This window comes from Strongylocentrotus purpuratus, unplaced genomic scaffold (assembly GCF_000002235.5).
Source record: "Strongylocentrotus purpuratus isolate Spur 01 unplaced genomic scaffold, Spur_5.0 spur5_scaffold_6, whole genome shotgun sequence".
In the NCBI taxonomy this organism is placed as follows: domain Eukaryota; kingdom Metazoa; phylum Echinodermata; class Echinoidea; order Camarodonta; family Strongylocentrotidae; genus Strongylocentrotus; species Strongylocentrotus purpuratus.
Window position 1 is genome coordinate 52974673 of NW_022145612.1, and position 72089 is coordinate 53046761.

Below are 72089 nucleotides of genomic sequence, written 5' to 3' on the forward strand. Positions count from 1 at the left end.
CTTTTTACTTCTCCCCCTCTTTCTTTTTTCTCTCTTTCTCTCTCTCTTTCTCTCTCTCTCTCTCTCTCTCTCTCTCTTTTCTTAACTCCCCTGTACTGCATTATTTTGCCTCCGCCTCCTTCTGTCTCTCTGTCTCTCTGTCTCTCTGTATCGCTCTCCCCCTCTCTCTCTCTCTCTCTCTTGTTCTCTACTCTAAAGGGAGAAATATACAGGGTCAGGAGCCAGAGTATGGATGAAAGACAAGCTTCGAAGTCTGCTCGGATTGATCAGTCGAATAGTGACGATGGTAGATTATACAATCAAATTAGGTTATTTTGGAGTGGCGAAAGCATAATTATTTCTTTTCTCGTATCAGGAGTGATTAAATACATCGTCATCAGGTTGATGAAATCCCTTGATGATCGGATCATGGACGTTCTCAATACCTGAGACTGAATAGATTGGATCAGTGATACTTTATTACATGATAATTTGATATGGCATGCTAGTATATAGACTTGTACTGTTCGCATACAAATCATTTTCATACGATGATCGTCCTTTAGTCTGTAGACAATTATTTTTGTACTAGTTAAAAAATAAAATAAAAATCCACTTTTTGTTTGGAAAGACAGCGTATTATCATTTTTAAAAAGTATTACACAAAAGGGAAAAATTCCATCCGAAAAGCTATCCTGATATATCAAGTTACTACTTCTTCTTAATTTTAGTTGTTTATATGAAGAAGAAAACATTTCAGGATAGTATTTACCACTCTCTATTTCAACAGTTAGAACGAAGATGAAGGACTCGCTTTGAGTAATTACGGAAATTTGGAGAACAAAAGGTCTGGAGATGAGGGAAAAGTGAAATAAATCTACAATAGATAGATAGATGGATTGGTTGATAGACGGATAGATAAAAAGATAGATATTTAATGAAGAAACAAACAATCAGGAAATAACAAAACGGAGAAGAAGGGAGAGAAAGGAGTAAAGACACGTTGAAATCGTGAAATCGAAACAACATGTTATTGAACCGTTCGGGGACAAACGATGCAATTATAATTCCCAACCTGGTTGTGATCAAGAAGCGTGCCAACAATTGATATCTCTCTACAGATCGAACCCAAATCTATACGGAATTCAAATTCGTCCCCTCCGATGGCGGATCAATGGGGAATGGGCGCACCTGTCCCCCCTCCCCCTTAAAATCCAAACTGGCATACTGTAAATAATAACTACACACATTTTATCACTTTTAGAGTTTCATTTTTTAAAGGATTTTTACCCCCTCTCCCAACCAGAGAACCCTGGATCTGGTATTGCACCCCCCTTTTTTAATATACATACATCACGTGACTCATCACCATACATGCTGGTACGTGTTTCAAACACTTCTTACCAAACAATTGTCTCATCGAGCCCTGGGGTTACCCTACATCATTGCCAGGTACGGATCTGTTCCAGGAAGCATCGTTCCTTCTGTTCAAAATCAAAACCAGTTGATCTCTTTATAGTTCAGCTTTTAATATTAGTATATCTTTAGATTTTGGGAAATCTGCGCAGAGCCTTGTCAAAATCAGAAAAGTAAATGGATTTGGCGTGTGTTAAAGATTGGAACAATCTGGATGTGTTTGTTGAATGACACCAAGTAGTCGTGCGAGGGCATAGACATGGTACAGGTTTGGGAATGAGATGGGGAAAACGTAACTTTTTTCTTTTTTTCTTACTCGGGATCTCAGTTTTAGTAGACAATATATATATATATATATATATATATATATATATATATATATATTTCTATATTTTGCACTGTTGTGAACTTTGATAAAAGCAATCACTTGTCCAGACGAATCATGTTGATTTTATTTTGAAGGATATACATACTAAATTCTACAAAATAAAATAAATATTTTACCAATGCTATCAGTAGGCCTATCGTTGATATCACCAACACTATTATTATCATTCTCCTCTTATACTTCTTCTTCAGTATCATCATCATTATCACAATCGTCATCATCTCTCCCTTATCATCATCGTCAACATCAACGTCCACCATCACTATTTTCTTCATCATCATCTTCATCATCACCATCATCACCATCATCATTATCATCATCATCATCAGCCTCGTAATCAGCCTTATCACGATTCATTATTTTATTCACATGAAGTTTCGGCCGCAGTATGTGCCTTCTTCGAGTGTTTTCTGAAGAAAATATAACGATCGACTCATGATCGTCGGATTACGTAGTATGGGTTATATTATAGAATTTTATATACCTCTCTGATTGGTCGAAATTGGAGTCGTGATTTTAGCCATTCCCGTAAAGAAAAGAAGAATGTCAGTAATGGTCAATAGTTCATGAGGTAAATTCTCGCAAGATTGCGGGTACCGGGAAAATAGTTAAATTTTTGCTGCGATCCCCATTGGTTTACGTGTTAAAATTGTCTTTGTGCGAGCGCGGATACCATACAGTGCTTTTTGTCTGCGATTCCCAAATGATTGTAACATTCAGTCATTTTTCTAGCGAAGATTAACATACAGTGTCTCCGATTTGTTGTGATGTTTTAATCAATCTTTACACAAGAACAGGATAAAGTAAGAATTTATGGTAGATTTTTGTGTCAATTCGGTATATAAAAGACATATCGACTGCTTTAATGTTCGACTCTTGGATGCTGGCTCTCGGGGACGTGCACATCCCCTTGAGCCTATAAAACAGCCAGTCCTCTCATGGCAGTTGATATCTCTATAATGTATACAATTATCTCAATACTCACAGTAATACATTTTCGATAACCAATTGCCGATTATCAATATTTGGAACGGACGTTCATCAACATTTATCTCATGGAATGTATTATTGCATTTTTACACCGTTACTGCGTGACTCACTCTTTCTGTGACAAATTTTTGGTTTGTGTGTGTGCGGTAAGAATACAGAGTATGCTATTCATTAATGTATTAGGTCAAGTGTGGTGTGTTCTTTGACATGGTTGAAAGGGTCAATGAACATCTTATTCTTGACCTACATTCTGAATGAATAGTATATACCCGGTAAGCATATTTTTTCCCACTGTACACTACACTACTTCGCGGAAAAAGAATACCCCATTAGCACACAGTCATCACAATTCAGAGGTAAGAAAGTTGCAGAAAAACATTACTTTCAATGAATGTTCGTTTTTGTAGTACATGTACGTTTGATCATGTTTCGGACGTATGTCTATATTCCTCTTTAGAAAATGCCTGAAGAAAGCCCTCAACGAAATTGAAATTTCGTCTGTATACCAAAGCTAAGAGTAACGGTATGTCCAATTTTTCTAGTTTTTCAGTTTAATTTATTTACTTAACTACAGTTAGATATGAAGGTTGACTGTCATCACGATTGTATACCATAGGTTGTTTATTGAAAATCATGTCAAAGAACCATTGGCATGGGGGGGGGGGTAATGTTCTCGCTCTGAGGATAACAATTGAAATGTCCATTAATTGGGGGTGTATGGGAGGAAGCCTTATCATCTTCACCCCCTCCCCCCTTCCTTTTTATTTTTCCTTTTCTCATTTTTACTAATTTCCTACTGTTTACGTGTTTGAAAATTAATTCTCACTTGCATAGCTTGTGGCAAATAATTATCTTTGCTTCACGTCATACCTACACTGGATAGTCATTGCATTAGTACAAATAATGAGGACTGCATAGTTTATGCTACAAAATTGTATTTTCGAGATAAGCTTTTAACCTTTTAGTGCAAACATTCCTAATTTTGTCTTCATTTGTTGATTAATGCCCCGTCAATATATTTTTTTAATTTATTAGTGTATTTAAGAACTGTGATTTTTGTTGAAATTCCTGTCAGGCCAAAATATAGACAGAGAGAGGGGGGACTGGGAAGTAGATTAGAGAGAAAAGGAAAGGGAAGGGGCTTTTAAGTCAAATAACCCTCCTAAGAAAAAATAGAGATTGCCCCCCCCCCCCCCACCCCCCAGCTGGTGCACTTTTCAGGACCAGACTACACCTCTGGTTAAAGCGTAAACTATCTTTCATCTCTTCCAGGTGACAGAGAGGTTGGTACTTCCTACATCCAGTGGAAAAGGTGAGGAGTATTACTTTAAATTACACTTAACTCATATCACATCTCAAATCTAATAATATTATAAGACTATTACCAAAAGGTATCATTTACAAAGATATTTTTATATTCCTGTTCTTTCTCTTTTAAAGTCGCGTTTTCTAAGAGCAATCAGACGCTAATTTCAATATTTGTTTTGACAATTGCATAAAGTATCTCCTGTAAATAGAGCGCACCTAGACGGCACGTTTCCGCTCCAAGCACTGATCCAAATTCGAGACGAGATCGTATTATCAGCTCAGGTGACTTCGCAAAATTTTCAAAAAGGTGAATCTGTTTTTCTTTATTCAATATGAGTAATATAATATCGTTTTTGCTGAATGCGTTTCCTTGTCATAGAGTTGTAAAAAGGTGTGGACTCAGGGAAGACAAAGGATAAAGTTATTGAGAAAGGAAAAACAAAATGTACTGATAGAGAACAATAGAGGGAACGGTGGTATAAAGAAAAGAGGAAAACTTGTAGAAAAGAAGAAGAGGAGAAATTGGGGGGATAAAATAATATTGATAATAGTAAGAAAATAAAATTCACCACCATGTGACGGGCCTTATTTATTATGTAATGACATAAGTTATATACAATAAAATATATCGATTTTGATATAAATATTGTATCGCCATTGTTATTACGATGTTTTGAATTGAAAAACGAAAATATGAAAAATATGATCAAGAGAAATGGAATGTATTGTAAATATGAAATGTAGAAGGGAGCCTCCTTTAACATATTCATGGTTATATGTGAATGTACAGGTAAAAGATTTTGAATTAAATGCTTTCTTTTTTAAAACCCAGATTAGTTTCGAAAACATTTATGACTTTACGAATATCTGTTAGTTGTGTGCGAAAGAAACTATATTTAGTTTGTTGTTTCGTATTTTTAATTTAATTTTTTGGAAGTTCTGGAAATTACAATATCATAAATATAATTATTTTCATCATCATCATCATGATCATAATTATCTCCAAGCACTCCACAATATCCGGCGCTCGATGAAAAAAGTTGATTAAATCTACAACCAAAATTAATATATCATATTTTATTACATCAATATCACACATATTTTGTCCCACAATATAAGAATGATACTCCACAACATGATGCTTGTATATACATAGCAACCATTGATTACAACTGTTCACACTTTTAGAAATAACATATTTTACACTCCCATGTGTGCTATTAGATGACTAACGATATTTTCAAAAATAATTTGTTTGAGAGTGTAACAGTGCCGTAAGGAAATAGAGCCATTGAGTTCTATAGATAACTCCTATATAATATTCATGTTAGTTAAATCTATTTAAAAAATGACACTATATTACTGCATGATAAATATGTCTTCTATAAATAAATAGGGGCAGGGGAGGGTTATTGGCTGTTTGAAAATCATAAATATTTACCTACAAAAATTGGGGAATCCATTCGGCAGCTTGGAGAGGACTACAATGTGTTTAAATCGCATGTGTATTCTCGACAGTGTATTTATTCTACATACACATACATGGTACGTCAAATAATTTGATCATTTTCACTATGAATTATTTACAATATTTCCAGATATCTACAAAATGTACATAATATATTATTTCGATTACTCTCTCGGCGTTTGGCAAATATTAATACAATGACCTGATGATATAAGATCTTCATAATATGACTGCAATGTTTTTGTTCTAGACAAAGATGATGAGAGCTATATTAAGGACGATAACCCTATTTGATGTAATTTTAGTTCACGCCATTCTCACTCTCAAAAGAAGTACAAAAGAGTTTTCTGCAGTAGGACAGGATGTATATAGGACATGACGCATTTTTTATCAAATCGTTTATCTTTGCCCCTGTCTCAATTTGAATACATCTCTGCTTAACTTCTTCATGCGTTCAATCTTTCCTGAGGATATCACATAGCATAATTATAATCAAAAGCATGAAAGTGAGATCAAAAATGATTTGAATAACAGAAATATAAAATGCATTGTTTTAGGAAGAATAACAATCGGGTCACACAAGTCTCACATACGTATGATATGGATCTTTTCTTAACAAAAAGTAGGTCATGCACGTCAATATGACCCCCTATTACAAATGTACTTGTTTAAAAAAAAATACACACCATCTTCACCAGTTTTTAGCGTAAGTACCCATAATTAAAGGGATTAAACATTAAGAAAACAATTGAGGGGCACTTTTGCATTTCGATAATAGTAAAGGAAACTGAGAAACAATTCTGTACTTGTTTGACCGTAAAATAACGAAATAATATGAGGTAAATATTTGATACATTGTCAGACATGACAGTTGCGATCGGTTGGAGCCAAGACAAAGAATGGACGGCATCCAAACCAATCAACAACTTTCCTACGACAAATTTATATCTCAATAATAATTAGTCGGCCACTAAACATGTTAAGCTGAAATTAGTACGACACTTATTCGACCAGCAAACACAGAAAACTAGATGAAGAGTTCTTACTGCTATGTAGGGGTGAAGAATATTTGATGACGAATCCTTCAAATCGAAATTAAATCAATAATGTTGGTCGTAAAAAGTATAGATTGATTAAACACAAGAAATCAAAACATTAATATATAATAGGCCGTAAGACAACAGTTGCTGGATGAGAGAGAAAGGGCAATCACGTCAACCATGATAATTGAGTGAGCACTGGCAATACTTTGTCGCAAAAAGGTATGACAGACTAATTGTAATGATACTGTAAGACAGTGTGTGTAAGGTGGCAAAAAATCATTACACATGAGGTATTTTGTTCGGGAGTCACCTATTCGCAGTGGATTGGATGACGACGCATTCGTACATCTGTTCCATATCATACTTCATTCCTCTATGCCTAGTATCAATTAAATCACCGGATTGCCGAAATTTGTAACGGAAAGGCTTTCACATTTCCTTCTGATTTAAAATCTCGAGATTGACGAGATTAGCGGGCATGTGGGAATCTCGGCGAACATAATTTACGCTCAACATATTTTTGTTTTGTTCTTCTTTATTTTTTATGGATCATCGGCATCTTTCACTTGAATGCAGATTTAGAAATACAATATTTCATCTCAAGATGAGGGTTACTCCTGTCCTTCAAAAAAGATTGATTTAATGGGTTATCGAGAAAAATATGATCCCCAACTTTCACATTCACTTCGCCTACTGAGTGCCAAAGGGCGTTAACTCACATTTGTTCATGCTAGGTTAATGTCCTTCTGATTGTCAATCAACGACTGGTTTGTCTTATCTCATGCCACTTTCTTTGTTCATCACTCTCCTCCTTTCCTTAATAATTCTTAGTCATTCTTATTCATTCTTATGATCAATTTAAAATATCGTCTTTAGATACTTTTGTTTGTTGCAATTGTCTCTTCTGTCCTTCATTGTGGTTACGCACACGATCAAAATCATCATTTCTAGCTCGGGTAGATCTTGGGCAGTTTGCTGGCATTTCTGCGGCAGTGATGGAGATTTTACTATCTTTGTGTAAGATACTGACAAACGTGTATGTATCCTTGCTTCAAAGGGTTGATCCTTCAACAAACCCCAATATCGATGTGTGATTCATTCCACTAACAATTCGCTTGTTCCTTAAGTCACATCTTCCTTCAGCCGTCAACACACAATAGTTATTGAATATAATATACTTCTATTATCATAATTATATTCTCCGAGATTTAGGTGGTCTCTGATGTATGTATGTTAATGTGTCAACGAATCCCCATCAGAATCACTTGTGTAGTCCGATCTACTGCAATCCCCGCTGGCATTCATGAGCTTCGTGTCCATATCGTCTCCATCCAAAGGTACCGTCGAATGGTTGTAAAGACCCTGTGCCATCAGTTGTCTGGCCAAACCATTCTTGAGTCCAGTGGCCTTCTTGATTTTGGCTCGCTTGTTCTGGAACCAGATTTTGATCTGGGATTCGCTCAGTGTGAGTTCTTTGGCCAGGGCCCTTCGACGTTGTTCGGTCAGGTAGTTGCTCTGTTGAAACTCTTGCTTCAGTCTCTGGAGTTGGGACGCGCTGAAGGCAGTGCGAGGGCGCTTCTCATCGGCTTTCTTTTCCCGCCGTTTCACCTTGCGTGTCCGAGGTCCTGTGGTAACAACAACAAAAAGCAAAGGGTTTGGTTAGCACAAAAACAAATCAATATATCACTAGATGAATGATTGCATTACATTTCATTGAAATACATCTGAACTACTCTAAAAATCACTTTTTGGGGCAACAATAATGACTTATTTCTTCTTTTTAAAGTTATATTCTGCATTTTCAATAATTTTCAAGCGTAAAATAGGTAGAGAACAAGAATGTAAGGTTTATCGGAAGAGACAAATTTTGAGATATTTCATTCCGTTCAATTCCAAGTTTATGAATATAAGCAATATCTAGATATTAGAGTTTCCAAATGATATACAATACAAGCTTATTAAAGCCCCCAGTCGACAAAAACCCGGCACATTACAACATTCCATCGCAAAAGAGTCAAAGTTACTGCCCGGGAACTTTGGCATGCGGTTGCTCTCTCCTTTTTAATGGAACTAGTCATAGGAACAATAAAACTGTTGACGGATGATGTTAATGACACTTTAATTGACGATAAAACGATGTAGTACTTCTTGTCACTTAGTGCATGAACTCTGCTCTCTATGTAGACAAGCCAGACACAGAAGGCAAATTTCATGTCTGTGGCGCCCTCAAATGATTTCAGATAGTCATTGATAAATAAAATGAATAATATTAAAACAATCAAAACTCATTCACTTTCCGGACACCTATGAAAATCAAACAGAAATCGGGCATATCATTTGTTTCTACTTCTTGGAGATACCTAAAAACTGAACTTAAAAGTATGAGCCTAAACAGGTTTATAGCAGCGCCACAAATCCAAACTCCAAAAATGAGCAACTTTGCAGTCTGGACGAGAAGGGGGCAGGGTTGAACTTCAAGAGGGGCAAATATTTAAAAAAAGAAAAAACGTTAAGAAAAGAACTGGTGTGGATAATAATTACGACCATTGTTTATAATTAGTAAGACAAATCATGGAGTCACATTTTATCTGTGTTATCCTGAACGACAGTGTGAAATTGTTCTTTGCTTTTCACAAAATCAGCCAAGCATTCAACTTCTCTTTTATTATTTTGACAGGATATCATGCAACCTGACGCTCTTGAATATTGCATTTCGATGTTCTAAATGTTATAAAAGCACCAAACACGATCGATGTTTCGCTAAACCTTAATAAATACAATTTTAGAGGTCAATATTGGGAGACATGTTGTGCATAATGACATTCACCTTGGAAGAGTACCTGGAAACAGGTGAAAAGGGAATTTGATTTAATATATTACGCTTTTATTCTAGATAATTATTGAATGTTTCAACACGAAACATTTGATGTACACAGATGTCTATTTCGGTAGGAAAATGTGCGAATTCATGTCCGCAACTTAACTGTATTTTAAACCATTCTTTAAACTCTCTTCAATAAAGTTGTATCATTTTCATCTGCTTTTTTGATGAAGCTAATCAGAAATGTGTCGTCTTATTTTCTGGGATACCAGTAACACCTTAAAAATGAATCTTTGTTGAATGATGATAAAATTGAGTTTAAAAATAGCAGACGTTTTAAATAGGTCCTCGGAGTAAGTACTTGTACTTTTATTTCGCCAAACGTACTTTCCATTCTTAAAGGTATGGAAATGGTTAATATTACGACAAGGAAAACGGTTAACATAATAAGTTAAGAGTTAATTAGTTACATTTTATCTGTTTGAACAAAATCATTAGCGGTCCTTACAAGATCATGAAGGCACATAATACATTTTAAAAAGAAGATAGTCTCAGGCGAATAGATTTTCATGATTGTTTATATTCATAACTGTAAAGAAAATTGTGACGTGCCATACTCATTATTTGAAGCACGAGTATTACACACGAATCTGAGCAATTACTCAAAGACGTCATAATCAGAAGCTTATCGTTTTCAAAGTAATTGTGTAAATCTTGTTTGTCAGTCGTTAACGTGCTATGGAGTGGCGGTATTCTGTCTCCTTCTTGCCTCGATTGTATAAAAGAGAGGCAAAGTGATTTGCGGATTATGATAAATGAAGCTCCGATCTCCTCCCTCGAGACTCGTCGAAGAAGATTTATTCTGGCGTGCAAGATACACCGATGTGTCCCAACAGGCCTTGAGTGCACTCATTATGTTAAACAGCCTTACATTCGCCCTTGTTACTCATTGCGAGCAGTGTTTAAACTTTTCATTATTCATGTGGCGTGTGAGTGGTGGGGATAAACCCCAGCTAGGATGTCTTCCAGCTTCATTGACCAAGTCGCGCATGACGGTGATAATGACGAGGGTGCGAAACGCACGTCCCTTCTTCGAGTGAAGCAACGGTGATTTTCGTTTTCTCTTAGGTCCCATGGCGTCGGAAGCGAGGAGGCGGCACGGGTGAAGACTACCCTTTCCGCTATTCCTTGGTGCGATGCTTCCCAACTCGTAATGGAGCCTGGGGTTAGGTTAATGAGGCGAAGCGGCGCGCGCGCTCTGCGACTTCACACCTCCGCGCGACTACAGATTGGCCACTTTATCGCCGAGATTGCCCCCTCTAGGCTCCTATTACCAGGCGTGTGTTGCAACTCATTATCGTCTTATACCATGCTTTGCTATAGCTGCTCGTAATTGGCGAGGAAGCGCGATGACGGGGGAGTGAGTCTATAATGACCCTAAACGCCAATCGAGACACGTAAATGATATCTTTGTGATTGCGATATTGAGACGTCGTTGCCAATACGAAAATCATTTGAAAGTCATTACAAGGGCTTATCGGTGTGTCTATGCAAGATGCACCTCGGGCTCAACGCAAGCGTCCCGCGGGAGAGGCCAATCTTGATAGATAATAACCCAGATGCGATATCACCCGAACAGAAATGAATTCAATTCGCAGAGATCGGCGAGCATTTTCACACCACAGGCAGTTGAAGCGCAAGATGTCTTTCCCCCATCTCTACCCCCAGCCTTCCAGAAACCAACGCTGACAAACACAACGTTGGTTATACATTGAATGACTCTTCAGAGACCCCATCCGAAAGATCTTCCACATCTGTTGCGATGACATTTTGACGACGTTCATTATCATGCCCAACCTTGCCCGTGCCCGCGAAAAAATCATCGACAATGTGAAAAAAACTGAAAAGTTCATCATCAGCATATGTCGCTTAATGAGAGGAGAATAGTAATGATTATTAACCATTAAGGTAACCATTCATCTGGATAGACAATTCCATTTGAGGGGAAGTCTTCTGGGGGTCGTTAATGGATCATTCTCCTAGAGTACGACAGAGAGGTTAATCACTGATCAACGTCACAAGTCCTATTCCATCTTCTCTCCACAACCAAACCGCGAGAAGCGATACCCCTTCTTGCACAATCACGGCTCTTTTATTTCAAATAAATCATCTTTCTTTTCCAGACGCAGATCTAATAATTCATTCTGATATTTCCTTACCCATAATTTTACCCTCGGGTGTATAATCATTATTTTGACTAGGACTGTGGATTTCAGTGGCACTATAGCGCTACTCTATGAAGAGCATTACGCCATGCAAGCATTCAGATTTACAATTTAATGGTTCGCAGTGTATTGACTTTGAAATCTAACAAAAATAAAGTTGACATGAAATTATATAATATTCTGGTACGAATGACTTAGATGGGTCGAAAGGAATTAAATTTGTGGGACCTTGAACTTGATTTCTTCAGAAAGTCTACTTAATTTAAACAAAATGGGCTTTAATAATCGTGTGTATAACGTATTATCTAAATACCAGCTGTCAACCATTAACCTGTTTTTTTCATGTTGTTAGATCATAATCTAGAGAAATCTATTTTTCAAAGCATTTCTAAACATAATTATTGAAACACAAAATTTGTCCAAATCGTTTAAAAACTTTATTTTGTTTATGAGCCGTTTCCAGGATTCAATAACAATGTCCGACTTTCACATCTTCTGTAGATGTCTGTAACGCGTTTTAGGAAGTTTTATGAGAACATATAGACCAAAGTTAAGATAAAGGTTTACAACAACAAAAGAGCAATTGAAATGTAATTTGCTTGTACATCCACAAAGCCTGTACTAGTTAACATGTTAATCTTATTCCTTATATTTGACAAGTGTTATGAAACAAATTATATAGTAACTATGAAAATTCCTTGAACAGCAATTTGTTCCCCGTAATTATCTATGAATCGAATCGAACTGAAATATCAATCTAATTCATTCAAAATAAAGTATATTGCGACATGTTATTTCCTTACAGAAAGGCCTGAAAAGCACTCGAGATCTAGGTTTATCACAAATCCATTTGTAAGCCGGACGACATCAAAGCATCAAAACCGTCACCGTCACCGTCACTTTACCACGATACCTTCATCCAACGTTTGTTTGTTGTTATTTTTTCTTTGAAATGCCCATTTTATTGAATATAAATCAAGAGTGGGCCATTTAGAATGCGGGAAGAATTGCTTTGTCGTACTTTCTGGATGAGCGACGGAGCGCGACCGGGGCGCGTCGAATTTCATTCGTGCGCGTGCACACACGTGGCGAAGATGCGATGTGTATGGACGGGCGCGCGTTCGGGCACACGCCACTGCAGGCTACACGGCTTAATGTCAGCGCGGACAAAGGGATAATACACGTGCGTTGGGGTTAAATGACAAAGAAACGAGCAAATAATGGACCAGACGTGTTTAAGATAGCATTTTTATCCCTTATACTGCGAAGAAGATCCGATGAGTTAAACTTAAAGGAAAGTTCTTTGCAAACATCTTCTTTTAGCCTTACGCGATTCATTTTAATTTATCATTCAGACTTTTGATGGGCATTATTTCGTTCGATGCATTCTATTTAATCTTTTGAAGATGCACTCTCATTTGGTAGTCGGTAGAAATATGATATTAACTTTGGATAAATTGTCTTTATCCAAAGACGTAGTGTAATATGAAGCTATTAGTATAAGTTTTCGTAGGTCCCACCAAGTCAACAAAGAATACGCTTGCTTGGGTTGACAATCTAATTTCTCTAGGTTCGACCTTTACCACTTTCCATAAGCAGATATTCAATGCTTAATATTTAGCTAACCAAGAATCACGCGATTTTATCTTTAAATCAACAATGCCGTCATGTTTTTCGCGTTCGTATCGATGATAGCTTTACTAACTGGGCAATGGTATGGTTCGAGCCGTGTCCAGCCGACTATGTCGGGGTGACAGTGCACCCAGCAGTCGGTAGAAAGCCTCAATGAAGCTCCTGCCCATCTGGTACATAGTTCTGCCCAGTTGTTTTACTAATTGTCCGAGGAAAATTGACCGATGGTTTAGTAAATTTCAAAAATAAACAGAGGGAGCGGCATTTCCTTTGAATAACATACTATCTAAGTCTTGTGGTATTAAACTGAAATAAAATAACTGAGAGGGAGAGAGATAGAGAGAGAGAGAGTGATAGGGAGAGAGGGGGTAAAGAAAGCTGTAATTTTTTGTTTAACTTACAAATTGAATGGGTAGTGGGCGAGTGTGCACATGTGCGTGCGCGTGTGCGCGAGCAAGGAATATAGAGGGGCAGACAGAGAGAAAGAAATAGAGCGTGCAATGTGAATGGAAATCGAAATCCAATATTAGAAATTTAGATATCAAGGTTGTGACATATACAGTAAAGCGGAACAGTACCATGCAGGGAAAGCCGTTATTTCTTCTGTTTCTTTTTTTTCTAAATCAAAAGTCAAAATGAAAAACAATATTTCAAGCTTAAGCTGGAAATTTCGGCCCTAGGAAAATTGGTAAGGTGGAATATGCACTGGATCACAGGCGCGGATCCAGGGGGGGGGGCCGAGCGTGCCTTGGCCCCCCCCCCCGCAAAAAAAAAAAAGAGAGAGAGAAGAAAGGAAAAGAAGGGAAAGGAAAGAGGAGAGAAAGGGAAAGAGAGAAGAGGAAGAAGAAAAGAAAAGGGGGAAGAAAAAGATTGGGGGGCCGAAAGGGCCTTGCCTCCCAGGCTGTTGCCCCCCCTCCCCCATCACAAAAAATAAGAGAGAAGGAAGGAAAGGGAAAGAAAAAAGAAAAAGGGGAGATACTGGCGAACTGATAGGGGGTAGGGGGCTTGTGGGAAATCAAATTTAAACGTGGTTTATTTCTAATTCTATAACGGTAGATTACAAATAATGCTGAAATGACATAATTTCAGAGATTTTTCCTCACTTTTTAGTAAATTAAACGTTTTTATGTGACAAATTCCTAAATTTACAGCCAGGCAAGAAATGTGATTCTTGAGATTCCTACATGGCAGGGCCCGAGGAATGGCGTCTTCTTTCTCTAATGATTTAATAAAACGTCAAAGCTTCCGCGTTTCGCGCAGGAGGGGAGGGGGGGGGGGACTGAATTCAGACAAGGATTAAGAGTCGAGAACGGTACAGCGAATCGTCTTCTTTCTCTCACAATCTTATGAAACGTACAAAATTCCGCGCTTTGCGCGGTAGGGGAAAAACTGAATTCAGACGAGGTTTATTATCGAGAACAGTATAACGGATCATCTTCTTTCTCTATTGATTTTAATAAAACCTAAAAGCTTCCGCGCTTCGCGCGGGAGGGGGGGGGGGAAACTAAATTCAGACGAGAAATATTTTTCGAGAACGGTACAATGAATCGTCTTCTTTCTCTAATGATTTAAATGAAACTTAAAGCTTCCAAGCTTCGCGCGGGAGGGGGGGGCGAATTTAGAGAAGGATTAAGAGTCGAGAGCGGTACAACGAATCGTCTTCTTTCTCTAATGATTTAATGAAACTTAAAAGCTTCCGCGCTTCGCGCGGAAGGAGGGAGCCTGAATTCAGACGAGGATTAAGAGTCGAGAACTCTACAGCGAATCGTCTTGTTTCTCTAATGATTTAATGAAACGTTAAAGCTTCCGCGCTTCGCGCACGAGGGGAGGGGGGAACTGAATTCAGACAAGGATTAAGAGTCGAGAACGGTACAGCGAATCGTCTTGTTTCTCTAATGATTTAATGAAACGTTAAAGCTTCCGCGCTTCGCGCACGAGGGGAGGGGGGAACTGAATTCAGACAAGGATTAAGAGTCGAGAACGGTACAGCGAATCATCTTCTTTCTCTCATAATCTTATGAAACGTCAAAAATTCCGCGCTTCGCGCGGTAGGGGAAAAACTGAATTCAGACTGGGATTCAGAGTCGAGAAAGGTAATACGAATCGTCTTGTTTCTCTAATGATTTAATGAAATGTAAAAGTTTCCGCGCTTCGCGCGGGAGTTGGGGGGGGGGAACTACATTCAGACGAGGGTTATTTTCGAAAACGGTACAACGAATCGTCTTCTTTCTCTAATGCTTTTAATGAAACTTAAAAGCTTCGCGCGGGAGGGGGGCCTGAATTCAGACGAGGATTTAGAGTCGAGAACTGTACGACGAATCGTTTTTTTTTCTCTAATGGTTTAAAGAATTGCAAAAGCTTCCGCGCTTTGCGCGGGAGTGGGGGGGGGGAACCTGAATTCAGACGAGGATTTAGAGTCGAGAACTGTACGACGAATCGTCTTTTTTCTCTAATAATTTAATGAATCGTAAAAGCTCCCGCGCTTTGCGCGGGCGGGGAAAAACTGAATTTAGACGAGGATTATTTTCGAAAACGGTATAACGAAACGTCTTCTTTCTCTAATAATTCAATGAAACGTCAAGAGGGAGGGGGAAATCGCCCCTCCCTGCACCCACCCCCTCCCCGCATTACGTCACTGCTGGTCACCATTACGTACCAATATTTGGCTCGCATAATTTCACATTTGGGCCCCCCCCCCCTAAGAAATCCTGGATCCGCGCCTGCTGGATCATATACAAGTATAGGATTATATGATCTTTTATCTCGTCTACAAGTGGGATGCGTCTATTTCTTCTGATACCGTAAAAAGAAAGACATTAAGAAAAAGATACACGGTTTTGACATTAATAATACCCATGTACACGAGAAAAGGTAACGTTCGTTCATAAAAGGGAGAGAAGCCTTTCTCAGTTAATTATTTGCAGAGCATAACCTTAATCATTATCAATTTAATGAATGTAGTTTCAATGTGACAATCATGGATTTTGTATGATGTATTGCAAATTATATCGTTTATGGAAATGGAGTGTTGATGCGGAGGTTTAATTAATTAAAAAAACAAAAACGTATCAATGTTTTCGGTGTCGGAACATTTTAAAAACTAAACCAATTCCTAAGTCTTTGTTATTCGCATGAACTAGAGCAGAGTGCAATGGCACAATCAGTTATGTTGTAATATTCTGCCCCTCATCATCGAGTTCAAGATCATGGTATACCGTCAGAAGAGATGATCTTCTGTCCAATTCAGATGAAATAGTCATCATAATACAAACCTATCTGGTCTTAGCCTAGGGGGATACATCGTAACCCCGTAACACCGGTCTTCACTTGATGATTGTTGCCTGTCATAACATACCTGGACACCTTCTATACCTACACCCATCTCGGCGACAATTGATGTCTTAAATCCGCCCCAATTCAATTCGGACCATGCACTCCAGAAACTCCGATCGTCAACTTCCTTTACCACTGCTTGCCTACTTCGGCTGTGCCTGTGCTATACCAAACGCTGCAGTGGATCGTCCATCGAGATTGACGCGAGACAGGCAGGAAAATAAAGTCTAAATCCTACGGAGACGGGATCGTATTTGATTGGGAATATTAAGAGAAAATAAACAGAAGGAACGATCACTGTTTGGATATGGATCGAACCGACGAGAAGGTTTGGACAAACAGAGTACTCCAAGGCGGACATAAGTGCGAAGAAACCCTCGAGGAATTGACGACCAAAACCAAAAATGCAGGAGGGCAGGGGAAAAAGAAAAGTGCAAACTCTCAAAAAAGCTGAGTGCGAAATGACAAACCTATTTCCCTGGTTGTTGTCGTAATTCAGCAGTCAAAATATGAGGGGAAATATCTTAGAAGCAGGAGGAAAAACAATGAGGAAAGATAAAATCCCTTAGTATGGCCTAAATATGCAGGTACATGGCACTTGTTTGCAGGAGTGTGGTTCCCGCCTGAGGATAGAATGGGGTTCAAGTAAATTGGGAAGACAGGATTAATTCTCTAATTATAGGGGCATAAATGCATGATAGTAATTAATTACAAGATGAAAGATTCTGAAGATAAATTCAGTCTCATGTTTAAGACTTATTTCGGAATATATGCGCACGGGAACTAATTGGCTATAGCCTATAGGTGGTCTGATGTCTCTTGCCCGAATCAAAATTAAAGTTTCTAAACTTTGCGAGGGAGCGAAGTAAGTAAGCACAAAAAATGGCCCCTTATAATATTGAAAATGTAATTTGTCATAAAATATACAGAATGGATATAAATTAAATATACCATCTGGTTGCCTGAACATAAGGTTAAGGTTGCCCAAAATTAATATTGGTGATTTCACATTCTCGATAGGGGGGGGGGGGGGGTGGGTGCTGTATCCCAGCTCTCACCTCTTACTCATATGTTTGAAAATTTTGTACCAAAAACTTGTCGCCATATTTTAAACATTAACAGAATTGGAATACCTGTGCTAGCGAATTGAAATCATTACCTTACATTCATCATGTAATGTATACATTCCCCTTTTCACCTCACACATAATAATTGTTGCATTGCATTGTCATCGCTTCATTCATCGTCATAGTAATTTGGAGAGGAAATCGATTTTCTGCGTTCTCATGCCAATCTTCACACACCTCGTTGATACCAGTGACAGGGGTGCAGCGACGAACCCCTCAACCATATCAAATTATCACCTCTCTCGTCACCCCTCGTGCCCTGCTCAGGCTCCATCAATGGGCCGGTGTGCCAACCCAGCCGAAAGAGCGAGCTAACTCATAGCCTATTCGGTTCAAGATCGGGGAATCGTCCAAAAAGTGAGACGAGTTTTTTTTTTTTGCCGAATCCATCTCTTTTTGTGTTTTTTTTTTTTCTTCATTCGATATATTTGACAGAAAAGGGACGAAGAAAGAGGAAAATTTATTTTCTTTTTAAATCGTAGCACTAATTTCTCTATTTTTAATTGCTGAAAGGTTTTTAAAAAAGGTTTTAAAACAAAGATCAGATAGACAACTTTATTTAACCCCATTATACGAAAAGAATTATTTTGAAGAACAGAAGCATAACTGCGTTCATTTTTCATACACACATAATGTATATATATATATATATATATATGTACATTATATATGTGAGTAAGTCTGTAATCTATCTGTAAAGCTCTATAAGACACATCGTCGATGTGTTTAGCGCTATTTAATACCCAGAATATTACATTTCATTATCAATGTTTATAATGAAAACAGATTTTGCGGCGATCTTAAAGATGAAGATATTGAAAAGATCGAACATTTGAAATCAACACGCTTTCTAACTCAATAAAATAATTGATTGAATTAAAGAAAACAACTTTGTCTTTCAAAAAAAATTACAGTTCAAAGAGAGCAACGATTTTTAAATAAGTTTTTTAAATGTTACTCTGGCGGTAGTACCATTTCCACTCACAGGTGCACACAAGACCACAACATACGAAAGCGAACCCCAACCTACGTAGATTGTAACGGAAAAGTTCGCCCCTCCACCCTTCTCACGGGACATCACGCCCCCTCTGGGATAGAGTCGATCATTCCGAATTGATTTGATAATGTTCAAGAATTGATTCAGATTGACAACACACGTGTTCACATTATGATTGTTTTGATTCGTCCTTTTCCTCTCTTCACCCTCAATTTTCCTTCCGCGGTTTTTTGAAAATTATGTTTGCGCGATCTGGGAATTGAAGGCTGACGTATAACTCGACGAATAAGACAATAAAGAGAAGAGTTAAGACATCTTGGAGGACAAGAAAAAAGCTGGTGGGAACGAATACTTTAAGAGTGCTCTTGTCGAACGGTTAGTCAACTTTTACTTTCAGAGGTGTCAAACATCGGGGCGTAGCTATATACTTGCCTGAGTATGGATGAACTTTTCGAAAAGAAATGAGATGTTATGGTCCTTTCCGTGTGAGGGCATAACGAGGTAATCGTCGCTTTCGATTGGGAATGAAAAGCTTTGACGTAGCCCACAAAGCGTCGCTATGTTTAAGGCGATTCGTTGGAGGAGGTTGCGAATAACTAGAATTATTTTTCAAAGAATGATTGAAATGCGACAAATAATTAATTGAAGGTGACTACATTTAGATGATAATCAAGTATCAATGTCGACATCAATTTGAATTGTATTTTTCTTCTAAGACAGAGAATTAATGGTAAGGTACAAAAAGTGACAGTTGATATAACAAGTATGCGGGTACTATATATTAAGAATATCGACTACATGTATAGTGTCAACAACCTACAGTTATTGTCAGAATTAATTATTTTTCACAACGGGTAATCCTAAGTTAAACAAATAGACGCACGGTTTTGAAAACTCGTCATTATGACCCAAATTAAGATATACCCCAGAGATCGGCACCCTAAATATATGCTCGGTCGAATGAAATACAATCCATTGTCGGATATACTGGAATAAAAAGAACGGTGACATAATTTTTCCCGTCCATCCCGGCACCGCATGATCTGATCGTCATTCCTCAAGTCCAAGACTCTTTCAGAATCTGGTTCATCTGTGGATGTTGTTCTTGCTACTCCCAGGAGAGTTCGACCCAGTATCATTTATCACGAGAAAAGGAGGTCTCAGAGTTGGTAATAGTTTCTGAAGGTGATGACGTATGACCGTAATGAAAATGTCATCTCTTTTGGAGCGTTGCGGAGGGGTGCTGGAGGAGGAAGGGCTCTGTGATAAGAATGGTGTGGTGTTTGGACATCAAGAGCGGTAGAAAGGGAAGCACCGGTGAGGGTTTAGAGAGAGGGGTATAGCCTAGTCCTCTGGGGTGCTAGGCGTGTTGATGGATACCCAAATGGACCGTGTTGGAAGGGGAATGACCAACTCCGGCGGACGCGCCTTGATCCCATCTTTCCGATATGCCGACGGGCCTCCGATGTTTTTATCCCTTCTCATTTTTCTTTATTCCTCTTTTTCTTTTTCACAACTCTTTCCTGTGGAGACCCCTCTTCAGGAAAGATGCGTTCGACTTGCGGAAAAAGCTTGTTGATATAGCTGGCCGTACTTTGAGCTAATGTGTGAATGAAGAGCCAAAGGTCAACATACTCCACTAAGAGGTCACTGCTAAAATATTGATATCAGAACTACTGAAGTCGATTCATTACAATTTGTGTTTATTGCTTAATTTATGATGAACGCATCACGGATAAATATCATATTATGATATGAATTTATATTAATTAATTAGGGATATTCATAACATCGTAATCACTTTGCCGTATAAAAGTATGAATGCAAACTTTGGCCGCAGTAGCTGCGCTCTAATACACCTCAAAATCCGTTTCGATCTGTTTAGCCCTCTACCGGTAATTGCGACACTGCTAGGTATCGGTTTATGAACCCGCGTGTAATGGGAACCCGGCGGCCCAAATCAACCAATTTTACAACAAAATGATGACTTCATTGATTGACCCACTTATATTTCATTCCGCTATTTCTTCTCTTGCCTCTCTCTCTTTCTCTCTTTATAGCAAAGTCTCTTTCTCTTTCCCTTTCTGTATGCCTGTCTGTCCGTCCGTCTGTCTCTTTCTCTCTCTCTCTCTTCGTTCAACTTATGTCTTTTTCTCATTTTCTACTCCACATTTTTCTCCTTACTCTCTTTTTTCTTCCACTCTCTCTTTCTCTCTCTTACTATCATTCTTCCCCTCTCCCTTTCCTTCACTTCTTCTGAGCACTAAGTGAAAGATTGAAATAAAGTGATGGCAGTCTAAAATTGAGGTACCCCAGCCCGCCGAAAACAATCTCTCCACCCAAACCTTTTCTCGATGAAAACTCGAAGGAAAAAATCATATCAGCCAGTTTCGTTGTCTTTATACTTTCATAAAAAGAGGGCGCGAAAACCTTATTAAGAGAGGGCATTCCTGGAGATTAGAATAAATTGAGATTTGTTGAACCTTATCGACTCTATTTTGCGAGTTCTTTGACTTTTTCTAAAGTGAAATCATGACCACGTGGTTGAGAGTGCAAGCACCTGAGTCGAGAGGTTCATATCGGGTCAGTAGAGAGAAACACCTCCCCTATCTTCTCGACCGCATATTGATGAACGTATTGCTACTTATTAAAATGCAATTCATTAACATTTTTTGATGTTCTCATTATCTTTATGTAGAGAAGAAATGTTCTCGAAGCCAAAAAGTAACATTAGCGGAAATTCATGTTATAAAGAAGTGATAATTTAGAATATATATTTTGATGGCAAAAATGCATTGCTTTTTTCTTCTTAAGTGTGTACTTTGAGGGGGGCTCTCTATGTCTTTCTGAGTCAAGCTTATACGTTACAAAAAAAACGTTATCTTCCTGATTCCTATGTTTATAAGCATTTTGCCATACTTCTAATTCTGTTCATTTTACATTAATTTGGATAGGTCAGGGAGGGGCGTGTCCATCTTGTTCCGCCATTTTGTTGGTGTGGCGTGCTGCGACTGACCGGTAATTTGGCTTTTTAGATGTGATCGAGATTCTTGCAGGCTGAAGAATCAAGTTGTAAGTAAGTCAGGCAAATCGAGATGTTGGTCTGCTATCGCCCTAATTACCTTTGATAGAAGTGTAGAGGGATTCTCGCCTTCAAACCGGGGGGACTTCTGGTGGGGGTTAATTCGCAGGCTACGAGCCGACAAACGGACCAATTTGTTAGCCGAAGTGTAATGTCAATTTGGAAAGAACGATCTCGACACCACTACGTGTCAGCGATACTTTGTAGCAGAACAAACAAGGTCTGGCAGCGCGATGGGAGCTGGCACTGTGGGTTGTCCCAGACGGGTTCGGGTTAAATCCGATCAGTGTGGGGCGTGTACCTTCGGGCGCTGACCCTACGGCCCATTTATACCAGCGGGAATGAAGCAAAAGTATACTATAGATAGAGTAAACCAAAAACAAGATCGAGTCGGGGAAAAGCTTTTGTAGATATTCGTCAACAAGTCAATGGAAGAATAATGGAAATGAGAAGGAAAAAAGGGCACGTCCTTTTGGGAGCTGTTGATCCCCGATTGTCAGTACTGATCAAGGGATGGAAACGATTACGACCATGAACAGCCTTGTCGAATGGTCGAACAAATCTACTAGTGCATCCAATATCAGCGGTACTGATCAAATCAAGATACGAAGGTATCTCTAACAAACAAATATATCATAAATAAGTTCTTTTCGGGGAGGGGCGGTAGGAGAGGAACAAATATATTTTGTATTGCTTGTATTTGTACTACCCTGTATTCCTTGTCAGCGTACCATTTTCCTTTCGTTTCAAATTCCTTTCCTTTTTCATATCAAATATTATTCTTTCGTGTATTTAATTTCTGGTTATTATATTGCCAACTGCACCTATAAATAATGAGAATGTCAGTGTTTTGAAAAACTTAGTCAACAAGAATCTCCTTTTTATGATTATGGTAACAGTTCACATCGTTATGTTTTGTAGGTATTTACTTTCGCTAACTTCAACATTCAAACCTCACATTTTTGTGATCATTCTTATTTATCTATCTTCATATGAATTGGGCATGTAATAAACCACGAAAGCTACAAAAGATGTCCTTCTCATACCCCCAAAATATCCAAGATATATATATATATATATATATATATATATATATATATATATGTATATCGTGACGTCACAATGGATGACGATGATAAAGAAGCCTCTTTATTTTCTTTTAACTCGACTAAATATTTGTTATTAATGTTATTATGTAATATCAACTGTCTTTAAAAGACTGGAATTATTAAAAATGATTTCAAAATCAATTCACTATATAACACTCATTAAAACTAAAAGATCGAGAGCGTAAATGTTACGGATCTCATTCATTACCGAAATGGAATGAATAATTTTTAAACGGCCTAAACAGAACTTTCTGAACCCCTGTTAATTCGTTGAAATCAAGAACAGAACAAAGTATTGAAAACTGTGTCAACTGATAATAAAATCGTTTCTAACAGATTGAAAGTTTGTTTACAATCATGTAAAAACACATAATGACTTTACAAATATGCATATATATATATATATTGCTATATGCTGTCTTTTTCTTGAATGGCATCTTCTCATTCTTTGCACTTTCAGTGGAATATTCAATCGCTAATAGGTGTATTTTCTACGATCTAGTTCTGCTGTCTTGCATCTTGTTGGGTGCCGGGTCATTGAACTGACTACCCACTTTGGAATATTGCTAAAGTGCATTAGCAATCCCATGAAAGAGCAAATTTGCTCGTTATTGGTCGTGAGTTTGTGGTAATGTCGAGTTCCCTAACCGTAATAGAATCGTGAGAAAAATAGGTGTGTTCTCGACACCAACTGGGAGAAACACCCATGCGATATGTAATCACGGCGTGCGACACTGCAATTATGGTGGTAAACACAAAGAATATGCATTTGTTTATGATTAAGTTATAAACTTGAGTTCAGGACCGGGTAACGTGAAATTTGACATTCCGTCATCCAATAAAAATTATGTGAATAATATCCTTCAATTACGGTATTCATCGGTATTCTTGACCACTTCAAAGTGAGTGTAAACACGTTTTCAAATCCCAACCTTTATGAGAATTATTGATAACCATGTTTATATCTGTCAAGTTTATTTTAAAGTTATGTGTTGATCATGATGACAGAAGGTTATGGTTGAATTAGCAACCAACGTTTATATGTTTGTTTGGGGTTTACAATAGCTTAGAAGGTAACAAATGTATTTGTGGACAAAGTGTTGATTCAAGGTCGAGGCCAAGATCTCAAAAAGTGCATGTGACCGAGTAAAACGCAATGCGTCTGTTATAACGAACACAGGAAAATGGAATAACTAGTTCGTCTGAAAACGAAATAGGCATACAACTCATTATTTTCAGCAATCAAACAAAATTACGCCTTAACGGCTGTAATGACTTGATTAATGGTTTCCAAAAGAATCGCTAATGACGAAGGGTGACGAATGCATTCGCTTGCGGAGCGGAGTGTTAATGGGGGTGTAATTGTAGCGGCCAAATTACCATTGTTCAGACGTCTAACTCGCTTCCCATGGATATTGTGACAAACTAGCAAACGGGGAGATAAAGTAATCAAATTTGGGAGCAGAAATTGTGACATGTGTCGGTCAAATATCAATTAGCAACACAAATGCTAGCAACATTTGTATGTCTCATTTTGCCCTTACCCGTCCAAAAGTATTCTTGTCATGTTTTGCGAGCTCGCAGTAAAATAAGTTTGTTCTCAGACGGAACAAATACCTACTTTTCAGTTAAAAAAAAAAAAAAAAGAAGTAAATTTAATGTGCATCATAAAACTATTTCTCTATGATTATTTGGTTTTGGTATATTGACGCTTGAGGCTTATCTAAATTCTCATACTCAATTTTCCAACGAAATCAAAATCCTAGTCAAAAGTTTGGATGCTGTCTTTTATGCTTATTGTGTCAGACCTGTATCTGTCAATGTTCCAGTCTCCCATCATAACTCACCACCGAGCTGAACAACAACAACAAATTTATTTATATGTGTTCTGACATCGTACGTAAACTTTAAGAGTACTTTCAAGTGATGTCCAAACACAAATATTATTATAATTGTTTCCCCGATCGCCCTATTATTTCAGACGATCCCATTCCCAGCGTAATTCACTCGTGTCCTCTGCGAGTCGGCTCGGTCTGCGCACCTGTTCCGCTGTGACCTTTGACCTACGCTCCCAACTTTTAGGCTCGTTCGGAGTGAGACATTACAGACGATAATGGGCCGGGTGACAAGAGAAAAAATATGAATCTGTGTTATGAATATCGACGTCGTGAGATCTTGGTCGAGTCGGTGCTCCGACGATGAAGCTCGCTCAGGGACTCGTTGATGATTGGGCCATATACGGTTTCGTCATCCGGGGACGTATCAGATGAGTAAACTGACCAATATTACCCGAATGACCGTGAGATATTGACTTATTGTCTATACTAGTTCAGCATTTTGTGAAAAATGCGTGTCAAATAATTGACCACTGAATGGCAGTGTACATTAAGAAGTGCATAAAGTGACTCAAAATGAGATCATACGACCCAGGATTTCAGAATCATAATGATAACAAAAGTAATGCAAAATAACAAAATTGGTCGAATATTGATCATTGTTGCCTTATAAAATTATCGCTTTGATTTTTTCACCAATGAAATTGTATATCACATGTACAGACAGACAGAATTACCAATAAAGAGACAGGCAGACAGACAGATAGATAAATACATATATAGACAGATAGATAGGTTGATAAGGGTTTAGATTTATAGAGATAGATGGATCGATAATAAGACGGACATGCGTTAAGATCAAGTGTATAAACACACATTTACATGACTATGTCTCCAGTGTTTCCCCAAAAAATAATTTCTTAGAATAACTTGTCGCAAATTTAGAAGGAGAACAGAAAGGAATTTTATTAACAATTTATGCTCAATGCATAATTATCAATATCTAAGTCAACTTCGAGACACACGGTGACAATCTTTTAAAATAAACTCCATTCTATTTTAGGCAGGGCCCGAAAAAGAAGACACTCCTAATTAAGCTGTAAAACGATATACGGACATTAATGTCACATAGTATTTACCATTCTAAAAGTGCTGGTTTAGTTGAAGCATCTGTCGGTTTCTGCCCATGTCTCTTTATGACTTTGGAAGGTATCAGAAGTTCAGACACTGATGAAATTAACTTTATATCGGAACTATTCAGGTCATAAAGCCGAAACACAGGAAATTTGATGAATAATATTTCACTGCCTTCTCTCTCCCATGTGTATGATGAATAAGGGTGAAGTTAAGGGTAGCGAGCATCATACGTGCGATCCGTCAACGCTGAATAGAATCGAAGTTTATAACTCCACCGCTTATTATCTTCATTTAAATAACTGTTACTATTTGTATAAAATAACATGTAATGTTTATTGTGAAATCATACATAAATTACATGGATATTAAACTGTAGCATACAAAACAATGCATAAATTATAAGATGCGTAAAACTTTAACTATAGAAATAACAATTGCTATCAACTTTGCACATAGTGAGTAGGGATATACATCTCTAAAGCCGTTCGGTCACAATGTCTTGTAAATCATACAAAAGTATTGACAAGTAACATTTTTCTTTCTAGAATTCATAACTTCTTCAAATATTCTTTGTTTGGACATTGACAAAAATCGCTTCTCAAACCTTCTTTTTTTCTACATCAAAGTACAATCATTTTAGGTGCTGTACTGGAATTGTTTTCGATTTTGCTCTCGGCATACGATCGTTCAGCAAAACGACAAAGATTAGCATTTTGTGACTGGGCCTTTCATCTATATTCATACATGTCAATAGTTGATTTGAGCAAGGAACTGAGTGTTCTACAAATCTAGTTAGCACCCTACACGACTCTCTCCCAACTCCGGCTCACTCGGTTAAGGCGTAGTGAGTGACACGATAAGTGACTTTGCATGGATGTCGTTATTGTCCGCCTTCCAAACTCGGCTTAGAATCTCTATTGCTTGTCTGTCATTCGGGACATCAGCGAAAAGGGTTGAGAGCGCGAGGTGGATATGAAATAGAGTGCGCATGCGTCTTTGTATGCATATCCCACCCTCATTGTGAAACAAAAATAAAATCCGTATTTTCTCTCGAAGATGATATAAAAATGCATTTCAACACAAGAGAATCGAATATGCCACATAGGCCTATATTATTAGTTGTAGGTCTAGCGTGTGAGTTATTGAATCAGGATATTTAAAACATGATGAAAATTGTGCAAGTACGATGTTTGATTATGCAATATGATACTTTTGGATTTTTCGTCCAAATGCATAGATGAATATTATGTGCGTTTGTGTGGATGTGTGTGCATGTGTGTGAACATTCGCGAGAGGTTGCTTGCGCTTGTGCGTATTTCTTCAGAAAACAAAAGTTTGATGACTAGTCTGGTTTTAATTGTTAAACTCTCCACACATAACTAAAATAACCCCAAAAGTTTGATGACTAGCCTGGTTTTAATTGTTAAACTCTCCACACATAATTTAACTACCCCACCCCCCCCCCCCCCAAAAAAAAAAAAAAAAAAAAAAATTGTTATTCGCCTTTTGGTCAGAGAGTTTGTAACCGTCTTGAAAATTTGATTAGACTGCTCAATCAAAATGAGAGATGAATCAACTTAACTCAACTCAAGGGTGTTAAATGTATTTGCTTTCTTATGAAGATGCCGACATGTATTACATAATGTCGTCGTGATTTAGTCTCCTAACCGTGGATATTACGCGCTGAAGCGATAAATACGAGGCGTCTATAGGCCGGCACCGATCATGAAAAGCGTCCGGGTTCTTGCTTCGGCTGAACAGGCATTTAATTACTGAAAAACGATATCAGGATCGTATGTTCAAAACTCTTTATTAAAACAAGCATATTATGAACAAAATTAGTACTAACTGTAGGTATAATGTGGTTGAACTTAAAGTAAACCTATTACGTCTGAATTATATTATGAAACGGAGCTCTGCGTTTGACGTGTGATTCGAGTCTCAATAGTACAGACTTACATTACACAAACTTACAACACTTTTAAAAATCAAAAGTATGGAAAGTTATGTAAAGATGAACCAACAAAACCTGATTGACTAAATGAAAATGCACAAACGATTGGGAAAATGCGAAACAGCAATACTGATATATTATTATTGAACAAAGTAAAACGTTTGACCTAGGTTATTTTCATACGTCCAACATAACGGTGCCTTCATGATTTGTATATACTGCTATGCGAATAAGGTGCAGATCGCCTTCCCGAGGAAATGTACATTGGTATCTCTTTTGCCTTACTAAATACAATTCTGCAATTCGTCACCCCAACGTTTTTTGATAGTGCACATAATTATTCATAGGTTGACCCACAACTTCTCGATATTTATTCGAGGACAACACTTACAAAGAGCGAGCGATTTCCACCCAAGAGATTGAATAGGTTTCATTCGGAAATCATGATCCTACCCACCCCAAAATATTATTACAAGAAAATCCTGCTCTGCATCCACGTAACCCTCACAGGACGTAAGTGAAACTATGAGGTAAAGCATCACATTTTGTGTTCTTATGTATCTTTTCCAGGTCAATCTTAAAACAAAATCATATTTTGTAATACTCTCCTGAATAGATTGACAAGTAGTAATTCTAAACAGACCTTGCTAAAAAATCGTAGGAGAACATGACTTGTAAAGCGTCACGATTATTTGTTGTAGCAAAACGAAAGCTTAAAAAAAAACACGCCCTTACCCAGCAACCCACTTCAACCCTTCATTTTCGTATATAACATTTCATGACATGCTTTTGTTCGACCAACTTAACGAATTCATCTTTCCGCTTCAGATGTATAATATGGGATTAAGTTGAAAAGGGGAAAGAGCTACGAATGGCTCAAATGTTTCTGTAGTGACTAAATCAGGAATGTATTTGTTTATATAATAACAGAAGGTTAGAAACGATCGTGTTCAAAGGCAGACCAAAAATTAACCCGAAGGCATCTTCATGGCAAACCGGGTTATATTGCTGAAATGCGCTCTTCGCTGAATACGCTAGACTGCAATTTTCGTGTTGCCCTTCGCCGAATCCTCAAAATGGAGAAAGTTATAGATCTGTAAACGATTATCTTCTCAAATTGTTCGTTTTGGGATTGTCTTACGTCCCGTCTTGATTTACTATCAAGTGTCTACGGACATCAACCTACGCCACCGTGGAGGATCCTCCCGGTAAGACAAGGGGGTAAGATAGGGGGTTTGAGTTACCCATATTTGCATTACGAACATCCCTTTACACTCCAGCTTGTCATGATACTGTTTGCAAGGATTTCAATCCAGTTTCGATCGCTCTTAAAATCTGAGCTCCCTCTTTCACATGATATATTGAGAAGGAAAAGTTTTAAATTTCCCTGCGTTCGAAAGAGGTTCCCTTTAAATACATAAAGTAATTTTGGAGTGTTTGGAGTGTATATCATTTGAAGAGCATTTGTTTTAAACGATTTGTGTTTTCCTGACAAGACTCTCATTTGTCCTGTCACTTTGGAGATGTCTTGAGAAATCATTATTTTTAGAGAGCCATTATTTAGAAAATACACCAATTTCAAGAAATTGATCGTTCCCATTCTATCACGAAATGCTATCCTCAGAAACCACTCCAAACTTAGGAGAGCTACCTGCGTTCTCTTTTTTCGAAGCTCCAATTCTTTATTTTGTCTTTCTTCTCCTATATTCTTTCTTGGCAGTTTTTCTACATCTTCTAACCTCACCTGACCCGTGACGAGGAGTAGGGGATGGGAAAGGGAACTAGTATTTGCCATCAGGAAGAAAGCTTCGTTCATGACAAAACAGCTCTGGGTTTTTTTATCAGAGTATTTATTTTACACCTCCATGTTTTTAAACTGTCTTTTTAAGCGATTATTATTTATGCCATTCCATTACCTTCAACATGTATTTTTGTTTCAATTTCATCTTAATACTTCAACCTTTTTGCATAAAGTAAAGATCGCATCGATATTGATAAACGCTTGCTTTTACGGTCAGTATAGGAAACTAAGCTGGAACAATACTGAGAACTGGATGTCGTATTTTTCTTTAGTTGTTTGAGAGAGTTCTTACATTATATCAAGTAGGTAGATGTATAGCAAAAACTCCACAGAGAACGGTAGACAAACCACATATTATTTGTATGTTATCTCAATGTTCAATTTACTCTTTGAACAATCAAAGCGCACTTTGACTGGTTACGTGCAATGGATAGGGGGAATGAAAGAAACGAATATCGTTGGAAATTTATTTCAGGGCTTGCCTTTTGGAATTATCTGTATCCTAGCCGGGCCTTCTTATGAAAGCGAACAGAAAGCGAGTAATGCAGACATCAGTTTACGGTATCGTCGGCTTTCTATGAGTACGGATCGAGTCTTGTAGCTTTAGCCCAGATAGCTGGCAGTCCAGAGGGCTGGGTGCCCGGTATTAAAGTATCTATAACGCTCTGTAAACATAACCTCTCTATGAGCAGCTCTCTTTCATTCTGTCCTTCTCTCCATCTGTCTTTCCCTCCCCCTCTCTAAAATCCTCCGTCGATTTATTCCACTCTCCATTTTCTTCATTTTTAGGACTGCAGTCTTGATTTCATGTCAGACTGTAGACTGGATGTATCATTAATCGTGCTGTAATGAGTCTGTCGTCAGTGGATAGCTAACACTGCGTAAAACGCGGCGCCGCATTCGCCTCCCACAATGCTTTATCGCTATCGGCAGCTATAGTCTAACCATCCAGACGTCACAGGGATCAATAAATCAGAGGAATGTTGAATGAAGTCTATAAAGGAAAGACTATTTGGCAAAGTACAGACTGCCGCTGAATCGATCAGTGTTTCTCATACCAAGTTAACCCACTTCTTGATCCCAATCAATGACGGTTGTACTAATTATGTTTGAGAGAGAGAGTCTCTTATCTTCACTAATATAACATGACTTCATTTCTTCACATTAAGAGGCCGAATGTTTTACAAGCATCTTAATTGCTTTCCTTCCACTTGACTCATACTCTAAACATGTTTGCTTTATAATTAGTTCGAACATTCTATTCTAAAATCACAGGTTATTGATAAGATCTTGGCACTAAACGTTAACATAAATATTCAAGATTGCTATCGCCGTGTCGCTTTGATAATCCAAATAAAGTTTTCCTGAATACGGCGCTAAATAAAAATATTGTTACCTCAGTTGTACCTGTTCTTGACAGAAGTGAGAGGTGTTTAAATAGACCGTAATCTAATAGAGACTTCCAACAGCTCTCTGCAAATAGACACCCGCCATCTTTATTTATCAAAATTAAAGTGTCACAATTCAAAATGTTAACATACCAGCGTGACGTAGCAGGAAGATGGTAGCGGGCAATGTGTGGCACGTAGATGTAAAGAGAGAACATGTTTAGTTTAAAGGGCTCTGAATGGTGTACCCCTGTAAGAAAGGGGGTTCTACGGCACAAGATTATAACGACAGTATTAGTAATGTCAAACGGTCAATAATTATTTCTTACACCAGTCGATTTCCTAACTTTAACCCTAACACAAACACTCTTTCTTTTCCGAACCCTAACCGAACCTAAAACTCAATTGCGACCCTAACCCAAACCTATGTTTTTGACGAAAAAAGCAAAGGAACAAATGTCGCTCGCGCAAATTTATGGGCACCTTTTAGAGAGTATCATACTGAGAATATTTAAAAAATTACATATCAAAATAAACTTTTTGATGGTGCGTGTTTATACATTATTTCATTTGACCGCTAAATCGTTAAACATGAAACAGAATACATTATCAATTGCTTTTGGGTTAAAGTATACACATTCTGCAATAATGGAGCTCTTTCAATTATTGTGCCCTGTTGTTTTTGATATTCATTTCACAAAATTTGCTTCAAATATACTATATTTACTGATTCCCTATTCAGCATTGTTTATTGTTTCTCATTAATCCTTCTCATATACTTAATACATGAGACACTGCCATCAAAATCAGTCGGTGGTCTGTGGTCGGTGGGCGGAACTCAGACAATAAAATAACAGGTTCCAACGTTTTTTTTAAAGTTAACCAGTTTCATCTGATTATAATTAATTTGAAAACATAAGTCGTTTAATGTTTTGATCCCCTTTAATATTAAATGCCTGAACTTTCCCTCCACCTCGCCTGAGAATCCGCGGCATTGACAACTTAACTATCGCCGAGTCCCGTATTATTTTGATTCGGGATAGTATTACAAGAGGACCATGCAAAGCAAGCCCGTGCTCTTGTTTTCCTCCAGTCCACCACTATGACATTTCCATCTGTAGCAGACTTGGATGTATGTTTATAGAAGGCCATGGTTCGCTTCCCCCGTCGATTATATGCTCCCCTTCAAATCAGGCCTTTTGGTCGCCCTTTTGAACTTGGCTCCCGCAAGCCCCTTCCAAACCGGTAAGGCTACGCCACTCGCTCTATCTGCGTAAGTCAATAAGTCAATTTGGCAGCTCACAACTCAAAGCCAAGTCTTAGGTAAATTGCTAGCGTTGGATTACACCCCTCTAAGATGACATGTCGTATGGACGGACCAAGGGGCATTAAAATTCCTCCCTCGATTTAGAAAAATGGGGTTTTTGTTAAAAGACGGCATAAAATGGGCCATCTGGAGAAAAAATTCCGGAGTTAACTTGTCTAACTGTCATGCCATGGGATGAAAAGCCTATAAAATTCGAGATCGCTTAATCTTCGTGCCTCTGTAAATTTTGCATCGCATTGGAATAGGATCAATTGATGTTTGTATTTTGTCAGAGGTAATCCCTCGTTTGCCTCTTTCTCCCGGCCTAAACACGGTGCTCACGATATAACAACCTTGATGAAAAACAATCGAGATGTCGAAATACGCGGGTTTCTAGTCAGTTGCGGGTCTGAAGAAAGCGACGGGGAAATAGAAAATGTAACTTATGCATCAAAAAATATATAAGAATAACGTAGTGTGGTGGATAATGGTATAAATTATGAGGAAACAAAATTTCCTTTACTACAGAATAAAAGTCTATGAATACACTGTATACCCATGTGGGTAAATCCAAAACCTACAACAACCAAAATATTTTGTTTGTTTGAATTGGTTGTTTACAGATGTCCTAAATGCTGTATAGTTTTATCCTAAAACCCGAGCTGTAGAAAGGCATTACAAAAGTAGCCTTAACTTGCCTTAATCTGTAATTCTATTTGTTTCGTTGTATTATTCTCTCTTGTGAATGAGACGTGGTTTCCTAACATTTTGATACATTTTAATATCATTATATTCCTATGCAACTCAATAACATTCATACTCAATTGAAGTACAAGCGCAATTGAAAGTTGATGTCAATATTCGGCCATTGTTTTTTCTCTATTTATGGCCTGTATTATCATTGCTTCTTTGTTCGACAAAATAGACAGATTTTGTGTCAATAAAATATTTGTAAATGGCAGTTGCATCATACACAGTTCTTGACCAAGCATAAAACCGCCGCGTTTTGGCCATCGGTTAATGGCAAAAGAAACCTTTCTGATCATTGCTGATTATCCAGTAGTCACCTCTTTTTTCTTTGGAATTCAGTGTAATGTACAGGGCATCAACCTCTCTCAAGATAGAATCATATTATAATTATAAAAATACATGTCAGCTAAAGCATGACCACGCTCAATTATTATCAGGCTGAACAGATGATGAGATTTGAATGAATAATTAATCCAGGAATACACAAACAAAAATCACAGATTCCTCTTTGGGGGGCGAGTAGATTGGATATGACACTCCACGATGTGTCTATCTATTTGCTACAGCTCACAAACAGACACGTTCCCAAGCTTAAAACCTCCGCGGATGAGTACGCACGAACAAAGCTACTTGAGTTCCACAATGCTTCCAACACGGACCACATCCAACCAAAGATAGGACCCCTTTTGGAATGAAAATGTAGTTGTGCGTTTTTCTTTTTTCTCTACAAATCCGTGAATTTTTACCGTCTGTTCCTATACACAAAGTGGAATGATTGAATATAAAAGAATGTGGTTTCTTTTATCACCGAGCGGTCTGCGTCTCGCAAGTGGACACAGAGTTTTTAATTATTATACTCTTAGACGGAGTTGAGGGACAAAAAGAAATGATAGTGACTCCAAATACGCACTTCAGGATAAGCTCTTTTATTCCTGTGGAAGTTCGTTTCATCGTAAAAACTAATTAAAACTCATATAATTAAAATATGTGTATATAATAATAGTATATATGGAAAAGATAAGAAAACAGACGGGAAAGATTTTAAATCAGTATTAGAAGTTCCATGGTCCAGTAAAGCCATGCTTTTAAAAATTTTGTCTTCAACGTATTCTAATCCTTTCAATAATATTTCGAATATTTCTATATATCTGCTGACTTTCATAATCTTACGAGTGCTTTTGTATTTTTCAAGCGGATATACTTCAATGAATTCAAATGCTATGACATAATTATACACAGAAGATTTGCCAATTTCATTTGTTATTGATGAATAAAGTACAGGTAGATATTGGTTTTATCCGAGAGAAACCTTATTCGAGTTTATTGAGTTATATCTATCAAATTTGTGGAAATTAATCTACTGAATAAAAGAATATTAAAATAGTTTCAAATTTTGCAAATAGAATGATTATTTATTTAGCATTTAATAAATTTGAAAATGAAATCTATAAAATTAATGGTATGACGGAAATGTGCGGACTGGTAAAAGTAGCCATTGTCAAAACTTAATAAAATAGTTATAATTTTAATTCAACATTAAGCTAAAAAAAAATGCATTCACACAATTGACATGGAAAGATTCAGCTGTGGCTGGACCTTAATGAGTCAATTTAGATTTATGACATGTGCGTAGAGCGCAAACATATTAAGACAACTCCAATTTCTACTTTAAACAAGCGCGACCGCTGAAGCTTCAAAGCGTAACGGAACGTACAACAGAAAAAAGCCCCCCCCCCCCCCCGTTCAAAAAAGAAATAAGAAGTTTTTTTTTCTTCGTTGAAATTTATATATAAGTGTGTATTTAAAGCACCTGGAATTTACATCATCTTGAGCGAGAGCTATCGGATTGCACGCCGTCGATCAGGGCCTAAAGTAACCGTCACTCCCCGCTCGGTCGGGCCGCGCACTGGTGTGTGACGGCTCACAAACGCAGAATGAGACTGCTACTGCCGAGCTGGTGAGCATGCAATTCTGAAGTAAAACATGATATTTTAGCTGCTTCCTACGGTAAAAATCATGATGAAAACATATACTAATTCTGTATTTATTCATCTAGATTAATTCCATACCTATCACTCTCCTGTTATAAAAATTTAAGCTGTATTTCTATTTCTATATGAATTCGTTTCTAACTAGTACAACATATATTGTTTAGTGAAAGTAGTTATGGTATAGGCCTAATAATATATCCTGACGTTTGGCGATAGAATTGAGTTATAGATGAAAGCTTTGACATAAATAATTCATATATTCAATCAAACCAAGGTATAATTAGACAAAAGATGTAAAAGCTGTCTCATTACAAGAGCTATATATTTTGTATAGTCGAAATGTCGTGACGTAACATCCTTCCATTACTTTCGCATACATCTCTTTGAAAATCTGAGGAAACGAAAGATACGGACAGTCCGGTATTTTGCATTCATCATACCCCTTTTTTTAAAATAGAAATCTATCATATTCAAGTTTGCCTGCTTTATTTGTAAGATTTTTCATCAATTTTTTAATGATTTTTGGGAAGGTTGATAAATATGTCTGTACATTTCCTGTGTTAATGTAAAAATACTATTCATTTGAACGCCATTCATTTTTTTCGTTCTGACTTAATTCGATGGAAAAAAATTACTTTCAATTTTAATTAATTCTTCTAACTTTTTTGTTAACCCTTCTCTAAAATAAGTCTCGCATAATAATTCACAAACCATGTGTACTCTTTAATGATCATAGTGATCTATTCGTCAATTACACGTGGTCTGTACCCCTTCTCCCAATTTAATTTTACATTCAACATTCAGACGTTGCCATTCTAAGGGCAATAAGATCATTTTTGTGTGTTTTGATATTACATAATTATGTTTTTAAAAGAGCTTGAATAATATCATATCAGACTATCGACGAACCTTTTAATAGTCACAGCCGTAATCATCGAAACCGCTTAAAACGATAATAAAAATGATAACAGTTACACAAGAACATGAATAAATTTTAAACTATTAATAGTCTTGTGCTCGATAAATATCAACTGTTAAAATGGCCGTCAATGTACATTTCTAAAGTGACGGGTTTCCGACTTACTTCCGATCTAGACCCATGTTGTTTCCACGTGATATCGGCTATTAACCAGGCGTTACACACGCATCGATGCATGGCTGACTTGCAAGGCGCCATAGGCTGCTTAAGGACCCACGTTTGTATTAATAGGGATGCATGTCTCCCCCGTTTCTCTGATTCGTCTCACTATTTTACATGTTAACTGCTATTATTTGGCAATGTTACTTGTACTGTATATATTTCATCCAAATGATACTCATGATACAGGCAATACAGAATATTGGTTTGGTGTTTCAACTTCGCTTTCCTTGATTCTTTATTATTGTCTCATTAACTCCTGTAGTCGTAAATATAGGGATCTAAAGAAAAAAAATGATCCCATTGTCAGCACTTATACAATGAATTCTTATGTCAAGGTACTTAAGTTGTGGATACTACCAATTTGCATTTATTTCTGATGTAAAATCAGGATACTGATGCGATGGTTTTCCATTTTTCTTAACAGTTACTTTCCAAAAAAGGCCTACGTCAAACGTCATTTTGAGATTTTTAAAAGTCACTATTTACCAGTGGTCTACGAAACAGTTTACTAGTTGTCGAGTATTTCATGGAAATGAAGGCTGTGTTTATCTAACTCATTTATTCATGAGTTTCATCCTCAACACCAATGTGCAAATTTAAATGCCCTTAACGGCAACAATTTCAGAAATTTTGTTTGGACTATTTTGCTTTCGCATGAGACATCTCAAAATATAATCGTTATTCTTTGTTCATTATTATTCCCTTCTGACATTCATCTCTTAAAATAATACCTAATTCAAATCAGTATCATTTCTTATTGAAAATAACTATGAAATTATTTCATAATCTTTCTAGTATAAATAACAATAATGAAAATGCTTATGAAATATTGTTAAATGTAACCAGAAATATCAAGAACAATGATTTCCTGAATTTTCGAACAAAACAAGAGTAAAATGGTTTTTAAATACATAAAGTACAAATATAAAATAGGCTATGTCTGATTTACAAAGAATGTAAATCATAACGAATTCACATAGCTTGGATTGAATATTGTAATAAATCAGCTGTGTATACGATTTCCCCTTTTCGAATGATAATTATGCTCTTTCCCTCCGACTTGGCAGGAAAAGAAAAATGATCACAATCTGGGACCGGAAGAAGTTTAGCAGTCGATGCATGTGAACAAACATGTAAACGCATTGACAGTGTGTGAAGTGATGGCTGTTAGATCGACAGAACAATCGCTCCATTTTCAGCTCCATCCATCTTTACTGATAGGTGACTGAAAGACCGAGTCGTCAAGCAAGGGCTTGCGGTGACTCGACAAGTTTTTAACATATCTCAATACATGCTTCGACCTCTAACTTTTCTTTTAGGGCATTACCACCACGGCTTAATCGGATTCTGGCGCGTTGTTTTGCGCCCGTCGGGTTGAATAAAATGTTACAACTCGCAGCTAATTCATCGAACTTGTTGAACGTCTGCGGGAACGATTATCCAATTTGTCACTTTGCGTTGAGCTGTTGGTTTCACTCGCACCCCCAATTGCTTGACAGAGGAAAGAGAATCAAGATGATGTGATCACAAAAGTACAATTGCCCCAGCGACAACTCCAGCTTCACTTTGGCTTTGTGTTGGAAGAGATGACGCAAGAGACATGGCATAATGACATCGTTAAGGCATAGGAAGCATCAACGATTAAAGAACTCAAATCCAGCTGATTCGGTGTTTCCCAAGAAAACTATGACTTTTGACAAGGAAGATGGCCCTCTTTCAGACCTCTACAATCTCAAAGAAGCTTACTGCTTCATGAATAAAACACAAGCTGAAGATCAAATCATTTATAAGAAAAGTCATAACATCTAGTTCTGTAATCTAAAGAAATGAAAACGTAAACATGTATTCAACAGACACATCAACTAAAGTTTGATCTTCATATTTTGGTATAGGCTACTAGTAGGGTGGCCATATTTTGTATGAAAAGGAAGACACTGTAAAGCATTTTGGAAAAAATTGGCTAATTCAAAATGTCCTAAATATATTTCGTTAAGCGTACATCATTTTCCTATAATTTCATTTGATAGGAATTGCACGAGTTATAAACTTCAGTTCATCGTTGTGCGTTTATTTTCGTCACGGCTATATCATTCTAATCGCTTTAGCGCATTTTAACTCCGGTATGCCGGTTTGACAAGTTCGTTATATACGAAAACATAAACGAATCCATCATGTCACCCATATGAATTCCCCTCTACCTCGTTGTAATTATTCATTACGACGATTGCCAATTCGTCAATCGTCTGCGAAAATGGCTTCCGACACTCTCGCTCTTTATCCTTTCACCTGACATTTGGATGGCACCCTTTCTCCTCAGCTATTACTCGATATATCATCACCGAGGTACGCATTCTCGACATAGTAACTGAAACAATTCTGTTTGCATTTGTTCGCATCCATTGCCAAGTAGGTCTTTCCATGGCCATGCTTAAATAAATACATGACATGTCAGGGACTGCAATACTCAGCGCTAATTAACGTCTATGGATTTCGCAGGCTCACTGCTTTACCAGTTCATCTTCATACCCGTGTCAACGTTCCAACCTTCTGCAAATATCGTCTCCTTTTAGTCAGACCCTTCCATTCTCTTCTTATTATCCCTCTCCTTATGCTCTCTCTCTCTCTCTCTCTCGAAAATAATATACACATTTTAATTAAAAATTATCTCACAAGAAGATATATGACTTTATTCATATCATTTTCTATTTCGTCTCCTCTTCCGTATATCTAAAGTTTGATAAGTTTTATTGTTCGACAATGGGTCCATCTTTATTTGGTCTGTCGTTTTGAAGAAAAGTCACAAAGTAAAACTTAAGTCGTATAATTACAAACAAGTTTTGCTAAAACACCCTTCCACTTCCACTTTAATTATATGTGGGTTTTTTTGGCATCTCTTTGTAATTAAGTTCTTCAAAAGTTTCTAACTCCTCCTATACAATTTGTCTTTTTAAGAGTCTTTCTCATCCATCTATTGATAAGTCTTCAGCCGACGGCAAAACGTTATTGAAAACATACAACATAAACAAACAGCTACACGAGGTATCGCGATAGCTTTCTGTCCAGGTCTAGTCAACCAATTACACCTCTCTATTTTGGTCACGTGTATCCTCAGCTTTGACAAATCAACTGGAGTAAAGAACAAGATTGACAAGTCGTTGCAATACCTGATGAGTCTTTACGGTCCCAGCGAGGAGGGATGTCGAAAAGCATTATATTAAAGATTTGAATTCGAGCCAGCTTGTGTTTCTGAGGGTACCTGTGTCTCGAACTAATAGAAGTCATCCAACTCCGTATCAATTCCCTTGCTTAACATCTTTATTCTATCAACGTTTTTTCAAAGAAAAACTTATATTATCTTGCCAAAATTCATATTTCTAAAATCCATAATATTTTATTGATAGAGAAGAAATCATTACTTTTCCCTGTTTATAAGAACTAGGAAAAGATTATATTATAATCGTCACAAATACCTACAAGCAAACAAATCGCACCTAATCGTAAGCAAATTGCAAACAAATGTTAAATGCGAACAAAGGAAGCCATTTAGATGAGACTTCATCATGCGATCTTATTTTGTTCGAGGTTGCTGACATAGCAACAGATACAAATATAAATTCGCGTATTGTAATCCTTACGAATGATTTGAATGCAATATCATATCGGGCTTCAAATCATGAAAATAGAACGTTGATGTCGTTAACCCTTCCTACGATATTCTAGGCCGCTGTTGATTCCCTACTGCTGTTAATTCCCACAAACATAAAGAACGCAGAGCAATTTTGCAAAATTGATATTAATGCCTTTCGAATGGTGCGTCCGCTAGAATTGCCCCTAAAGCAAAAGGTGCCTGATTTCACGTACATGTAGACATGGTATATGACAAAAAGCATTAGCTCTTACTGTCATAAAACGATGACAATTGAAATATCGCTACTGGCAATAGCTATACAACACTATTGTAAGACATCATCGCCGTACCTCAAGTGTTAAGGGGTAGATGGAGAACGGGGGAATCAGAGAGAGAGACGCATTTGAGATTCAGAGTTAATGGTGTCCTGGGGGCGATATGGGGAAGAAAGTTCGTTAAACAGTCATCGGATTTCACCCAAATGCCCCATGTCGAATAAATTGCTCACGTATGAGGCGAAGGGCGGTCTATGTGACTAATTGTTTCATTTAATGCGTCGATAATTAGTCCTTAAATGGGAGAAAAATGAGGAGAAGAATGAAGGTATCCCTTTCATAAAGATCTCCTCATGTAAGGGGGCTAAAGGATGATGTATGATGACGCACGCCCCAGGCTAGTGGGGTCTTTATACAGCTAGCTCTATTCGATTGGCATTGTCACCACGTGATAAATCAATAGAGAAGTGAAATGATGAGAAAAACCATATGGTTCACCGGATTGTACGCTTCTTCTACTTTTGAAAAAAATATCTGCAAGGGAAGTTTACATTATCCCCTAACTTTGAATAAAAGGCCTCAAAGAAGCCATTTAAAGTAGAGTTAAGTCTAAACCTATTTCATTGTAACATTTATTTAACAAAGTAAACGTATACATTTAATTAAGATTTTAATTTGGACCATTAAACCTTTCATAAATTCCTTGGGATGCTTATGACCTCATGTATGTATGTATATATAATATTATATATATACACATATGTAAGCGTCATCATTATCATTATTAGTATTAATAAAATCAACATCATCATTATTATCTTCATCATCTTTATTATGATTGTTGCACAAAGATTTACGCTATGACAAAACAAAATATTGTTATTTCTATCAAATGATTGCGTTCCTTTCCCTACTATAATGAATGCCTTTATCCTAAAGTGGGGTAAAGCCCTTCAGGTATAGCTAGCGAGATGTTCTTCTGGTATAGCTAGGGATCGAGAGCCGTGAGGGGTTTCGTGTCGTCCGGTCCCTCTCCCTGTCACAGTACTCCGAACGGGATCAAAATATGAACCAGATATCATATCAACACTGACATATTTTCGCCCAAAGAAAACACCTGTAAACGGGTTATCCTTATCCCACGGATTCAAAAAGAAAGTTATCCTAACATAGTCACATGCCAAAAGAAAAAAAATGGTTAGATTTCGGTCTGTTTACTGACATCTGAGACCTAAAAAGAACGACGAATAGAAAAGGACTGTGTGGAGGGAGAGAGAGAAAGCGCGCACTGTGGGGTCACATTTCAAAATTGTAAGACTCTTAAATCCATTCAGATTTTGTCTCTCAACCCGATATGCGATGAAAAAGACCATAATGACTACGGGAATTTGTGGGCAGGACATTGGCGGGTGGCATCGACGAGAATGCAGGTTGATTGAGAGGGAGCGGAGGAGAAGAAAACGAAAACATTGACTTCCATCTACGAGGAGGAATGAAGGCACAGATCATGGACGTAAATATAGATGCAGAGATCAGCCAAGCGAGCAAATCAAAACTAACAAGTCACGATTAGATTGGTAATTATTATGACATCTTGGAACACAAATAAGCCGAACGATGTAACGACAGTGATGTTGATTCTTACATCAAAGAAGCAACGTTTGACAAAAACATGCCTTTTGTATTTGACTAAAATTTCAGAATGAAATTTATCAAAATCTTTCAACTCGATAAAGATCAACAACAAATAAACTCAAAAGGGAAAAAATAAATATTATTCAGTATCTTCAGAGAACAATTCTTTTCTTTTAATTTTGTTGGGGAGGCGGGCTTACATAACCCATCTGAATGACATTGGCCGCATTTAAAAACAAAGTTGGAACAATTATTAATGTGGTGTGTCCTCAACTAAAATACAGTTCACCTTTAATGTATGTTGAATTTGATAAATACTGGTATTGCTGCCGAATGCTTACTTCCAATATACATTTTATATATTTAATGAAAACACCCAAGGAAAAGTATTTAGGGATAATTTCCTTCAAAGAAATAGGAAAGAAGGCAGATTAGATGCAAAAGGTGACAATTTAGGGGAGGGGCTACTCAAACAATTCTCAGATGGCTTTGATTTTACAATGAATGAAATCCGGGGGTCTTAGGATGGATTTGCCTATTTCAAAATGATTTCATATTTAAGAAAATTGGTCTTTCTTTCCACTCTAAATACCCTCTCTTGTGTGGGCCCTAGTGGCGTGTTCCCCGCCAAGGAGCTAATATTCTAATTTAGTAAAATAAACAGGTGCCGGGCACTCCAGGATCAGGGGTTTAGACAACGGGAAGAACCGGGGGAATTTCGGCGAGTTTGGAGTTGGGAGAGAGGGGGTCGGCTGAGATAGGGATGTACGCAGCTCGCAAAGACCCCGCGACAAACAGGCGTCCTGAATTCACCAAGGAAGGGGTGAAAGAGGAAAAGTATGCCACGACATAATTGCAACTAATTATTTCCTTTCCGATGTCCTGCATTCTTCAAGAGACGCAAATTCCTTCCAACGTGGGATTATTCGACGTTAAACTGTGTTTAAAGTAAAAGTAAAAAACAAATATCAGTTGAAATAAAATCGAACTTTTAAATTGCCATAATAATAATAATATATTATGATAAAAGGCGATGATAGCATTTGTACTATATTGTTTCTCTTTCTGGTAATGACAATAACATTTTGAAGACCTTAAAAATATTTGAGATTGTGAGTGTGTGTGTGTGTGTGAGAGAGAGAGAAAGAGAGAGAGTTTGTGAGTATACTCCTCCCCACTCTATCTCTCTCCCCCTCTCTCTCTCTCCCTCTATCACACACGCACATACACGCACACACACAACCCTCTCTCTTTCTTTCGTAAACATTCACACATACACGCACACACACACACACACGCGCGCGCGCGCACACACACTTTTCCAATCGTTCTTCCTTACTAACCTATTTATCCGTATACATCTATGTCTCATTCCATTCTTTAATAAACTGTCTTTGCTACAGGTTTTCAAAAATATGTATAGACATTCCCCCCCTAAAAAAAATACACATTATTAATATTATATTTAAAAAAATAAAATACAAACGTCTATATCGCCCAAGAATATACTAAATCCTTCATGATTATAATATCATGAATCGATCGTCAAACAGTGAATATATAATATTTGCTGTTGATGCAATAATTTTGTCGAACATTTTGTATTTTGAATTCATATTTATGATTTTAAGGTGAAACCAATGCCAAAGCTTATAACGATTACAATCAGTTTAGAGAAGAAACAAACGCAAATAATTATCACCAAACCAAGGGTATCACATTGAAATAATGTCACACTATTTCTATTCGTTACAGAACTGGGTCATTTTGGCGGAGCACCTTCTTGGTTGATAATAATAATAATGAAATCAATAATAATAATGATAATAATAACAATAATAATATTAATAATTATAATAATAATAATAGTGCGTTATTTTATAGCTCATGGCTATTAGACTTGAAACTCATGGCGCCCCGCAATAATTACCCCGCTTTAGCATGGCTTCCATAATATGGTGCTCTATAGCATTTCAAAGTATTAATTCCTACCAGGTACACATTTAGTTCACCTGGGTCGAGTGTGACAATATGTAGGTTAATGTCTTGCCAAATGAAATTAGTACCGAGGTGGGACTCGAATTGTGAACCATATTGTGAACCACAGTCCGATGACGTATCCACAAGACCACGACACCTCCACTTAATTCCAATAAGTAATACTAATTAAACGATTGAGAACACCTCACCCAGCCCAGAAATTTATGGATTTTTGTTTAAGGAAAGTAGAATAACCATCAAAGTACATACACCAATTGTTGATTTACATCTTTATTGACTTTTGGGGGAAGAGGGGGCTTCCAAACTGAGAATAACTTCCAAAGCACATTTCCCCTGTGTCAATGCCTTGACTGGGTTTAAGCCATGTGTGTAAAATATAATTTGACCATCTCTCAATATAATTATTTATGAAAAGAAAAGCAAACAAACCTGTATGACTAATTGATATACGTTTTTAAATATTCTATAGACATATTTGTATAAGACTTATACAAGTTATAACGGGAATTTAGAAACATTCATCGAAAAAGAAAATGAGTCATTACCGCTTTTGTGTTAGCATAAAACCTTTAATACGTTTAAATTAGTCGATTTAACGGTTACCAAAGGTATAATTCAAGGCATCCACCATTTAAAAAAAAATACATATGTCAAAGTTACTGAGGTTTAATATCGTGTAACCTTGTAACGTAAAGCCTTCTTGTCCGACTGTTGAAAGAGTAATACAGAAGTTTGTTTGTAATATGTACATGATATTCTTCATTCTGTACTTATCGAAAGAAAACTGCTGAGATTTAATCATCTTTGAACCCAATCCCTTTTTAAGTGGATGGGGTTGCCAATAGAGAAGGAAAATCTATCTTATATATATATATGAAAAGCTTTTGGGTAATTTCACAAACGTTATGCATTAAAAAAACATCTGAAAATTTGAACAAAGAAGTTCAAAGATTATGGCATGCACAAATTATTTTTAAGCCAAATTGCATGCGTCACACTGCATTTCAAATTTTGGATGCTATGTGCCACAAATAACCACAAGAAGAAAAAGAAGAAAAAAACATGTCACATCAAATTTTTTTTTTCTCTCTTCAATTTTCTTGAAGCCATCTGTACAATTCAAAATAGTATCATTATCAGAAACATAAGATAGTCACAGTCTCAATATTATTTCCCAGAACAAAACATTTTCTCATGTCATTTAATCTTCTTGAATGATATAATTTTCTTTATGTTTTGACATAGTCCCTCTCAGCAAGAGACGATAATTCAGAGCCCCAGCTCTTATATTGTTTTCTTTGTAATTTTCTTTGTTTTTCATGTGATTCTTTTGTTAGGCACAATCTCTTGCCTTGATTATTCTCCTTAGAATATAGTATTTTATTTTCTAGTGAGGTTACATGAGATTTTAATCTAATAATTTCTCAATTAATTCTCTGCACCCCCACATGGATCTATTTCCTTCATATTACTTAGAAATTAACTCCATAAAACATTATAACAGTTTTCAATTGTTATGGCTCTTTTCGTAACGTTTCAGAGAGGGTCAATAATTGTCTAATAAGGAAAGTTGTCATCTGTTGTGATCTGTAACCATGCAGAAAATGAAAACATGCCATTTTCCCGCTTGGTGACTAACGTAAGATTTCATAAGAAGTTATATGCAATCAGCAGGACTCAAACATATCAGGTAAAAGCATCTGTGTCCGGAAGAATAAAACAAGACCCTTTAATAATGTTTTTCTATTATTGAATTAGCAGACTTTCACGCTTCAATACAAAGCTTTTTTCTTGAATAATGTGTATAATAAGGAAGTTTAGGGTGTGCGCGGTTGGATCGCACTCCAAGCGTTGTAATGTGAACTTGACAAATTTGAGGCAAACTTTTTTGTTTGAAACTATGTATCAGACCCGTCGGCTTTCAGTAGCTCTCGCACGCTCCAGTATCGGGTAATGGCTTATCCCCCGCCGCGAGGGTTAGGGCACTGTACGGCATCAGACGTTACTGGCAAATACTGCAAAAAGCATGAAAAGCGCAGTAAGTGTGAGCTTAAACTTAGAAGCGACATACAAAATGTACTAAATTGCCCTATTCACAAAAAACTATAAACGCAATATCACGGGTCGCACTTTGAAAGGACTGCTATTCTGTGAGCATCAGTAAGGGTACACAATGTTTTAAACGTATTTGTGTCAGCTTTATCTTGAACAGATCAATAGAAATAAGAATCACTAAAGAGCTTTCCTCTCAATGTCACCTGCCTTGATCTTGCTTCTCTCTCACTCCCTCATTCCGTCCCCCTCTCTATCAGTCTATCTCTACGAGTGTGTTCTGTTTTCATTTTCTTTAAATCCTTCCGTGCCCTTAAAATGTTACACGCAAACCATTTTATCAAATTGGTGGAGAAGGGATTTAGCCAGTTTCACTCCCTCTCACCTGATGAAAACACTCACGTGATAGATACAGATTTACACACCTAACTCCATCCGGGCTTTAACATTTTCCGGGGTAGACTTAATTTGGGAGAGAGAGGGAGAGATGAAAAGGGATATTGAGGGGATTAGTCGTGGCTTTGGCCTTCACGTCGCCTGCAGCAGATGCACCAATAGTCATTTACACCGAGGGGGTTGTCGCTGCTAATAAGGTCCTCTCCCAGCCTGACATAAAATGAGTCTTCAATCTCAACAACACACCATGAAACATGACAGAATCCCTCTAGATTTCACCCCCTGTCCCTCAAAATGTAGGACGGAGAGAGGGAGAGGGGGAGAAAGAAACAAAGAAAGTAGTAAGGACGAAATAGAAAAAGGTTGAGAGTGGAAAGGACGCGAGAAAGACGAAGTCATATTTACTTTTAGACAGACAGATAGAATGAATAAGGTAATTAGACAATTTCAACTGCGTACCATTATACGACACAATTCGCTCCTTGCCTTCAATCTCTCAAGAGAGAGAGAGGGGGGGGGGCGGAGAAACGAAGAGAGAGGAGAAGAGGTAGGGTGAGGGTGACATAAATGTAATAGGATGAAAAAGAACAAGATAGAGAGTTAGAAAACCGATAAAAGGGGGACGAGTCTTATACATTAATTTTGAACAATACGCCATGGGACTAGACACAATCCCTTTATTTTTTCCCATGCTAGTCCTTCGCAATGTATAAGCAATGGGAAACAAGAGAATTGAAACACAAATCAAGAGAAATATATAAGGGAGAAAGAATGGAGAGGATAGTGAGACAGAAGAAGACAATTGAATGGATAGAGAGAAAGAGGGAGATTGAGAGGGAGGGAGAATGAAATAAGGTAACAACATTTTGCTCAGCAAGGAAGCGCGCTTGAAATGAGTGACAACAGCAGACCGTGGCGCGAATGAGATGCCACAAGATCCCGCGTCAAGCGTTATATCCCACGGTTGATAAATCAACGTACCTGTTGTACGATCTAGAACAAATACAATTTCATTTTTCTTTCTTTCTATCTTGTTATCCTCTCCCTCTCAAAATTGCGAACGTTTTTTTCGTCCACATTACGGTGTTGGAATGAAGAAGGAAAGAGTAGATTAGAACAGGTGTGAGGGTGATGATAATAACATGACAAGCTTTACTAGTGGGGTTTAGCGAGATGGGTAAAGATCATGTGAAGACCAATCATTTATCATAATTGAGCACAATACCCAATTGTTTTGATGATACCTGAGAGCTGTGAACACATACATACAAAGATAGAATCCCATATCATTTATAACGGGTTATCTGTAGGACCCTCTTGTGTTGTCGAGTGTATCTTTCACCAATATGAGTATTTAAACGAAGACTTAATTAATGTTTAAACAAGTAAATTTGACAAAAGGCATTATTATGTTTGAATACCATTCCGATAATGACATAACAGACGCATTTTTAAAGTGAAACAGCAAAATATTATTAGAGGGGAAATCGGAAGGGCGTATACTCTGTCATAAATTGATTGTGCTTGGTATAACAAAATCTTGTTCAGATTTAGGCCTATCTTCTTTCCAAAACCCTAATGACAAACGGAGAGAAACAGAGAAGGGAAAAAATAAATGTTTCCCAAGCAAGTGTTACTAAATATTCTCAATGTTTCATGCTACAATTAAATCATTTGGTTCATAAGTAAATACAGAAAAGCGATTTTTTTTTTTTTTTTTAATCAACGTTCTTACATACAAAAAAAAACATTGAACTGTAAACCAATCGGGCTAGAATAAACATGATGATTAAGTTCATACACGCGAACGCCCAAACTCATTAACACATGCACACAAATCAATTGTACATAATAAATAACGGAACCCTACTCTTGCAACTTATAAATTATGATAACATTGACTCAATTTTATTACTCTTGAACGGGTTTTCACATCATTAAGCTTTCAGAGGATAACGAGATGCATTAGTGTGTATATCAATCAATCAAGCCATTAAAGTTTGCAACTGTAGACAGGAGTAAAACAAATAATAAATTTAGAATGTCAAACTCACTTTGTAATGCGTCTCTTTTGAATACTAGCACGGCCACTTTCAAAATGAAATGTCTTTAATTTCCCCTCGACTTTGCCATGTTTAACCATCATTAAATGAAATGTATTTATACAAACAGGTATTACATTATTGGTTAGACTTGGTAACATGCTTTATTCGCTTGCTTGGCGTAATTTGTATTTCAAACATGTATGCATAATTGTATACAGACGTAATAAAAGCCACTTAAACCGTTTAAGAAAAATATGACATAACAAAAATAGTTTACCGTAATGACTTCAGAATTAATAAGTATTTTCAAGATAGTTATTGAAATGATTTGTATCATTTGGATTATTTTGTTCGTTGTTGATAAATGCTACTATATATAACATCGTCAGTTTGGAACAAGAAGGATGTTAACTCGTGCACACTTCTATCGAATACACGATATAAACTGAAAAAACAATTTTCAAATAACGGATTGAAGGTGATAAGTGGTAGGTAAAGGTAACAAAGAATGAGAATGTGTATACCTTTGTCTATTTTCATATTATTTTATATTTTCTACTGAAAATGCCTGATACTTTATACAGATAGTAACAACGATGCATGCAGTCTGACCAATTATAGAACGTATTCGTGACGAAAAGAATCTAAGTTAAGTCTCATTTTGAAGTTCAAAAGGTTACGAATCTGATGTGACGCCATGCACGTACATTTCGCGTGCTTTCACAAGAGAATGACGAAAATATAGAACATTTCTTAATATTTCTGCTTAATAATGACAGCGATCTGCCAGAAGTGTATTAAGTGTAATATATTGTTTTCCGTAGCATTGCTTAATTATGAATTATCTATCAGACTTAAACCTTATAGCATTGAAACATCAATGCAATTAATACAGATTCACCAACGCTCGAATATTTGACACTTCGTATAACGTCTACATAATCTCTGTAGAATATGCGAATTAATATGTGAGAGTGGGGGTCAGTAGTTCATAATGATCTATAATTATCATGAGTATATGTTTCATATTAATTCAGGTAAGACGAGAGAGGAGGAGGGGGAGAAATTTGTGAAGATTCAACCAGAAATTGGGAAGGAAGATTCGAAAATTTCGACCACATTGAAAGGAAAGGATGCGGTGAGGTGGGATTATTAAATTAGGTCGTTGGTTGTTGCGAAAATCACGCGCAAAGATGTGACAAGTATAAGACGACCAGACAAATTACCGGAAGAATCCGTCTTCCCGGTTACCATGGTAACATATGTTTCTCATCTTCTTTGATATCATATTCACTTTCTTCAGTTCCCACAGATAAAAGATTTAGTTTTGTTAGTCAAATTTTGTTTAAGAGTGTCATAAAGTATTAAGAGGGGGTTTTAAAGAGAAAAAACTACAAGGTATGACGTAGAATAAGTTTCAATCAGATGTCATTAACTTCTCCCTTAATATCATAAAAGTTATGTAAACATCGGGATAAATATTGACTAATTATCGGAGGTTTAACAATACATGCTTGAATAAGTATTACGTTGAATCGGTCCACGAATTTGCCATCTATTATCAAATACATAATATACATTCATTACATTTGTCGTTTTCAATAGTTTGGTTATTTGGGTCACACAATTTATTGTGTTATGCTTTCTTTAAGTTATTATATTATTTCATTATTTTCACTACTAATTGTGTTCTTTTCGACATTATTTTATTAAGCGCCAAAGAACTCGGACATGTTGTATTTGTGTGTTTGTTTGTTTCATTAAACATGTATTTGGTTTATCTACTAAGAAATATTCATGTGCTGTATTGTTAAAATTCGATTTGCGGCTGCAAAGTTGCTTTATTTTATAAAGCTTTAATTTATTGAAACACTTAAGATGTTGACTTCAGATTATAAACCTTGACAATTATCACGTTGACGAGATTAAAAGATTTATTCAATAACAATCTAAACAACTACACAAAGATAACTCGTGGAAAGGCATAAAGGAGTTTTAATTTGTGACGTTAATCAACCAACTTACTATTTGTTTAAATACAGAGAGAATAACCTTGAAAATGATATCGGCTATATACCATGCAGGCTATCGCATTATAGTTGGTGTGATATTAAAACGTTTGCCTTTAGTTTTGCTATCAAAAGAGTGCACATTGCTCAATAAAATTGACAATATTGGGTGACACTGAAAAAATCTTAAGAATAAGTAAAACGTTTTAGAAATGTTTTCTCACCTGATGACGGCCTGTCCGAGTAGCGTGTACAGTAAACCCATGCTGGCCATGATTGCGACGACGAGGATTTCGTTGAGGCTTTTTCCCCCGCGCCCACCGGGCGGGCCTCATCGCACCGCTTGGCGACATTCGTTCTGTCCTGTCTCTCGACCTCGTGTTCATCCTCCTTACGATGGTGCGCCTTACTCGGCTTTCTCGATCCGCCGAACTCGGGTCCGAGGATGGTTTCGATGAAGAAGTCCGTGAAGCGTGTCTTGACAGCGAGGTCATTGTCAGAGTGGGACCGAGGGACATGGAGAGGGTGATGGTGTGGTGTCGGTGATCGCGGCTCGCGGCCGCCTAGAGATAGGGCTGACATGGTATCGACCACCCGCCTGCAGCTCCCGCTGTTATCCGTGCAGACAAGAAAACCTATGGCGAAGAAATCTCCTTTTGAAAGATGCCTTGTAACGACCTTCCTGGATACCTCTGTTGTACTTCACAGTGGTAGATATTGAGGCAAAGTGTTTTAATATATGTTTATTTAGGATATTCCAAATATCTGATTGAAGAAAATACGTTGTCAGCCGATGTCACTCGAGGATAGAAGAGAGAAATAAGGAGTCAAGAAACTTTGAGACACAACGCATGCATTGTGAGCAATTGTCACAGAGAGAGATGTTAGAATAGAAGCAAACGAAACTAAAACGTGAGTTTCAACTTTCTCGACAGGTCTATTTGTTTTCAATATCGGGCCCCAAATAGTGTGCTCCAGGAGTGAGGGAGTGGGGGCAAAACAAAAATGCGAAAGTTTGTATGGATTGTAGCGCCGCCCGCAAATGGACAAATCACCTTGCTCGTTAAAAGAGATCGCCACTCAATTTCTTCATCTGCTTCACACAATACACCGTAGGAGTCTATCACCCGCCGGCCAATGGGAGGCCATGGTTGGAGTGACGTCACCTCCATTTCCGCGGTATGGGAGAGAGGGTGAGAGAGAGGAGGGGAGAGAGAGGGAGAGGGTGAGGGGGTGGGGAGGGTGAAAATACAAATCAGATTGCACACACCTGACGGGAAAGAGTCGGGGTAGAAGTCATAATACTCCCGAGAGGGAGCGGGAGAAATCGAAGAGTTACAAATCAACAAATTATTGCTTTCAACTCAACATATTCATCTTCATTTTGTTAGCTGCCTCTTGGCTCGTTGTCGAGTCGAAGAAGTTTTTTTGGTCAAGGCCAGACTTAGGTGCGCGAGACACAATGGGGACGAGACATCAATGAGCTTTGGGTATGGACTGTTGTGACACTTTGGAGCTAGGGTTAGTAAACAATACATCCTCTCTCATCGCGACCAACTTATGAAAGATAAAAAAGCTAAATGAAATCAAAATACTTAACTATCGTGCAGTAAATCAAAATCTCGACAAGGAAAAAAAGACAAAACCAAATGATTTCATCGCAGTTGTTATTTATTTTATTATCTAGATAATGATGTCAGTGCATAAGGTTATTTTATTGCTCGCAACTTTTTTTCACCAATTCAGAATTCAAATAGAATGTCAGTATATTCGTTGTTATTAAATGTCTATTTCAACATGAATGTAAAATATTTAAACTGCTGCGTTATTCGAAATTTAAAAATAAAAATGATTACTCTAAAGTAAAATAATTACAGTGATTGAAAGAAAATGAGTGAATATAAGGCAGGAGGGGGGCGTTTGGTGGCTAGAGAACTATGATAATTTCACAAGTGCCAATATTCCGTCACATCGTTATTAGCGCAGAGAGGTTGCCTTTTTAAAGTTTTCAAATCAAGTCTAGAGTATGATTCAATTTTTAAATTACCATCAAAGGTTATATAAAGATGGACAATGCATCAAAATGTGAGAATTTGTGCTCATTCGCTTTGCATTTCCGACAAACAAACAAAATTCAAATGGAAAAAGGATTGCTATTATGTGTGCAAAATTCGACAGTCTCCCTTGCGTACACCTTTAAATATATTATATATGATAAGAAATACAATGTATTTGAGTTTTAAGTTTAATGCGATGTATACAGAATTTGTGTACGTTTTATGTATAATCAAAGATATTTAACAGACTGTAATAATCAGAAACATGATAAGATGGGAATAATACGCAGAAACTGCAAAATTTTAGTTTTAAGAATAACGGACAATCATCAAATACTGCAGGTGCATTTGAATTGCAACCTTGACTTACAACAATATTTATGTATTGTAGCATTTTTTCAGCATGTGATTGAGCATACAAAAATTATTTCTAGCTTGAATACGTAGAAAGATTATGGTGTTCAGTAAAAAATTAAAAAAAAGACAATTTCAATCAATGTGAACATACATGTATTCTAAAGTCACACAAAGTAGTACAAACTGCTTATCTCTTTCATGATTGCACATTGTTTGTCAAATTTAACAAAAATAATATAATTAGGAAAGGGTCTAAATGGAAGTAGTCTCGGGTTGTTGCATTTACAGAAGAAAATAATGATGAGAGTAGGTCCATTTTTATCATCATTATTATCACCACCATTATCACTACTATCATCAGCAGTAGTAGTAGTAGTAGTAGTAGTAGTAGTAGTAGTCATAGTAGTAGAAGAAGTAGTAGTAGTAATAGTAGTAGTAGTAGTAGTCATGGTAGTAGAAGAAGTAGTAGTAGTAGTAGTAGTAGTAGTAGTAGTAGTAGTAGTATAGTAGTAGTACTAGTAGCAGTAGTGGTAGAAGTAGTGGGAGTGGTAGTAGTAGTAGTAGTAGTAGTAGTAGTAGTAGTAGTAGTAGCAGTAATAGTAGTAGTAGTAATCGTAGTAGTTTAGTAAAAGTAGGATCCGTTTTAGCAGCAGCAGTTTTTGTGAAGATAATTATAGAATATTAACAAATTAATTCATATCATCCATAGAGGCCGAAAAGTATACTAGGCAAAAAAGTGCCATGAGGGCAATTATGTATCCACACAACTTTGGACACTTCTTTTTAATTACCCAAGTTTGGTAAAAAAAAAAAAAAATCCCATTTTGAAGTAATTGTCCTGTACTTTGACCGCAATTGGACAATATATTAATCAAGTTGGGTAAAGAAAATGCCCAAATCTGGTTGGATACATAATATTAATCTCATGTGGGAAATTTGTTATACCCACTACTTTTTTAATAGGCCAACAACAATGAAGAGTATATGAGAAGTAGAAAAAAAGCAAAATAAAAGCCATTTAAGGCAGAAGAAGATGTTACAATAAAAAAAAATAAAGTTGCATTCAAGATCTAAAAGAAAGTGATGAAGTAGCCGTACTATTGTGTTTGACATGGTTGGGGAGTATACCTGCGACATGACCTTAATTGTTAACATGACATTTTCTTGCCATATGCACGCTTAAACCTACGAAAGGTAAATTCTATACAACAAAAAGGAGGTGAATTATGGAATAATATTGAAAAGTCAGTTAAAAATGTGACCACTCTAAGTTCTTTCAAATCGAAATTCAAGTTGCGTCTTCTTGCCACATGACTTCCCTGATGCATAAAGTTACCCGATAAATTATGTCGTTCTGTATTATAATTGTGTTTTAGTTTGTAATGTCTTGTTTACGTCTTGCATTTTGTTATATTGTATATTTTAATGTTTTGTATTTTCCACATTTGTCATTTATGTTATGGGTCCACCCACTTCTCTCAAGCCATCGGCTTTATCTGGTTCTAATGGTCCACCCACTTCTCTCAAGCCATCGGCTTTATCTGGTTCTAATGATCCAGTACATTTTTTTTTAATGAAATAATAAATTGAATTAAATGGAATTGATGATACCTTTCCTTCTCAATGACTACTATTCTCAATTTGTTTCTTTCTCTCTTTCTCTCTCTCTCTCTCTTCTAAATGTCATTTAGCTTTAACTATGACACCTTTGATATTGAATTGATTATAATGTGTGAATATGCTCCAATTTATGTCATCGAGTGAACTTGCAAGAAGCCATGCAATCATGTGCTAAAACGTAACTTGCTGTTAGTGCTGTTCTAGTAGGCTATGGTCAATGAACTTTACTTCTTTCTATAAATGATCTTTCCTGTTTCCGTCGATGGTGTCGAATATATTTCTTGGCCATCGCACATAGCGTATGATCCCCCACCCAACCAAGCACCTCCAACTATCTCCTTGCACGCTAGAATGGCGAACCCCCTCCATATCTACAAGGTGCTGTCGTCAAGAGTTCAGATCTACGTTTCCCCCGATGACTTGTCTCCCAGTTCCACTTTGGTTGTCTCGGCATTCGGTTACAGTTTATCGAGGCCTGACAGTTGTCGGTGTAGGCCAAACTCGGTGAGTTTTCGAGCTCAACCTTTACTCTATTTGTAAACTTGTTGCGAAACCGTCATGCAAGCCACAAAAGTAAATCGTGTCTTTTTGTCCATGAAACCGCATGACGAGTATTGGCGCAACGTTGGCGCGCGTGCCATGCCATAGGTCACACATTTCACCATCTCTCTTTTTAGATAGATTTACTTATACTGCCGTCTTCGCTTATAGAGAGATTATTTTTGAGTATTTCCTTTATGAGTAAGCGAACAAAGTCTGTGATGTCTTTAGGGGTAGAAAATGCCGCCCCCGACGACTTCTGCTGGAGGCCAAAAGCGATCAGCTACGGTCGGTTGAGCTTCATTTCGGCTAGGCAGGAGAGCGTTGAATTGGAAACGTCCCGCCAGCTCACTGGCTTCCGCAAATACGTGCAACACGATACGACGCCGCGGTCTCTACTCTCTCACCGGCCGACTGAGGGGTTGAATGCTGAGACGGCTCCCCTCTACATCTCCATAAGCATTGCATAGACGGTCTCCTTATAGTGCTCCCTCCGGTGATGGTCGCTTCACGTCTGTTCTCCTCCTTGACCCAGCATGCTTTATTCAGTCCCATCAATTTAGACATTTGTAGCGTCCTATAGAGCGAGTTTTCTTGTATTATAGATTGAACTCGAGAGACCCAGCACTTCTCCATTACCTAATGCCATCACTTATATATTTTGTTGAAATGGGTTCGTTTGATGGTTTTGAAAATTAACGTATAATAGTGATTGTTTTAGCACTCCATGTGATAATTCAATAAAGTCTTATTTCATTAACTTGAATAGTGAATGCTTGTAACCTACACCTTGTATTAGGATAGATTACTTTGAAATGCCCTCAAGTTAAATATTGAATCTAATAATGTTTAAAAACTATTTACGTAGTTTTTATAAAGAATATTTACAAAGTTATATACGTCTATATTTTCCGAGTCAAGGGGCCATTAATCCACTGTTATTATTTGATGCCCATTAATTCTTATTACGTAACCGACGTATTTTGTTCAACCTCGTCTGTTACTCCCACTTACACGTTAACTTATCTGCATATCCACAGAACCACCATGTTTCTAATTTGGCCAAGTGTTTACATAGATGGAAAATAACAACGGACCCAATTTGGACCCCTGAGGTACTCCCATCAATACAATAATATTGGTGGATCAGATTTAGTTCTGTGACAAGCTTGTTCGCGATCTGTAAGCTAGGATCGAAACCATGTTATGCAATTAACATATTAAATTATAGCGTTTAATCTCGACTGCATGAAAAACATGATATTGTGATTAATGTTTTCATTGCTTTTGACAGTCTATATAAGCTGCATGTGATATTTCTTTATTGTCAGTATTCTCATGACGATCGACTAGTTCTTGTAATTAAAACTCTTATAGTACATTAAGTTAATTTGATTTCACTGTGCAACTAACATTCATGCTGTTTTTGTTTTGTAAAATCATCCGAACCAGGCATCTTCTTCAAATCGTTTTCTATCATTGGTTCCGATAATTTAAGTACAGTAGAAACGTCATAGCATAATAATTATATAATAATTTATTTTCCTTTAATGATGAATATAGGATAACACTTTCAATTATACAAACCTGATTAACAATCAATCGTTCTAGATCATGATGAATCCTATATTTCATTTCGAACTACTAATTGCTGATGACAATAATCTTTCTGGAGCAAAACTTGCTACCGACTTCGTTTCCATATATTCTTTCCTCAACACACTGAATACCAAACGAGATGACAAACTTTATATCTGTTATATTAGGCAGCACCAGCATGCATGATCAAAAAGCTTTTCCATCTTTCCCTTGTTTTCCTCCACAATGAGATGGTTTCTATCTGGGGCGACATCTCAATTGAAAAATACTCACTCGTCCCGTTGCCTGACGAACCCGGCTCTCAAGTTACCGGAAGATCAGGAATTCCATTATTACAACTCTGTCACGAAAATATGAAATTGTTTCCTCCACTTTCCGATCTGATTAGGCCAGGAAAGAATGAATGTTGAGTGTGATATCGCCTGCTCTATAATGCAGGGTTCATTCGAGGTCAACGCGGTTCGTATCTGCAGGGACCTGTTGGATTGTAGTTAGTCTATTGTTTCCTATTCCTTTATTTTTCGATCATTTTTCTTCTATTAATCGTTTTCTTTTCGATCATTTTTCTTCTTTTGATCTTTATCTTTGTTCGATAAAAAGTTTTCTTGTTTTGTTTTATGTTCCAGATATGCTGTATATTGTAGTACTTCAAAACGGCAAAGTCTATTTTAGTGAGTCTTAATGGTTTTCCCTTTTTAGAATTAATTTCCCTTTCCCTTTCTTTTCTTTGTCCATTTACTGTTTGATCTAACTTTGTTTATCTTTTTCTTCATTTTAGCTCCATCATATACATTATCACTCACCAAACACGTCTTTAATTCAATATTTTAGTGTTTAATTATTAAATTAGCAACTTCACCTTTGCTACTCTTTCTTTATTTCTCAATAATCACTCCCAGATTTTCATCAAAATGTTGATTATGGGAGTATAATAGTTGTTATTGTTTACTTTATTTCCCTAGCTTGAAGCCTATTTCTGCATAGAACAGTTTTTTTTATGAATCGCACAATGAGTTAAAATGTATTAAATAGGGCAACACGTGCAGCATCGAATAAAATGGAGCCTGAAACGAGTTTTCCCACAAACAACCGCTTAAGCGTTGAAAGAGATGGAGGAAAAAGAATTTGCACTAAAAGGCAGAGAAAATTATGTCGTGTTTCCTTTCCCTGTTGTAAAGAGTCTCAGGAGGGGATTGTCATGATAAGAAAGAATGCTATAAACGAGTCCAACAGACCTGCAGTACTGAAAGATCTTTTTCTTTTCATTTTGCCTTCTCCCCTGAGGCAAAGTAATATAAATTTGTAGCCTTGAAAATGGATTTGAAGACAGAGACAGCGCTCTAGAATTGTTATGTTCATTTAGTTTTTTGATAAGAACGAAATTACATCCCATAAATTGATATGTTTCATCTGCACTGCATCCATGGTAACGACTTAAGTTATAAAACTACAAGTTTACAGAATATGAAACTGATTCGATTAAAGGACAGATTAAAACAATTTGGGGAATGATTGATGATTTGACGAATCAATAAAACACAATCGTGTACTTTCTGTGTTTTGTTGCAGGGCTAGGCGTCGAACCATTTCAGGGTGGAATGGGGAGGGGCAAAATGATGGAAGTCATTATGATACGTAATATTCATATTTGGAGTCAATCGGTCCAATGCCCCACCCTTCAAGATTACCCCCACCCCCTCCACTCCTGTTGGTATATAGGTCTTCCAATATCTGTTTCTTTTTACATTGTGGAATATCAAAGAGTTCCTCAATAACTTAAGGACTTGCAAAGATTATTTACAAGAATGAATTGAACTCATGTATCTTTTAAGATAACAGTGTTCTCTCCGTACACGTTGGCTTTTGTAAACTTGGAAATATTTTGTTGTTTCTTCGAAGCCTACGCTCCTTCGGAAAAGTACACCAGGCCGGGCGAGCGATGCCTTCCACAAGATATCCCACGTATGGCTCCGTCCCCATGTGGTATCCTGTCCGGTTCAATCACAAACCACGGCCAATCAGTGGTAAGTCGTTCCTTCCACCGTTCGCACCTGTCCCGGGCAGTATTCCTCGGGTGGCCGTTATACACGACTTGGATGTGTTCACCCAATCAAACCTGAGACTCACTGGGGAGCTGGTGCGATGGATGGGACCTTGAGAAGCTCACCCCGGGCTAACCTTGGCCATCAGTGTGCCGCCAGCCGAGTTCTAGTTGTTGTCTTCCAACGGCCACCGAGTTGCATTGGGAGGGCGGGAGAGGGTGCAGATCGTAGATGTGGGAGAAAGATGGGAGTGGGTCGTATGGGTGGCAAGATGGAGTAGAGCGTAGGTGCGACCCCTCCCCCCCCTCCTAGTACATTCTTTGTCTGCAAAATTGTAATTTTTACAAGCTGCTGGAAGATCGCAAATATTTATATCTTTTCTTTCATTTTTGTCTTCATTTTTTCTTTTTACTTTTGCTTGTTGGAAAAAGAGGAAGACCTAATAGCATTTAAATCTGACGACCGGTTTAGTTTTGAAAGTAGACGATCTTCTTTTTCATTCATATTTCCAGCTGGCAACGTTCCCCAAGATGAAGGTAAAAAGTAAAAGGATTTTAAATTGCGAAAAAGTGGGAGACCACAAAAAATGGAATAAATATGAGCATAGGACGATAGGGTCGGGCAATAAGAATGTTGGGGGAATGGCAAAATGGAAGAAAAGGTCGGGGAACATTAAAATGAAGACTGATAGGGATAACTGCAATCATCAACACACACACAATTCTTGTATCTGTGGACTAGAAACTTCTGAAATCCCATTTACTAGACGTCCTTGTCAATGTTTGGTATCCGTTCAGCTACGTGGTCTCTTGAAGCGAAATGTTTATGTTTAAGTTGCCCAAGCCTCGTGGAGCAATGCATCGATCGCTTTGTTACCACGGAGAAAGGCGCTATAATAGGAAATCCCTTTTAGATTGGATGGAATTTGATTCAGATGTCAACATTCAGAAGTCATAATCAGGGTCCTGTTTCATGAAACTGGTCATGATTGAATAACAAATTCTAAATTGTGCGACAAATTTGCTCTCAGCCAATCAGATGCCACAATTTCAGTAGCTTATAACATTCATGTAACTTGCTATTGATATCAAGTTTGCTCTCAGCCAATCAGATGCCATGATTTCAGTAGCTTATAACATTCATGTAACTTGCTATTGATATCAAGTTTGCTCTCAGCCAATCAGATGCCATGATTTCAGTAGCTTATAACATTCATGTAACTTGCTATTGATATCAAGTTTTATGTAACAGGGCCCTGGTTCAGTGCATAGGGGTGTTCAACCGGGGAGAACACTGAGACACTTCCTCTCCAACAATAAAAGCATTTGACACCCGCTCCCTTCCCGATCGACTTGCGATTTACCCTTCTTTATCCTTTATTCATTCAGAGAAGAGAATACAAGGAAAATAAAGAAAGAGGAGGAGGATGATATGGAGGAGGGAAAAACATTCAATAATGTGTCCATATGGCGTGCTCAATAAGAATTATAAGCAAGGGGCAGAAAGCACAGCCCTCCCCCATGCTAAGAACTTTTAAAAAATAATTTTTCGTGCCCATTACCTACACTGTAATAGCTTTGTTTGAGAGGCATATACGTGCAAATATCAGCTTTAGCACAGGATGTTATGATATGAGAATATGAATATCATGTATATCTGGAAAGAAATTGTATCTAAATAGTACAGACAATAATCTAACATGTATTTTATGAGTTTATTGTTTCCTATACATCTAAAAAAAAATATTACCCTTGTTGTCTGATGTCCTTAATTATCTTACAACGAATATACATTGTGTAATATCCACTCTTTGCTAGCATACATTAAAAAAAACACGGACATATAAGAACTTCAAGTGATTACAAAAAAGGAGACCTTTAAAAAAAACTGTTTCTTTTTACAGAAAATAGTACAGCGAAAAATATGTTACAGTAAATCAGATAACCAAAGTGAGTGACCTTTCCTATTTCATAAAACGAAACCCAAGAATTATTGTTATGAAGAACATTTTAAAATTAAACATCAGCAGTGCAGTAATTATTTCGTCAAAACTGTCGGGACGTATTCCTCGGGTGTTTCAGTCTCATTAAATGTTGATTTGATCTTATCCAAACTTTCTTCAACCCATTTTTGTTTCAGATCATACTTTAAAGTGCACCCTACCCCTAAAAAACTAACCTCTCTAAATGCTGTAATTACACATCCTTCCAGTTTGCCACAGACAATACCACAGTGTGGAAACCTACTTCTGTCTAAACAAATTACCGATCTACAATATCATTTTATTCCATTGAGAGTCGAATATCTATCTTTTAAAACTCCTTTTTGCTAATTTCTCGCTTGTTTTCTCTGTCACTTCCACTCCTTTCCGCGAGATTAACAAGGTTAATCCTAAATCTCCTCTACGCATGCACCTCGGTTCACATAATTGGTTAGCGCCAGCTGCCGTCCATTTTGTTATATCCTGACTGGTTTCGGACTTTTACATCAATCTCAGTCTACCATCGATGAACTTTTCTAATTAGCATCACCGTCATCTATAAATATTGCGGTATCATTTGATATCATTTGAAACTTCAGAGGGCAATCGAGGTTTGATATGGAACTAGTATTGAGAGAAATAGACAAGACAAATTAGGGATGCTGTCCGTCGGGGGGGGGGGGGGTTGCCATTGCTCAGGTAAGGTCACTTTTTAAATCTTTGCCCAAACCTATTATCCTATTCTCCGAGGCAACTACTTGACTGCCTTACCCCAGAAACCACTCCCTTGGCCTCGGACAAGTAGTACCCAGAGAGCAATCCCATTCAACTATCCCGTAGTAAAACAAGGAAAATACCCCCCCCCCCCCCTAGTTACTCGAACATAACTTGTATCCAAAAGAAAATGGATAGCATTAAAGAAGGGTAATCGCTTTAAGGTAGTTTTCGTGAGGGGCAGTCGTCCGGGGACAACTATCATGGAGATAGATGACGGGGAGGTATTTTCGAGGATCGGGTTGTCGAGGGGGTAGAATTTCTTATCCGGGCTTAGCCTGCATGAGGTTACCATTTGAAAAGAGGGACATAATTCATATCTTTCAAGACAATAATATCTAAAAGACATTAACAATGTAAAACGATAATGCAGACAAAAGTTAATTTTTAAAAAAAGACTTAGAATCAACGAAAAGACAACCCCAAAAAAGCATGATGAAAATGCAAAAGATAAAGATATTACAAAGTAAATTGAGCACTTTTTAGATCGACATTAAGATGCTTACTCATGCAAGAGGACTTAGAGCAGGCAAGAAAAAAAATGAAAGTTTGATAACATGACTAAGATGAGTGTTTGAGCTCGGGGACAACAAGTACCTCGGTGTATCTAGTAAGCCCGTCTCACTACCGTCGCACCTCATGTGGGTATACCCCCTTCAATACCGAGTTTACTTAAGGGTGTCACGGGGCTCCTTCACCCCTCCCTTACTTCCGACAAATAATTCTGATTGACTCAACCGAGTTTCGATTGCAATTTCCCGCTTTTTTTCTACTCTCTTAACAGTATCTTTTCCACCTTATCATCTTGTAATACGAGTTAAAAGTCCTCTGTGGTGCCCGAATTCAGGCTAAAATGAACAATTTATGCAGAGAGCCTGACTCTTGTGATGATTCATCCAAAACTGTCTTAATTCACTAACATTTTGGATTTTTGACAAGATGTGATTGTAACATGATACTTCATAACAAAAATGCATAGTTCGTGTACCTTTCAAAAAAGGATTTCTTATTAATTGAAGTAGGCGTATAGTCTTAACCTCTTTTTATACATTTCGTCGGATATTGCTCAGACCACGTTTTGTTACTTTTAACATTAATGACATTAGCTTGGTTTGGGGGTTCATTTTCATGTCATTAAAACATAGTTGCTTGGGTTTCCGTTCTGCCTCGACAACTCTGGAGAATCATCTTAGTAGACGTTTGTCTTCAGAGTAATCATTCTACTTTTTTACCTGTTTTGCATCATTTCCTTTAATGTTAGATAGTTGAAGGAAAGCGCCCTTTTATTGGTTTTGATGATTCTGGCATGGCGGCAATTTCTTTTTTCCATAACCCTTGTTTCATTATCCTCCTGACGAAAGACAAGATAATGGCAGTCAGGTGTGAGTTCATTGTTATACTGGTAGAGATCAATTACCTCTTTGCCTTCATTGTAATCAATACGAAGAAACCTAATGTTCGTCACTAATAACAAAGACATGACCACCTAAGTGTCATGATCATTATGTCTTATCATCGCCACCACCGCCATGACAGGCACCATCATCATAACCACTATATACCATCATCACCACCACCATCACAAACATAATTTGCATCATTGTTAAAACTATCACCACCACAAACATCACAATCAACATCATTACCACCACAACTCCTACCAACATCACAAAACACAGCCATCGGCAACGTCATCGTCGTCAACACCGTGCCAGCACCAGTCCACCAACACCATCATCATCACATACCACTACCGCTACCATCACAATCATCATCATCATCATCAGTATCACCACCACCACACCCACCACCGCCAATCATCATCATCACCATTTTCTACACCACCAACACAATCGTCGTCGTCATTTTCGTCAATCTTATCACTAGCCATCCAAATCAACATCGCTATCATTTTTTTTTATTAGCAAAACACTGCCCCGACTGTATATAAACAAAAATCATTCTGTCAGGAATACCCTTTCTGTGATGCACAAGATTTTACTTCAACTTCTGCTGTCTTGTTCTGCAACGTGTACTTTTTTTTTACCTCGCACGTCTCCATTGAAGCTCAGTACTCAGTTGTACTTTCTGCGGAACTTCGCTGGTTTTCCTGACGCGAGTTAGTCACGAAGTTCTGCGCAGAAGTGAGATTTTGTTTTCTTCCTGTCTGTCGATCTTATCATTGATTTAATACATGATTAACCGATATGGATTATCACTGTTGGTGCATTCACGTCCCAGGTGGATTAGAGGGGCGGAAATACTCTCAGCACGATTAAGACATTTTAGTTTCAAATTAATTGAGGTATAAATGCAAACTTTGCAATATTGTGCAGTTACATGTAGTACAACCCTGTTCTGGCAAATGAGAAGTGAATACGAAACAATTCCAAGAAAGGGATTTTTAACAAGATTTGCAGAAAAAGTAATGTGCCACATTTCGTATTTTCTGCTGAATTGGATTATCATTATTTGAACAGTCATTACAATATGAATCATTTATTTTACTGCTCTTACAATGCGTTTGAGGGCAATATGCAGTGGCACATTTAATGCATTAGGATTGTGATTGCATAATAATGGTCTAGACTTATGTCTTTTACATTAATTATATATCTTTACTTTTACTTTCAATCCCAGTTTGCAGATATATTCTGAGATTTTTAAAGAAAAAATACATGTAGAAAGTCTAACAATAAATGGAGATAACTTTGGAGAGTAGCCTGACCTGGAACATCATGGCTTATTCAGCAGTTTAGATCAAATCGAATAAAAACCAAAGGCATTCAGGGACAAAGACTTGAAGAAACAAGGTAGGATTATGCTCTATTTTGAGTCTTGTCGCATGACATTGATACCACCATTCGAATCCTGGTTCTAGTTATCGACCCCTGTGTTTGATCAATCCGATATCATTTCTCTTTCTGGCTGCGCCATTCCGCTGCAGCCCCTACTGTCCGGCCCAGAATGAAAACCTGAAATCCCAAACAACTGTTAGGAAAGAACAAGACAAAAGAGGGCACTTACCAGGCCATCTTTGTTCTCTGGAAAGCCTAACCAATCTTCTTGGAGAAGCTTTAAAAGGTGTGTGTGCGGCATCCCCGCTGGATGCTATTTCCAATAGTTTTGATATGATATTTTCGGCGGAAACTCGCGTCTAGACTAGAATAGCACCCCCTCTTCCTGTGGATGAATCCCTGTCACAAACCCGTGTCATGTGTTGTCGAACATTCTATCGGGGTCCTGGAACCAAGGGACAGGGGCTGGCTCGGTGGACCGCACTCCTGTACCACCTAATAACCGGTAGCCAAGACTGAATGGGGGCGTCACTGTTTGTATTTATCATTGGAAAGGGTTGCTTCAAACGTCCAACCGTCCTTCGACAGTGAACAACATGCCACGGTTAGCATTGGGTCATGAGATGACTTTGTATTATGTGTTTTGACTGCATAACATATCACAATTTAGGCTGATTCTAAGAAACTCGGTCTTTGTTCTGTCTTTTAATAATGGAAAAAATATATACTGGCAAATAACAAAATATACGTTAAGAAGAAGAAGAGGAAAGACTTATAAAGTCACTTAAGTGAAACGAAAAGTGATATAGACACCTGCCCGGGTAACATTATGTTAAGTCAAGTAAAGTACAATAATTATATAATATTGACTGGCCTTGAGGGGTATATCAGAAATATTGACCAAGCTCAGATCATATTGCCCCGAGTCGAAAGACGAGGGCAATATGGTCTTAGCGCGGTCAATATTTCTGATATCCCCCGAAAGTAAAGCCAGTCAATATTTTTATTGTTATCCAAATCAGACATCTAGAGCAAATACAGACATCCACCATGACAATCTCAAGAACTGAACAAACTTTGTCAAACCAACACTTTGCATCCAGTGCTTGACAAAATTTTCGATACACTACAAACAGTGTGTATTTGGTTTGATTATTACGTCACAATACAGTGCGCGCAAAGTGCGCAGGTTCTCGTACGCATAATATTAGTAGATGCGCAATGAAAATGCGAGACCGTGGAAAATACCAAGGTATATTTTCACTCGTCTCTACACGCAAAGTCAATACGCGCAGGGAGACCAAGGAAAATACAAAGAATATACCCCTCCGTTCCCACTGCTAGTGAAAACTAGGGCAATACGGTTTTGTAAATGACCAGCTCAGATGTCTGATACGGGTAATAATGACTAGTATAGTAGAGAATAGCATAGTATTGTATTGTATAAGTATAATACAGTGTAGTATAAGTGTAGTTTTCAGAGGGCAGTTGCTTCAAGGGGTTCGGGATAGATGATGGGGGGGGGGGGGGGGAGTGGGGGACGAGATGTCCGAGAGGATTTGTCCGGGGAAAAAGGAGAATATCATGAGGTACATAATCATTATAATCCGATGATGGAAATGAAAATAGTTATGATGATTCTACAGGATATAAGAAGGAGAAGAAGGAAAAAAGAGGAACAAAAGGACAAGAGAGCGAAGAAAACAAAAAATGTATATTTAGAATAAAGGTAAACAAGTGATCAAGAATACATATCGATGTGTGTATAAATATAATAATAGGCATATATATTTAATGCCAGTGTTATCTTTAAGATGTTTTCATCCGTGATATGACAAGCAGTATCACATAGCTATCAATAGACACATTGCATGCTGTATATAGTTAATTACATTTGTGCCTATTACGAAAATTTACTTTCCACTAAATTTCCTTTTCCCTTTGTGACATTATATGACCCTCTCAAAGACGTGTGACCTGGTTCTCCATCCGTGAAACATAGGGGAATGATAACTCATGGCATGTTTGTATCTATAAGTCTGATAATATTATCGCCTGCTCCCTGGCATGGTTTATCAACGCATCCCTGCAGTAATTGTTGGCGGTAAAAAAAACGAAAATGATAAAAATAAAACTTCCCCTTGAGGTTTGGGCTCCAATCCCCTTCTGATAGACGCGAACAAGTGGTCTCACCCGCGAGAGTCCTTTGTTTGGTAGCGGTGAGAAGGATAGCGATGAAAATAAGGGAGAGAGAACGAATTGAAAGAGAGAGAGAGAGAGAGAGAGAGAGAGAGGGGGGGGGGGGGGGCTTGCACCGTGTCGGTTCAAATATATATGATGACATTAAAAAGTGGGGAAGGGGAGAAATATAGCTCATAATTTGTATACGCTTTATTAACATACGATCGTATTGTCATCATTGTCCATGAATAAAAGGAAATGTATAGTAGTATGATTATGGAATCCCGTAAATTTATATATTTATTTATTATTTATTTCGTTTTATTTCAACAAGGTAGCCCCATCAGTAGTTAAAATACTGTTATTCTTGGGACCCTGCATAACATTAAATACATATAAAGACATACATATACACGAAAACATCATCACATGGTGAGTAGTAAACATACCAGAAAGAATACAGATTAAATCTCAAATGTAAATTTAAACTCAGCAAGTAAACAAAAAAATTCAACAAAAAAAAAATCAAGTCTTCAAGAATATCATACATAAACGAATTTTGAAGAAAAATAAAAAATTATATTGTAGTGACAGTGTGTCTAAACAAAATTATTTGTAATTTGTAGGATATTTATGAGAAATACAGTGATCTGCAATTGGTAATTACTAAATCAAATCAAATATGTGAGCGCGTAGATTAGGGTTTGTTTTGTGTATAAGCAATCTACAGAGAAGGATATTAATAAAATAAGGGGGAGAGGGAGGGGTAATTAAGAGAGAGAGGGAGAGAGAGAGACAGAGATAGAGAGAGACAGAGAGAGATAGAAAGAGACAGAGAGAGACAGAGAGAGACAGAGAGAGACAGAGGTCTTGCACCGTGAGGCTTCAAAATATATTATGATGACATTGAATGGGATAGGAAGAAATACAAATCATATACGCTTCATAATTATTTACGTGCTTTTACAGTATTTATATTTATTCAAATTTTTCTTTCTTATCAACGAATTTTGTATCTTATTGTCCATGATAAAGGATGTATATATTTTGAATGATTATGGAATCCAGTAATTAATCAAATCGGATCAAAGCAAGTATGTAAGCACGTAGATTAGGGTTTGATCGGGTGTATTGAATTCCTCGGTATAAGAAATTTACAACAATGGTGGGGGAAAGTAATTTCTATAGAGAGGGGTAGGAGACATTAAAAAGTAAACGAAAAGACAGAAAATTAGTAATATCTTTGTGTGTGTTTTTTGGTGTTTTTTTCCATTATAAAAATTGAAATTCCTTCATATGAATATAAAGAAATAAATCAAGAATTCTTCTCTAGGTCGAATTATGTATAAAAACTTAAGAAATAAGGAGATGAACAAGTTTAGATAACTTTGAGGAAAAAAATAGAGATGGGAGGATATGGGATTTAAAAAAAAAAGTAAATGACAAAGAACAAAATGTTTTCAAACAGATTAACACAATTATACCAGACCAAAGAGGGAAGATACCATGAGAGAGGCAAGAAGAAAAACGCAAAGAAAGATGGTTTGGCAGATAACGGACATAAAAAAAATGCTAGACGATGTCATGATGGTCTGTTTCTTATCATATAAAACTTTGCAGACAAATAAATAAACATTTCGAACAACAAAGAGAGAAAGAAACAGGCATAATAATCCCGCAATATTTTGTACTCGATGTTCACTGTGGTGGGTGTCCCATAATTATCTCTCATGAACTCGTGTCTCAAAAGGTAGTATCAAAGGAATTGAAAGAAGATGCTTTTACCATCACTATACGACAAGACGGAGGATCAAGGATTTTGTACACACTAAAAAACTGGGTAAAATTACACAATATCGAATTAAAAGAGTAATAATATGATCATTGTTATTATGTACCCTGGGTGTAGTCACATCAGTATGGATTCTACCCGCGGATACATGCGCGTACTTTGAATAAAATATTACCTCAGATACACTTTACCTAACAAACAGAGATGTTCCCCTTTTACCCCAAAAAGAAAAGAAAAAAAATATGTATGTCACTTCAAGGTCGAGGGGCATATATTCTTAGGTTTGGGTACTAAGGGTGCGACATTGGATCTCAACGAAAATAAGGAAACTAAGAGTATTTTTTAATTGGAACCTCTGACATATTTCCCTTTAACTTCCATATTTCATTTGAAATATAAAAAAACGGCCATGACATAATCCCAACAGTAGCGAAGTGCTATTGTTTGTTTCTTTTTGTTGTTGCTGTAATGATGTGTAAGGCCTGTAAGCTTCAAATTACACTGAACAATTTTTTAAAGATACCTTTTCTCTTTGAGATTTTAAATATGTGTTTGTTGAGTGATAGAGTATATGGTCTATGAATAATGGTTGATTCTCCCTTTAACTTCACTTATTGTACCACTGAGTTTTCGTTACATACGCTGTGTTGTTTTAAATGCCATAAATGACACATTTACTGTCATCGTTAAACGCCTACGACAAAATGCTCGAATTTACAACTTCATCTAGCAAAGCAGATTTTCCCGATGATCTATGACGGCTCCATTAAAAAGTCAACAGTTATTGCGATTCAAATATTAGTCGACTCCATGTTTGCTTTACAGTTCTTTCCTCAATATGTCAATATGACTTTCACTTGAGTTCCACCTACGCCGAGCCAAAATCAGTCATGATTTTTATCATTCTATAAAGGTCATGAATTGTGTAGATCTGGTGAGGAACTGAGGATTGAATTTGATTATTGTGTTTGACAAGAACCAATACTAACCAACTTAAAAGATGAAAATCAAAAGATTACGGTAAGGATGTCGCTTGCTTTTCTTCTATAAACAAGGGTTTTTTAAGATGTATCTTTTCTCACCGTACTCTATCAAAAATAAAATAATGTTTATATAAAGCACGTTAAGATATATGAACTTCTCAGAATTCAGTTGAATAGTTTGTGTACTTCAGTAGTCCAAATTTACAGGGAGTCACTTAAAAATCAATCTAAAAATGTAAGTTGTGTTTAGTTAAATAATATAATTTTTGATTCCTCGCAATTTCTTTAGCAGATCAAATTATATGAGATAATTATTCCAAAATGGTAACGGTGCTCAATCTTTATTGTCAATATTCTTCTGTGACTGATTTAAACATTACCTAATACTTAAACGTGCCCCCCCCCCGAATTACTCTGAGATAATAATAATGTAGGTCAGTTGTTTCCTTAGTGTAGGCGTTGGTGCATCACCAAAACGTCAGTGTCACGTGATCAGTCTCGGGTGTCCAATCAAAATACAGATACATCATCCATACCTGGAACATGTAATATTGTCGTTTGTTGTTACCGATGCTTCATGGTAGTACTAAAAGGCATATACCAGCACTTTAAAATGACTGTGATTAAGATGGGATAATCTTTTTGTACTTTAGAAAATACCCTTAAACCAAAGAAATGCATCGATGATGCATAACGGTAAACTAAAGCAAATCAATATTTTAAGACTCGGTTAACCTTCATGAAATAGAATATGTGGATTCAATACTGATTAGTAATCTTCAATTACTTTATTCAATGAGAACGTTTGTTTGTTTTTATTCGTTTTCTAAATTTTTATGAATTATGTCATGGTATTTTTACAGTGTACCACCATCTTTAGTTATTTTTTTAATACAGAAAACAGAGTTTCAGAGTACACGGAAAAGAAGCACATATACAAATTTTCAAAAAATGATGAGCTAGTTTCAAGTGTTGTATTACTTCCGTATGTTAAATGTCCTCTTGATATTCAATGCTTATTTGATAATCGTATTCGAAATTTGAGAGTTGTCGCCAAAGTCACAGATTAAAGTTTAAAGGGGTAAAAAATCCCCTACATCGCTTTGAATAATCACTATGGTGGAAATTGATGTGTTATCAGCAGGGACGGATCCATCCGGCGGCAGGGGAGGGGGCCCAATTCGTGAGAAAATATTTAGTGGCTAAACAGCCGGCCGATAATTCGCTCAGTGGGGGGGGGGGGGGGAGTTAGTGAGCACGATTTTTTTTGGGGGGCCCTCGAAAATTTGAAAAATCACATCCCCTCCCCCTTGAGCGCCAGGGGAGGGGGCCCATCTAAAAAAAAAAGTAAAATTAACGTGTTTTTACACGTTTTTTCCCCCGACCCCCCCCCTCCTGGATCCGCCACAGACCTTAGATATAAAATATTATTTAAGCGATTCATTTATTAACATATTACAATTTTATGAGGTACTTCTTTGAATTCCGAAGGCCTCCTTGGCCTAATGGATAAGGCATCGGTTTCCTAAACCGGGAATTGTGGGTTCGAGTCCCACCGGAGGTGAATAGATTTTTTATTTTATTTTTTTGTAATTAGTTAGTTATTATTTTTATCTTAATTTCTTCTTGATTTGTTACAGCAAACGCTGTGGAAATCCTCCATTGTGCATCCTTGCAATTCTGCCAGATGTTTGCATACATTTTATTTATTGGAACTCCAATATCGGAATGTCACGTGCCCATGAATCAAAGCTGAGATGACCAGCGCCAGATGGTTCATTTTTAACAGAATAAATTCTTAAGAGAAACACTTTCATCATCCGCCTCCGTGGCCTAATGGATAAGGCATCGGTTTTCTAAACCGGGGATTGTGGGTTCGAGTCCCACCGGAGGTAAACAGATTTTTAGATTTTGTTTCCGTATCGGGACAATTACCCGTTGGAAGATTATCCCCTAGGACAATTACCCCCCCCCCCCCCACCATTGAAAATTACCCCTTAGCACACCCCCCCCCCCCCCCCACGTACAACCAAGGACAACAATACCCGAGGACAATTATCCCTCGAAAGTTATCCCCCTGGGGTAATTGGAAGAGAAGAAAGGAGGGACTGGGGGCCCATCTCCAAAAAAGGTAAAATTAACGTGCTTTTACACATTTTTCCCCCAAGGGACGATATAGATTTCTGTGTCACTCAAGGGCATATCTCTCGATGTAGAGTGCATAATTATGCTATTTGTGGTATGAGCTTATCTTGTATTTACGTTATTCAAATCTAGTTATTAGAGAAATAGCCTCAGCTTTATCGAAGCTTTAAAAACATATCGGCGATTATAATGTTAAAAAAGAGGGAAAATTACATTTAAAAAGATGTAAGGTATCAGACCTTTCAGTTTAAACTTCATAGAGACTCAAAGACTGGAAGACAACAAAGTACTGCAAAAGAATTGATAAGATATACTTTCATCAGACACTCCGTTCATAAATGTATAGATAGAGATTTAATTATGTAGATAGGTAAATAGATAGATAGATATATAAAAGGTGTTAATATTTTTTTATTTTCATGTTCAAAATTATCATGATAGCTTCAGATATTTATAAGCATAAAGATTTAGGTGTGCGAATATGATCTTTATTAAAGCGTAACTCCTTCCAAAATAGCATGGTCCATCTGAACCAGTCAGACGCCTAAACATGCCGTAGCCACAAGCTGGCGACATTTTATTTCTAGCAGGGTTGGGTTGGGTTTTACTGTTTACCGTGTTGACATATTTTATTTCGGGATGGGGAGCTGGTGTGGTGGAGGAGTAGACTCTCATATCCTGTTGGATTTCTACTGGCTTGTATATATATAAGGTCCACTTTTATGATCCGGTGTATCACTCTTTCTCTCCTATTCGCTTGGAATATATTCATGAATGTGTGAAACTATGAGAACTAATAATATTTCTTTCTCTCTCTCTCTCTCTCTCTCTCTCTCTCACACACACTTTCCTCCTAACAATCTACTTTTTTACCTTTCTTTATCGTTCTGGTCCACTCCATCCATGGGTGTCGATCTGTAACTGATACTTATTCATCAGGGGGGGATGATCTATTCAT

At 37.3% G+C, this 72089-nt stretch overlaps 1 protein-coding gene and 2 non-coding genes across 3 annotated transcripts; 2 read left to right on the forward strand and 1 right to left on the reverse strand.

The window, feature by feature from the left end:
• Positions 1-7265: 7265 nt before the first annotated feature.
• LOC590038 (homeobox protein engrailed) lies at positions 7266-50844 on the reverse strand. Its single transcript, XM_789660.4, has 2 exons — positions 50487-50844; positions 7266-8217 (listed from the first exon to the last, which is right to left on the reverse strand). The coding sequence occupies exons 1-2, from the start codon at positions 50842-50844 to the stop codon at positions 7826-7828; spliced, it is 750 nt and encodes a 249-aa protein (XP_794753.1). The 3' UTR covers positions 7266-7825.
• Positions 50845-70477: 19633 nt separating this feature from the next.
• TRNAR-CCU lies at positions 70478-70550 on the forward strand. Its single transcript has one exon. It is a non-coding gene; the product is annotated as a tRNA-Arg (tRNA).
• A 258-nt stretch (positions 70551-70808) lies between these two features.
• On the forward strand, positions 70809-70881 carry TRNAR-UCU. The gene has a single exon. It is a non-coding gene; the product is annotated as a tRNA-Arg (tRNA).
• The last annotated feature ends 1208 nt before the right edge of the window (positions 70882-72089 follow it).

Bases quoted from the DNA above. Each gene is read 5' to 3' on its own strand.
- LOC590038 (XM_789660.4), bottom strand. From the start codon at position 50,844: ATGTCAGCCCTATCTCTAGGCGGCCGCGAGCCGCGATCACCGACACCA. The intron at 8,218-50,486 runs GTGAGAAAACAT...TTGTTACCACAG, and splicing joins CTCGGACAGGCCGTCATCAG to GACCTCGGACACGCAAGGTG.